The sequence below is a fragment of the Henckelia pumila genome, chromosome 3, assembly GCF_033568475.1.
Source record: "Henckelia pumila isolate YLH828 chromosome 3, ASM3356847v2, whole genome shotgun sequence".
Lineage (NCBI taxonomy): Eukaryota > Viridiplantae > Streptophyta > Magnoliopsida > Lamiales > Gesneriaceae > Henckelia > Henckelia pumila.
Genome location: NC_133122.1, coordinates 148,077,050 through 148,149,138, shown reverse-complemented (window position 1 = coordinate 148,149,138; position 72,089 = coordinate 148,077,050). Strand labels below are relative to the sequence as shown.

The following is a 72,089-nucleotide window of genomic DNA, read 5'->3' as shown; positions in this document are numbered from 1 at the left end:
GTAGATATATATGAGATGAAAAATGTTCTTGGAAAAGAATCCAAACAAAGCCTCCATAATCCAAACATCAACCACTATCCACTTTATGTAAATTTTCACAAGAATAAGAATTTGATCCAACAAACATCACAAAGATCGATATTATTCTGTTTTTTCTTTTCAAATTTCGAAAATGTATGTAATATATATATCGTTTACATGTGACGTTACATATATATAAATGAGAACAAAAATGGTTTGTAAAACTTATAACCTCAGATTACATCACAGACAAAACAATAAATCAAGTCGTAACATAAGACGAGTAAAACGAGTAAACGACACAAGTAATGTCATCAACCATGAATTTAGCCCAGAAACAACATAGTTGCTTCTTTGACTACAGATGTAATATATGAATAATCAAAAACTGGTCCATTTCTAAAATGAAAATGATAGAAGAAAAAGAATCTTATAAAGTTTCTTACTGAAAGTATGCCATTTTGATGCTTATTGAGGCGAACAGGAGACGTCCAATCTTTATGCAACAGCAGGCAAGTCTTTGATCCAGGCATCGAGTGGCTTGCCAATAGAGTAAACAACAAAACCAATCTCCCTGAGCTTCCGCACGTCGACAACGTTCCTTCCATCGAAAACAAAGGCTGGTTTCTGCATATTGTCGTATATTTTTTGGAAATCAAGTGTTTTAAACTCGTCCCACTCAGTTAGAATACAAACTGCATGAGCGTCCTTTGTTGCCTCATAGGCGTTCCAAACGACAGAAACTTTCTTGACTGTGGTTGGGCTCATTGGCTGGAGATGAAGGGGATGATCCCAATCAAATTTGTTCATTGAAAGGTCTCTCTGGATCTGGTCCTCAGTGACCTGAGGGTCATAGATGCTCAACTGAGCCTTGTCACCTAGGAGTCCTTGGCAAACATCAATTGCAGGAGTCTCTCTCGTGTCACCTGTATCCTTCTTAAAGGCAAAACCTAAGATGGCCATTTTCTTGTTAGCAACAGTGTTAAACATAGATGAAACTATGCGGTTGACAAACCGGCTCTTTTGATAGTCATTGATCTTAATAACTTGTTTCCAGTATTCTGCAACCTCAGGAAGGCCATTGCACTCGCAAATGTAAACTAAGTTGAGTATATCCTTCTGGAAGCAGGAGCCACCAAAACCAACACTAGAGTTAAGGAACTTGGGACCAATTCTCGTGTCCTTTCCAACAGCATAAGACACTTGGGCAACATCTGCTCCAGTAGCCTCGCATAGAGCAGACATGGCATTGACCGATGATATTCTTTGAGCCAAGAAAGCATTAGCAGCAAGTTTCGAGAGCTCTGCGGACCATAAATTGGTGGTGAGGATACGATCTTCAGGAACCCAATGGGCATAAACATCCTTCAGAGTTTGGACTGCCTTAAAGCCTTCTGGGGTTTCCCTGCCTCCAATAAGAACCCTGTCTGGTTTAAAAAGATCTTCAATGGCAGTGCCCTCAGCAAGGAATTCTGGATTAGAGAGAATCTGATAATTGATTCCCTTGCTGTTGTGAGTCAAGATCTTTTCAATGGCCTCAGCTGTTTTGACTGGAACTGTGGATTTCTCAACCACAATCTTGTCAGATTTCGACACATCAGCGATCATGCGAGCCGCACTCTCCCAATATGTCAAATCTGCAGCTTTCCCAGCTCCGAGGCCCCTTGTCTTAGTTGGAGTATTGACTGAAACAAAGACGATATCAGCCTCAAAGACATGTTTCTCCACATCTGTGCTGAAAAAAAGATTCTTGCCACGGCACTGCTTGACCACATCGTCGAGTCCTGGCTCGTAGATAGGAAGCTGATCACTATTCCAGGCATTGATGCGAGCAACAGAAATATCAACAACAGCTACTTCAATGCCAGGGCATTTGAGTGCTATCACAGCCATGGTAGGGCCTCCCACATACCCAGCTCCGATGCAGCAGATCTTCACCATCTTTTCTGTGTTGCGTGGCCTGAAAATTGGAAAATCAACACGTGAGCATTTCACAGATACATTCTCATAATGCTTATAAAGAAACATAACATTGTCCACGGTCAGCAACCACAGAGTAGGCAATAACAAGATCAAATGAGAATAATCAAAATCCATATTAGAAACATGAGGCCGTTTTTGGCAATATTCTAATTGCATGAATATGATCTCGTCAGATCTTAACATCATTCCAAATCAGCCATTTCACCAAGGAATATCGCCCCATGATACCGGAGGAAACACATTCGTAGTTGCTCAACTAGCATACATATTTTTCCACTTGGAATAAAACGGATCAAATTATGGACCAAGGTATACAAATATCTAGAGTCTGTTGCAAGAAATTAGATTAGATTAACTATGAATTTGAATCTATTCAACTACAAACCAAAAAAATCAGAACAATATATATTCTACGCTTCAAATCCAGATCTGATACAGAAAATGAACAAGAATTACGATGACACATGAAGAACACGAATTACTGTTCAAATGAAAAAATTTATATCATGCAGAAATCATCGGATGATTTCAAACTAGATCTACAAGTGCACCACCATCCAATTACATGTGATGAAATGCATAGGACACATATTAAAGCAAAAAACACACAAAACAACACAATTCGAATCAAACTGCAAGCTTCAGGCAGGGCAACAGAAGCTAAGCGATGAATCTTGCATTTTTTTTCAAATCATAACGAAATTTTTTTGATATTTTCCATTCGATCACACCAAAATCCTTCATACGTGCGTAGATCTAACCACTCAACTATCAGCAGGACGAAAAATCAGGCACTAAAACAGAGATCGCTGAAATCACATAAGACCACGACAGCTGCATTTTCAGATCACACCCAAAAATCGAAAAACGAAACCGAAATCAGCCGTGGTGCTGAATCGGGAGTAAGCAAATCTGAGAATTTACCTCTGGATCTTCGAAATGAACAAGCGCTTGGATTTGTGGAGTAATAATATCTGTGCAAGAATGAAATTCTACGGAAGTTGAGACAAAGGCACATGGTTAAATAGTCGTTGGGCTCAGGATCTACCCCGGCACTCGGATGAATTGACCATAAAGCCCCTCTCCTTTTACCCATGTTACCCAATGTACATTGTAAATAATTTCTACCGTAACCGTAGTTATTATGATTAGTTTTATCCAAAATCATAATAATAAATAGTAACGTTGTAACTTCAATTCTGTGAATTAGTCTAAATATCATATGTTGATTGCTCTTTTAACATATATAGCTTATTTTACAATTTTTTTTTATTTTGATAGTTAATCACACAATATTTTAAATAAGAGTGTGTTTTTTTATAAAACAGATTAATTTTATTCATATTTATATTAAAAAATAATATTATTGATTTAAAAAGTCATTTGCATGAATGATTCAAATAAAAAATCTATTTCACAATATTAACATATAAGACAATCTCAAACGAGTTTTTAAGTTTAAATAATAGGAAGTGAAATATATAGAAAATCGGTGCCCATTTGAAATTGAAAGTGGGGAAGGAGTGGCAATTTTATACGCGTTAGGGATGTCGGTGCAATGCTCCTCTGTCGCTGAGGTGTACCCTGTGCTTCGTGGATGATTCTCTTAATTTGTAAAAATGACCAAAATAAAAATAGTAATAATGATACTAACAAACATATACTTAACATGGAAGATTAAAAAATAATTATGATATAAAAAGATTTTAAATGGTTTTACTCCTACATATGTTCGAATCGAGTTTTATTTAGTAAAATGTGTTAAATGCCTGCAAAAAAAGTCCATTTTCACACCCCAAAAAAAAAAAAATTAAGTTGAAAATGACATTTAATGCTCACAATTTCCTTGATTTTATGACATGAATGTACCTCGTGGACTTTCGATATTTAAAGAAAGAATCATTTTTTGCTTCAAGAGGTAGCAAGAAATAAAATATGGTTGCTTTTTTTTTTTTTTTGAGCAAATATGATTGCTATGATCATAATAATTAATATTAATTCATACTTTATAAATGTGACAGCAGATGAACAAATTTCTCAAAGACCCTACCAAACTTTGAACGGGAAAAATATGCGATGAAATATCTATGCTATAAAAGCACATGCATTCAATACTTGAAAAGACTTACAACGTGACACAAGTTTTAAAAAATTATAGCTTATTAAATTTTGATCAAATAACCGATTAAAATCTATTTGGTTTGTTCCATTTTTTTTTAAAAAAAATGTCGGTAGACTAATTGTAATCATACACACATATCATTCGTAGTATTGGAATCATGGAAGAGAGTGGGATCATGCTTTTTAATTTGATTATGGTTTTTTTTAAAAAAAAACATTTTCAATTGAAGATATTAAGAATTAATTACACGCATGAAACCATAACTTCAATATTAAGAATCGACCTGACTGTGGGCTCTAATTATTGTTTATGTGAAACTGAAGCCAACAAACCGGGAAATGATCATCGTGCATGCGCATCCACCTAATTCCCTCAACCACATTCTAATTTTAATGCCTTTTTTCGTGGGGGCATAGCTCATGACTACCGGATCGATCCAACTCATATCAATAATAAAAAGTAATATTTTCAATATGAAAAATAATATATTTTCATAAATCGAGGCGAAAAAGGATTTGTTTCATAAAATAGATATGTGAGATGTGTCTCATTAGAAGTTTTTGTGTTTCTGGTGAAATTATTGCAAAGCTAGTCGGAAAAATAAGTTTTTTTGTTCAGTAACTTTATCTTTTGTGGGTTTTGGTCCATTAACTTTTTTGATTTGGGTTTTGGTACACTAACTTTGCATTTTTAATTTTTTTTTTGTTCAACTGCATATGTGTTAGCTTCTGATTGGTCCACGTCATCATTTTGAACCAACAGAAGTTGACACGTATGCAATTGGACCAAAAAACACTGAAAATGCAAAGTTAGTGTACCAAAACCCACACCGTAAAAGTTAATGGACCAAAACCAAAATATGGACAAGTTAATGGACCAAAAAAATTATTTCCCCAAGCTAGCCTCAACATTTGCCACCTGGTATTTCTTATCTTTTTCTCCACGATTTGCAAAAATTCCTAAATTTATTTCCACAATTTAGAAGCCAATTACGTGATGACGATTTAGTTGGTGTTTTTATTGAATTGAATTACATTACATGTTTTCAGATGTTTGTACTTTCTACGATTTATATCTTTTTTAACTTAAACATTGAAGAATGATTGTCTGAGTGTTTGAGATTGAAATATATTATTGTATTCGTCTGAATATGCTCAGAATACTATATCTCATTGATCGTATAATATAGTCTTATTTACAGGTTTAAAAAAATCCTATAAAATTTATGACAAATTAATAAAACCTGCATAAAATTTATAGAATAATGCTAAAAGTACAATCAATATCTCGTACAACGATATTTATAACAATTATATCATGATATTTTGCTATTATATCGTGAGATTTAATATTATATCATGAGATTTTATATTCAATGTATAATATGATTTAATAAATAAAATTCTTTTGTATATGGTATAAGAATTATTGTACAAGTTTCGTTGTATATGTAGCATTGCTCAAATTTATATTACGAATTCAAATACTAAGGGCCATCTTTGCAACCATCACTGTTCAAACTCTCATCTTTGACACGAGAAGTTACCGAAATGGTTGGCAATTGTATCATACACAAGATACAAGAAAATTCAGAGAATTCATAATTTTTACAGAAACAACGGACAGTTAACTAGAGTGCAATTACTTTCTTTTGGAAGTCCTCCGACTTTCGAGTTTTATACGAGCAGCTTCAAACTCCTCTTCGCTTGGCTCAGGAAATGCCTCAGTTCCACCATATTTTTGGGTTAGAGATGAGAACATTGAATCAATCTTGCCTTTCCTCTCATTCTGCCGCTGAGCTATGATCGCATACAAGTCTTCCGAGTTTTTCTTTGATCTGCAAAGGCGTTCATGAGCATACAATTTTCTCAATGTCACTATAATTTTTTTTTTTTAAAAAAAAGATATGTTATTGAAGATAGATTAGGGGAAGGAAAGACAAGTGACTGACTTCTTTCTTAGTCGCAATGGACTTGTGGGAGGTTTTGACTTAGATACTTTCTTAGCCCATTTCTCGTAAGCTTTGGTTGATTTCACTTCTCCTATAATACAGTATTGGAAAGAACAAGGCAGTAGGTAATTGGCGCAGAAAGTGAGAAAAGAAAGAAAAAAAAAACCACTATAATTATTTAGCAAAGTCAATGTAAATTCCATAGTAGAAATGGGAGAGATCTCACCTGCAGATATAGACTCGTCAATAATATCCTTGAAGCGATGGGAGTCTAGTTTAGGATCAGAGCAAAGCATGCAGCAGAAAAGCCTGCAAATGCAAACAGATTATGATGTGAAAAGTTTAAATTGACAGTCACACAACACGCTAATTGTATGTACCTATCCATGTTTCCCATGAGTTTTTTGTATAGCTCAAGCAAATCATTTTTCTCTGTATCAGAGCCTCTGTAGTTAGCTTCAAACTCTTCGATATCTGCCTCAGTGACCTATAAACGATACCCACATACTTCATTTGATGAGTACATCATAGTCAACCATTATTGGAGAAAGCCATCAGATAGCAAAGGCCAATAACCTTCTTATATGTTGCTCGGAAAAAAGCCTTTAAATTCTGGATGTCATCTCCTGCTAGTTCCTGTTAATCAGCAAAGTCAAGTCAATTGAGTTGAGGATCCTATGGTATTGGATGAACTGCCATAAGAGAAGTTAGTCATTTTTTAATTCCAGAATGTATGAAAAACTTGTGATCTTATAAAGTATTAAAAATACAGTAAATTAGTAAAAATAATCCAAACAACCTGTGGTTCAAATCTCTCATCAGTGCAATTGAATTAAAATATCTAAATGCAGAGTGGATTTTGCTCATACATTATTCTTTTTAAACTTTTTGAATGGTGCCAGAGCTACCACAATCATTTAACAACAAGAACAGCAGGTAAGACTGACTTACAGCATCATCAACACAGCCAGTCTGGTCATACACTGCACGTTTCTCCTCGTCACCAAGAACAGACATAACCTTTTGCAGATGCTGAAACTTTTCCTTGGCCTCCTAGAGACAGAAAATGGAATGACAAAAATTATGTACAAGCCTGATGATTTCTCTGCTGGAAAAGAATCAAATGCAATATGTTTGAAACTACAAATTTTACCTCGTTATCAGGATTTTTATCAGGATGCAGCCTCAGAGCCAGCTTGTAATAAGCTTTCTTTATTTCTTGCTGGGATGCAGCTTTGTCTACCCCAAGAATCTAAAAATGCAGAAGTCCAGCCAAATACAACTCCCAGCTCAATATTTAGCTCCACACACACATATACATACAAGGAGATCATATTATAGATTGGAGTGAGACCATGGTGTACCAACAACGGTGCTCATTTCATCCATAAGAGAATTTCAAAAACGCATAGGGCACCATCAACAGTACTCAGTACATCCATAAGAGAATTTCCCTTATTTTAAATCTTTGTTTTCACACTCACGTTTTAGAATGCAGGTCTCATATGAGTCTACGGTAGCTACATCAGGAGGTCTAAAGTTGTGCTATATACCAGTAAACTTCAAAACTGAAGTTTTGAGACGCAAAGAGCAAACATCATTCCGAGGTTAATTATGGGAAATTTTGGGAAGTATCGTAGAATTTGGAGACTAATACTAATAGAAAATAATATTATGAGGTGGTGACACAATGTAATGAGCCTCCTACAGTTAATATTACGAGGTGGTGACAAGATGTAAATACTGTATACAAAGCAGTTAATGAACAGAGTAAAATCTGAGTGAGTTACAATATAACACGAGATAATCAGAAAGAGAGAAAATCTTAATATTTTGGATTAACTGGAGGCGAATTATTGAAAATAAAATGTCTGCGGATGAGTAGATGGGAGAAGGAGAAAATAGTATGAGTTGGCGAAACTGCAAATGCAAAAATCTCTTTATGGATTGAAACAGTATCCAAGGGCTTGTTTTGGAAAATTTTCCAGATCCATCAAGAAACGAGGTTATATCCAAGTACAGTCAGATCATATGATATTCGTGAAGCATACAAGTAAAGGGAAGACGGTTATTTTGATTGTATACGTTGAGGATATAATCCACACTGGAAATGATGACGTCAAAATAGCAAGGTTAAGGGGTGTTTTCATTAGAATTTGAGGTTGGAGACCTGTGTACATTGCAATATTCTTGGGAATGGAAATTGGTAGATCAAATGAGATATCTAAGCCACAACGAGAGCATATGTAACTAGATCTTCAGTAAACAATGATGAGATGTTGTAAACCAAGTGACACTCTTGTTGATTCAAATCAAAAGTTAAGTGATATGTCAAGGTGGTTCCAGTTGAAAATGAAAGATACCAGTGTCTTGTAGGGAAGTTCATATATCTTTCACACGTAAGACATGATATAACTTTTGATGTAAATGTGGTTAATCAATTTATGCTCTCACCTTATGATAAACACATGGAGGAAATCAACATAATACTAAGTTACATAAAAGGGTTGTCGAGAGAAGGTTTATTATTTCAGAAAAATGATTAAAGAAGTATTGAAGCTTTCACATATGCTTCAATCTAGACAAAAGATCTACCATTGGCTATTGTACCTTTCTACGGGATAACCTTTTCACTTGGAGAAGTAAAAAAACAGCTCGATTGCTTGAAACAGTGCTGAGGCAGAATTATGGGTTGTAGTGTTAAATATTATGGCTTAAGCTAGTACTTGAAGAGCTGGAGATGAACTTGAAAGCTCGATGATAAATTTTTTGCGATAATAAATTAGCAATTAGCATTGTGAATAACCCTGTACAACATGATCGCACAAAGCATATTGTAGTTGGCTGGCATTTCATTACAGAAAAGTTGGGGAGTGGGATCATCCGTATGCTGTTCATCACATCTGAACGACAAAATGCCTACGCATTGACAAAGAGTCACATCAGACCCAAATTTGCAGATTTTACTACTAGGTTGGGCATTATAGATATCTATGCACCAACTTGAGCAGTGTAGATAATTTGGAATCTGTAGACATTTAGGAAAGAAGGATATTGTTTTATCTTTGTCATATTTTCTATCATTTGTTTTTTAAAATCAGGGACAGGTAGTTGTGTCTAAATGCAGCCTCTTTGTATCTAATTCATTTATTCAAGAAAGTAATGGTATTACATTAGAGTTTTTCCATTGCCTTTACGTCATGTGCTTCTTTGAGTCTACACACAGATTGCAAGAGGAAGAGTGTAGTTAGAAAAGATCTCGACAAGTGAGAACTTGTCTGATATTTTGACTGAGTCCTTAACTTGTTCAAAGTTCAAGTATTGTATGGAGCTGCTGCATCAGATGGAAGATAAAAGTATAGCCAAGGTGGAGAATTGTTAAGCTGGTGGTCAAAATTTCGCCTTGGGGGATGGCTTGATCAAGGGATTAAGCGCATGGTTATGTATTAGTTAAAGCCGTTGGATGAGTTTGTTAGAGCCCACTTTATGTTTGTATTTACTGGGGTGTCCTTAATTTAGATCAGAATTATCAGATATACTTTTCACATCCATTGTAGTAAGAATCCATTTTACTCTCTGAATAAAAGTTCTCTGTGTTCCTCTAATCTTACTTCGTTTTACATACATACATCCATGTGAATCATTGCTGCACATCATCGAATATCTTTCAGCAGGGTATAATTTCGCTAACAATAGTAATAAGTAAACCAAGAAAGTAAGGTGAAACATTTCGTGAGATAAAAACGTTTTAAAACCTTTTAAATTGGATAAATGCGAGATAAGGCAATTTAGGAATATCCTCAATGAAAGCTCGAAACATGACAAAGCTGGATCACATTACAAATCTCAATCTTTGGACAGCCGTCAATGCCGCAAAGATCAATGTTTTTTTTCCTGTTTATATTTCCGTTAGATGCCTAATAAAGTTACAGCTTTCCATTCTTGTGGAGAATTCCGGAATTTTCGCGGTTGATTACAGCATACGTTACGATACAATTGGATAAAACCTCAGAGATGATGGTCCAGAAGCACCAAATTAGGTTTAAAAAAATAAATGAAACAGTCGTCAACAAAGTTCAACCTTTTTCCCTGAATCCTGCTCACATTAAATCTGAATTATAAATTAAAAACAAAAAACAAAGAATAACAAACCTCATACAAGCTTTTGTCGCTCGAGGAAGACGATCCGTTAAAATCTTGCTCATTCTCCTTCATTTCTACCTCTTCTTCCTCACTGTTGGCCTCCGAAACCCTAGTCTTTCTAGTCCTCCCCATTTCTGAAAAATCTGCTTGTGTTTGATTCAAAATCAGGAGGAGATTACCCTTATAGTCGGTGTGAACAAAGAATGATTCTTTCCCGCCTTTTGACACCTCGTTTTTGCTTGTTCCCGCTACTAGGTTTCCTCGGGTGAAAGATCGGGTCGGGAAATCATGTTTGAATTTGACCCTAATTTAGTTTGAACAATCAAAAATTATTATATAGGAGAAAATTGCAATTTTAGTCATTTTATTTGGTTGGTTTTTTATTTTAACTAGTAAACATGGTACACGCATGCGTGTGCAACGAAAAATTTTCAGTTACGATCATTTTATTATTTTATTTTTTTGATTTTTTTTGTACTTTTGCTTAATGGGAAAAAAATCAGATGAAAAAATAAATGTAGAAGCCAAATGAAAAATATGATGAAAATTGAAAAGTCCTTAGATGATTGAAGTTAATGTATTATAAAAAATAAGTTTTTTTTTTATTTTATGTGAAAGTGGAGTTAGTGGGAAGTTTTTTTAGTGGGGATTGTGGGTAGAAAGGGTAATTATTATGGAATTATGGAATAATATAAGAAGGGAAGGAGGGGCAAAAATGGAAGAAAAGATGGTGTTCACATGAGCGATTTTTTTAGGTGCCTCGAGTATTATAATATAGTATAGAATAGTATAGAATATGTAGTTTTTCAAAGTTTAGTTTTAGTCCAGTAATTTGGATTTTTTTTGTTTTGGTCATTTTTTTATCGAAAGTCAATAAATCAATTGAATATTACTTATTTGGCACTGATAATCTCCTATATGGCTTATTTGGAAATAATTAATTAATCATATGTTACACAAATTAAAATCTATTACGCAAAAATAAAGGGAAAAAAGGAAAAACAACATTCAATATTCACAAATTGGGAAAAAAACTTGTCTTTTTATTTTGATTATAAATCTATACCTATTTATTAATTAAGAAGACCTTAAAGAAACTAATATGTTCTCTTGGTATGACACCCTAATTTTGAAATTTCAAATTATTTGAAAAAAAAAAGTGAGAAATAACTAATATAATCAATTATCTATGGTTAATATTTTAATCCAAAAAATATTCATTTTTTGTCCCATAAATTTATTAGATTTTTTTCGAAATTAATTTTAATATAAAAAAATTAATTTTTTCGTCACACGCATGACACAACGGTGTGTGCAAATACGCTAGTATTTTAATATGTGTAATATAAGTTTAATTCTAACCACACGAGTCTTGTAGGATAACAATGACGCCAAATGAGCAATATTCGATTGATTTAATGACTTTTGATGAAAAAAGACTAATGAAACGACTCTTACTAAAAAAATATTTATTACATATATGCTCGTACATATATGCGTCTATACTTAAAATATATTTTTATAAAACTTAATTCATAATAAAAATCGATTGCATGTTAAAAGTCTAAAAATTTGAACAGATTAAAATCCATGCAAACGACTAAAATATCAAAAGTATGCAAACTAGTGAGAAATAGTAACCATTTGCGGAAAACCGCTCAATACATAAAATATCTCATCGTAAACTAAATCAACATCAAACATGAGCTGACAAAGGTCACGGGTGTGCTAGCTCGCCACGGATGCACATAGGTCTTCACCACCAGTCGTGACCATAATCTCCTGACTAACATCAAACTCACATGCACATCATTTAGATCTAATGAGCTAGAGGCTCAGCATGCTCTACCTTTTAATAACAAATATTACATAATAAGGTCGCACGCAAGCACATATCATATAAAAAAATCATGAAGTGTCTCATGCATGCATGATCGTGAAAATGTTGCATAATACTGAATCATAAAGATAAACATCATCGTAATCTTGATCATAACATAATATGTAACATAAATACATAAACACAATCATGGCATGTCATAATCATAAAATCTTTTTTTATGAGTCATATCAGTGAAGTGTGACCATAAACATAAGTGATTTATCAGTCTATAAATCAACGTACGCGGCGGCGAGATCCATCCAACCTTTGTGGCTTCCCTACATCTCTTATGCCACTTCACCCAACCTTTTGTGATCCATAGGCCCATAAACATAAAAGTGTCACTTCACCCAACCTTTGGGGATCCATAGGCCCTTAAACATAAGCGTCACAAATCACATCAAATTTCCAATAATATTTTCTTTACATTCCCATTATCTTATCGTAAAATACATGCATGATTCATGAACTTGAAAATATCCTTTTCCTTAAAATTTTGCCCGTTAATATATATTTAATTCATTTTTCATAAAAATCATACTTATATCAAAATATACATATACATCCATTAAATATATATTTACGGCAATTTTATTCGCCACTGGCTAGTTCGAGCTGTTGCCCCTTAACTGAAGCCCATAAACTTAGACTGACTCATTAACATTTATCATGATCCAAAAATACTTAGACTAACTCAATCACACTTAAGTTGACCCAATTAAACTTAGTTTGACCCAATAGTACTTAGTCCAACTTAGAACTTAGCCCAACCAAATAAATTAAACAATTTAGGTTCATTAACAAATTTAGTCCAAATTAATAAATTAAACTCCAATAAATATCTTAAGCCCAATAAGTTTGACCCAATATATTTGGCCCAACAACTTGGCCCAATAAATAAGCTTGACCCAATAAATAAACTTGGCTCAATAAACATACTTGACTCAATAAGCTAACTTGGCACAATAAAAAGACTTGACTCAATAAACGAACATGGCTCAATAAACAGATTTGGCCAATAAACGAACATAACACTTGGATATTTGGATCTATCATGTCGAACTGGTCAATAATGGTTAGCATGTCGACGACAGGTGGCTCGCTGGAGAATACGGCGGCGACGGCGGCGCGGCGGCGATCTGCAAAACATGCTCCTAAATTCATGAAATTTGGCAAGGTTGTAGAGCTTGACGATACAATTCCAACGCACTAGGCCACGACCGGAATAGACCACCGTGGCGGCCGAAATCGGCAAAAAACCGACGGCGGCGACGTTCTAGCTCAGATCTACCCGATTTTTCAATGGAAAAAGCTGAAATAAGCTCGGGAAATGATCTACATACATCCCAGAACCTCTTAACAACACAAAAACAACAAGAATCGACCTCAAATCCGTCAATTTCGCGCGAGGAATATGATGAATAGTGACCCTCACGTTTATGCTTCGAACTGGACCAAAAGGACAACAAAACTCACGATTCTTGGTATGATTGTGATCGCCTCGACGAGAGCTACAAGATGACATGGTCAATCAACGGCAATGGCGGCGATCGGATGGCCGGCGACGGTGGAGTGTTTTGGGGGTTAGGATTTTAGTGTGTATTTTAGGTGTTTCGTGCGTGAGAAAAAGAACACCACTTAATATTATAAAAATTGGTCCTAAAATGACCCGGCTTATCCAATTCAATGCACTTGTGTTATATTACTCCAATATGTAATTTAACACATTTTTATAACTTATCTGAAATAGTTTACTTTGACGAGTAAACTTGATCAGTAAATTTCCCAATAAATAAATCGAGTCAATCTTAGGCTCTGACCAAACATTCAAAATTTTGACCAGTCAACGGGGTCAAATATTATTCCAAATTAATTTATCTGACAATATAATTATTTTAATTTCAATATCTCAATATTTATCCCAAATTGTCAATATTATCATATATCCAGAAATAGTCAAACTCATTGACTAATTGACACTTGTATTTTGTAAATACACTCTATAACTCATTTGGCAGCAATAATTATTTAATTGTTAATTAATTCGATAATAAATTTTTGGGACGTTACAACTAAAACCCCCAAAAAAAATCCAAATTACAGGACTAAGACCAAAATTTGAAAATTTATAAGACTAAAACCAAAACAAGTCAACTTACAGGACTAAAATTATAATTTTCCCTCAATAAAATTAATATATTAAAACTAACAAAATCGCGTAATTTTTTTATTATAAATAGGGAGGAAATGACTCGAACTCGAGTCTTTATCAATCGGTGGACATGTGAAACTAGTTAAACTATACGTCTGGTCTCAACAAAATCACATGCTTTATTCATACTACGTGTGTACATTGTGTGTCATGTAATTGTTTGGTTCATGGACAGTGATTTTTGCAGAAGAATAAGGTTCTGTTTGGACATGTACTTATAAAAAAAAAATTATAAAAGTTTTTTTAAATTTTTTTATAAAATGTTTTAAAAGTTGTTTTAAGAATAAATATATGTTTGGACAACTATTCTATAAAAACATTTTAACGTTTCAAAAATAATGTTGTTAATCCTTGTTTTCCATAGTTTCATTCTAAAAACATCTATCAAGTGTTCTTTAAAAATTATATTCGGATAACACTTTTTTAAAAATATTTTTCAAAAACATTTTACAGAAATTTTATCCAAACACACAATATAAGTTATTTTCACTTATAAAACACTAAAAATGTTTCTAAAATACATGTCCAAACGGAACCCAAATTTGTATTTTGCAAAATATTATATTTTTGGAATAATCCTATTGGAGTTTGGAGAGCAATAGAATTTTATGCATACGTTTAGGGTTGGGATACCGAACCAAAATACAGACTTTCCGGGATACCGTACCGAAATTTTTTCGATATATATACATTTTTTTGGTATATTGAATTTTTTTTAGGTATCTATACGATATTAGTATGGATTTTTTCCATACCAAAATTTCGGAATTTCAATATCGGCATCTGTATGAATTTTTTTCATACCAATATTTTTTATGTGGTATACCGAAAACCCACCCCTACATACGTTTTCACAAAATGATTCACAAAATGATTACATGCAAATCATTTTAGTGTGATAAATCTTCGAACAGTAATATTTAGAAGCAAACATCCATAAATAAAAAACGAGATCCTAAGCTGATTAGTTTAAATCACGAAGTTGTCAAGCAATTCAAAATAGAGATTATCATTTTTCTCCGAATTCATTTAAATTTTTAGGTTTGGGCGAAGACATATTTATTAACTTCATACCATATCCGACCTGAACACTTGATTTAATTAACGAGGATCTGTCTTATGAAACGATCTCACAAATTTTTATCCGTGTGATGATCAACTTTACTCATATCTACAATTAAAAAAATTAATAATTTTGGCATATAAAATAATTTTTTTCATGAATGACCCCATAAATAAAAGATATATGTCACAAAATTGACAGATGAGATCGTCTCACAAGAATCTTTGTGTTAATTAATTAATGTGTGTATGTATGCATGGACGAATCCACATAGCACAGCCTTTTTTTTTGTTATATATATATATATATGTATATATAATTTCAAAATAATTATTAGTATAGTAAATTTAAATTTTGTATGCTTGTTTTTTTTAATTTATTTTTCTATAAAATCCAGTTTATTACTTCGGTCAATCAAGTTTCAAATACATATACAAACAAAATATATATTTTGTTTCATATTAATTTCTAAAATTATAATAGTTGTGTGATATGAATGTATTGAAAAGTGATATTTTTCATGCTTTGAGAGCAAAATATATTATTTGAATAATGAAATTATTCATTGTTGCATCAAAATAAATTGTAGTGGTTGGAAAATAAAAATTTTGAGTCTTATTTATTGTAGCATTACTCTAATTTCATGAAATTTTCAGATTAGTTTTAAAATATATAATGAATAAAATTTATTATGTATTTTTATCATAATATATAATTTATTACTTTAAGTTCAAGCCTATCCTAACTCCAATTTCTAGATCCGTCCCTATATGTATGTACACATATTATATATATATATATAGATTGTGCAGGGAAATCATGGGCGCCAACTGACGTGGCGCACAACTGCGCCCATGTGTTATTTTTTTTAATAAACTTTTTTAAAAAATTGAAAATTTTAAAGTATCATATTCCTTATCACATCACCTTCTTTACTAATTTCTCTCAAATAACAACGCAATATAACTCCATCGTCGACACAAGACCATCGCCGACCACTCTCACTGTCCATGGTCAACAGCCCAGCTCGCCATCTCGTCTGAGCACCTCCGGTCGACACAGGACCATCTCCCATCTCGCCATCTCGTCCGGGCACCACCCAACCCCTCTGCTAGCTTCTCCTTCCGGCCAACTCCGGTCATCACCATCGCCCAGCTCGCCATCTTGTTTGGGCACCACCCAACACCTCTGCTATCTTCTACTTCCGGCCAACTCCGGTCGTCTCCCAACATTTTAAGATCTGAAAAGTTCACGACCGCTCAACCATCACCGCCCTTCGCCTGAAACTCCAGATCTGGCCTTTTGATCATGGCTCTCAAACGGAACTCGAACAACAGTCGCCACTCGAACGATCGGACCGCGGGAGTTTTGGGGCCGTCCGCGGTGTATGAGGGGTGAAGTTTTTTCTCTCCGTGATGAGTTTTCTGTAAATGTACTTTCCCGGCCGGAGGCGTTGACTCCTTTCATCTGGTGTTCGATTTTGAGTGCTTGTGATGTTTTTTATTTTTTGGTTGGATTATGCTTCTTTTTTGTTGCGTGGGAATTTGATTAGGCTTCTGCAATCGGTACTCTCTCGCTCACTTCTCCGTCTCTGTCATCTAAAAATAAAATAACACATGAGCGCCAGCTGTGCGCCACGTCAGCTGGCGGTTGGCGCGCCATGATTCCCCTGCACACTAGTGTGCAGGGGAACAAATCTATATATATATATACAAATATTTATGTTGGACTTTAAACATTTGGGCTTTATTGTGAATGAAAAATTGTGCAAGATATCGGGCTTGTTAAGTTGATGGATAAGTGGGTGAAATGTTAAGTGTCCCACATTAGAAAATTAACTTGGAATTAGTGAACTTATATTGCATTATACATAAAAGTATAAGAATGATTGATCAAGAGGTTCTCACGCGCGCTTGCGTATGGGTGCAAATCAAGAGCCTCATTTGCACTGGAAAAGGTCCGACTTGTGTGCAAGCAGATGAGCGCGACCAGAGTGCGTCGAATGTCGGCCGACCGATCAAGACAAAAATCGCCTACCTGGTGTATGCCACCTTTTGCCATTTTAATTTTATTTTCGGATAAGAATTGACCTTCCACCTGCCTGTCTCTTGGCCTTTCAGATGGCTGTTGGAAACTATTCATATGAACCTGGCAGCCTCTAGTCCTTCAAACACACCAAAATTTCGAACTTCCTCTCCACTTTGCTCTCTCTTTCTGCCTCCTACTTCTGTCCCATTCGTGATACAATTCAGGTACATCATCAGTTCGTCGGTATAGTACCACGATGTATCCTGAGAAACAGTCGTCTGCCTTAATCCTCGGAGCACATATCGGAGGAGACATATCTGTTTTAAGGACATTGAACTTTGTACAGTCTTTGATTTGGTTTGTCTGTTTATTTTAACAATGTTTACATAGTAAACGAAGATATTCTGATATGATTTTGTTAAACTATGATAATTTGGTAAATATGCATATTCACTATCGTGGGTTTAAGAAACATGCAGATATTATGTTTTCAAAAAAGCACAAGCCAATAATCATTTTTTATCGATTATGAACACTCCCAAATAACCAATAATTTGGTTTGTCTGTTTATTTTAACAGTTTTTACATAGTAAACGAATGTATTCTCATATGATTTTGTTAAACTATGATAATTTGGTAAATATGCATATTCACCATTGTGGGTTTAAGAAACATGCAGATATAATGTGTGTATGTATGCATGGACGAATCCACATATGGTATGTGCTAGGCTATAGCACAACCTATTTTTTTTGGTTATATATATATATATATATATATATATATATATATATATATATATATATATATATAATATTTCAAAATAATTATTAGTATAGTAAATTTAAATTTTGTATGCTTGTTTTTTTATTTATTTTTCTATAAAATCCAGTTTATTACTTCGGTCTCTCAAGTCTCAAATACATATAGAAACAAAATATTCATATTTATTTCTAAAATTATAATAGTTGTGTGATATGAATGTATTGAAAAGTGATATTTTTCATGCTTTGAGAGCAAAATATATTATTTGAATAATGAAATTATTCATTGTTGCATCAAAATAAATTGTAGTGGTTGGAAAATAAAAATTTTGAGTCTTATTTATTGTAGCATTACTCTAATTTCATGAAATTTTCAAATTAGTTTTAAAATATATAATGAATAAAATTTATTATGTATTTTTATCATAATATATAATTTATTACTTTAAGTTCAAGTCTACCCTAACTCCAATTCCTAGATCCGTCCCTGTATGTATGTACACATATTATATATATATATACACATATTTGTGTTGGACTTTAAACATTTGGGCTTTATTGTGAATGAAAAATTGTGCAAGATATCGGGCTTGTTAAGTTGATGGATAAGTGGGTGAAATGTTAAGTGTCCCAACTCCCACTCCCACATTAGAAAATTAACTTGGAATGAGTGAACTTATATTGTGTTATACATAAAAGTATAAGAATGATTGATCAAGAGGTTCTCGCGCGCGCTTGCGCAGGGGTGCAAATCAAGAGCTTGCACTGGAAAAGGTCTGACTTGTGTGCAAGCATACGAGCGCGACTTGGGTGCGTCGAATGTCGGTCGACCGATCAAATGTCGGCTGACCAATCAAGACAAAAATCGCCTACCTAGTGTATGCCACCTTTTGCCATTTTAATTTTATTTTCGGATAAGAATTGACCTTCCACCTGCCTGTCTCTTGGCCTTTCAGATGGCTGTTGGAAACTGTTCATATGAACCTGGCAGCCTCTAGTCATTCAAACACACCAAAATTTCGAACTTCCTCTCCACTTTGCTCTCCGTTTCTGCCTCCTACTTTTGTCCCATTCGTGATACAATTCAGGTACATCATCAGTTCGTCGGTATAGTATCACGATGTATCCCGAGAAATAGTCGTCTGCCTTGATCCTCAGAGCACATATCGGAGGAGACGAATCTGTTTTAAGGACATTGAATTTTGTACAGTTTTTGATTTGGTTTGTCTGTTTATTTTAACAGTGTTTACATAATAAACGAAGGTATTCTGATATGATTTTGTTAAACTATGATAATTTGGTAAATATGCATATTCACCATTGTGGGTTTAAGAAACATGCAGATATTATGTTTTCAAAAAAGCACAAGCCAATAATCATTTTTTATCAATTATAAACACTCCCAAATAACCAATATTATCTGAGTAAAATTATCATACTGGAAGATTAATAAATTGGATCAGATAATAGATCAGAGATTTGATTAGATGAAACCTTACCCAATTTATATTTACATATTTCATATATCTTCCCGAGTTTTCTAGAAATTAACAAATGAAATCGATAAATTTTTTAGTAGGTCGTCACACGGTCTCACGAATCTATATTCATAAAATTGATGGATTTGATTTATATTTATAATGAAAAATAATATTTTTTTCGGATTGGATCTAAGATTCATCTCACAAAATTGACCCGTAAAATCATCTCATAATAATTTTTGTGTAAGTTTTAACATCACATACACCTCTTCATATTTATATTTTCTATACATTTAATTTAACCCCTAAAAATATAAGATAAGTACAAACGTAATGCCGTAAGATATAAGATAAATACAAACTTCTTGTAATGTTTCCAATTTCAGAAGTAATTAGAATTTTTTTTATTTTTTTATTTTACATCTGTGCGTACTTAATATTGAAATATAGCTGTTTTTCTTTTCTTTTTTCCATTCATTATGACAAATATCATGAGAGGTAGATATAATCATGTATATTAAAATGGATCGAATAAAATTAATATGATATGTTTATTTGCCTAAATATATCAGTTTTTAAAAATAAAGATTTTTAATAGAAAATTCTAAAAAAATTATCGAGTGGTCATCTTATAAAATATATATTGAAAAATCAGTTCTCTAAAAATAACAAGATATTTTTATTAACAAATTATTAATTTGAACTGATGGCTATGCAGATCGGAAGATTTTTTAGCTAGGCGTTGAATGTATTGATAGTACTTTTTAAAACTTTCCTTTGATTTTTTTAAAAAGAATTATTTGAATTTTAAATAGAAAAATATAATTTCTTGGCCGATAAGCCAAAGCAAGTGGCAACATTGTAACAAAATTTATGGGGAGACCATAATTAGACCTAGCCAATGGTCGGGTTAAACCCGAATCCAAACTGAAATCGGCCTGCGAACAATGACCGATTAACTGGGTCAACGGTTTGATTCGGGATCGTGATCGTACCGACCATGGGTCGGTTTCGAATCAATGACAGTTATAAGATAAATAAAAATTCGATGACATACACACATAATATGTAAACTTAACAAAAATAAATATAAATTTGATATATTCGAGGATTTATATATAATTTTTGAAATGAGAGTGAATGTTTTGCAAGTATCATTATTATCATTTAAATTTCAAAAAGAGATATTTAATTAGAGCCGTGAAAATAATTTCGATTCATCGAGTTGGATCATTCCGCTTCGTTAAATGGAGATTGTCACGGGTCGCAGACCAACCTACTTCAACTTGTCTAATATAACTAAAAAACGACCCGAAAGTAATATGGGTCGTGACAAGTTGTGAGTTCGGTAGATACCTATGAGCCCGTTTTGTGGGCTCGATTTCCAATTATAGAGCCTAATTTTAATTAATACAAAATGAATAGAATCTGAATTAAGTGAACATACAGATACCCTTCTCTGTTTCTCTCCCACCGTCCTCCTCCTCCCTCTTTACCAAATTTCAGGTACAATCAACGCTTTTTAGCACCCTAATTCGTGGATTTCTTTCGAAGTATTTTTATTCAGATTCAGTGATCTGCTTTAGGTTGTGTAAAAATTGAATTTTTTTTTCTTTTTCATAATTTCTCGTGGGTCGAGAAGCAGTGTAAGAATTTTGGTTCGATTTTTGTCAGGATCGGTAAAATTCTTATTCTTTTCGTTTTATCGTAGCGAAAATTTCTATCACGTGTTTTTACTGGGGTCGCTGTTTTTCTTTGTTAATTATCTTCATTTTGCATTAATTCGTTATAGGCGGACATAATCGTTGAGTGTAGATATTTGCTACAAGTTACGATTTTTTATTGAACTGTGGAAAAAAGCTTGTTATTAGGTGTGGACCAAGCTTATTTTGAGAAAAATGGGAACTTTGGATAAATATTTTGGGTACTAATTTTGAAGTTCGATGAGAGACTAGATTTTTTTGGTGTATTTTTTTTTAAAAACGAAGTAGAGTCAATTTTGTTCGTTTTAATTTTGGGATCTGTTATCTATTATCTGGGCTATAGAGATGGTGAGAAGACTTGAAAATCACTTTGTTTTTATCAAAAAATAAAAAATTATTGGAGACCATCATCTGAGTTTTTTCAATTAGGATTTTTTCCCCTCTCAAGAAAGTAAAAGTATTATAGGCTTTTAACTTGTGGGTTCTACATGTTGCATCACATGTGGTACAACGTGATGATTGAATTATCTGAATTAAGTGGAAGAGAAGATTGTTGGTTTATTCCTTTCTATTTTTTCATTTCCCTTTAGAAGGCTATCTGCTAGGTGAGAAATGAAAGTAAATTTTGATGTATACTATCATATACAGTAGGGTAAAGCAACTGGGTGAAGTTATTTTTTCACATGGTTGCCACTTACAATCATGATCATTAAGCTCTTTACTTACAACCGATATTATGTGGTATTCGAGAGTGTGCTGTGTTGTTTTGCACAGACTGTAGCCTTGCTAAGGTTTGTAACGCCTTGATGGGTAGTTTGTATGAGACTTGTTAATTTCAAGTCATGCCATTTGGCACATCAATGAAACTTTATTGTTTTTTCACCTATTCTTTCATCACGAAGTAATTGTATGCTTGGATAGCTGAATGATTGAGTAAATTGGTTGTGGTTTGACGAAAGAAATATATGTTTTTGTAGCTCGAGAATCTATTAATTCGATCATGAATTTTTATCCCAAAGACCGTCTTGGTAGATGTATCAATATCTACAACATGTCACGGATTTTAGTATTATTTCCTGAAGTCAGCAGTCAGTACTTTTTGTATGTCCTTGTGCGTGTGACGAGAATTAGGGTATTTCTTTGACGAGGTTACTTGTGAAGATAATTAAATATGCACGATGCTAGATGGCTAATTTGGGGTTTTTTTTAGTTCTCAACAACTGGTCGCAATATTTCTTTCGGTTATGTTTTAGAAAGCTTGAACTCTGGTATGTTTTATAAACTTGTTTAAGTCTTGTTCAATAACTTTATTTTTGGGTTCATGTTTTTAGTTTTTCGAAGACACCTTTGGCTTCCTTCTAGCTGCTTAATTGCTTGATTGTGCCAGTTATCTAATTCAAATCATGTGAAAAGAATAAGTTTAAATGTTTTTTTGTCTTCCTTCTAGCTGCTTAATTGCTCGATTGTGCCATTTATATGATTCAATCATGTAAAGAGAATAAATCTAAATGTTTTGTGGCTTGTATTTAACCATGTAATATGCTGCACGAGAACAAGTAATTTTGTTCCTTCAAAGGCTGTGTTGGCATGCATGTGAAATTATTTTGCTGGGTGCCCACATATGGTGGCTCAGTAGCCCTTTCTCCTGAATAATAGCTTCGTGAGAGAAGATTGTTGTACTTTTTCATTGTTCTGTTTTTAATAGATTACAACCAGTTTTCGCATTCTCTACATGGAGTGAAAAAGCATGAAGGGAAATAGATAATTCAAAGGGCAGATATGTGTACTGTGAAACTGTGTTACACAGAGTTAATTAAGACCTTAATGTGCATACAGCCGTCAATGGATAATGCAACTGATCGTGCTTTTTTTTTTCTTTATATGTAATTTCCTTCTTGGGCATGGTGATTTTCACCTACTCTAGTTGATCTATTGTTTATTCTCGATACATTTCTTGGATACCTTTTCACAAGCCGTGCATGGTGAATGATAGGACTTGGATTAATGGAGTCTTCCAAGGAAACGGGTTGCCAAGTGCCAGAAGGCCCCATTCTTTGCATCAACAACTGTGGTTTCTTTGGAAGCGTAGCAACCATGAATATGTGCTCCAAATGTCACAAGGATACTGTATTACAACAACAACAGGCAACGCTTGCTGCCTCATCTATTGAGGACATAGTTAACTCTAGCTCAAGCACCATAAAAAACGAGTCTTTTTTAGCTGAAGCAGCGAATGTTGAAGCTGAGTTTAAGGTCGTTTCTCCACAACCATCTTCTGAACTGGCGACGGGTCATGGCTCAGACCTGAAGGTGAAAGAAGGACCAAACCGGTGCACCACCTGCCGCAAGAGAGTGGGTTTAACAGGATTCAGTTGCAGGTGCGGGCATATGTTTTGTTCGGTTCATCGGTACTCTGACAAGCACGACTGCCAATTCGATTACCGGATTGCTGCTCAGGATGCTATAGCAAAGGCAAACCCTGTCGTGAAAGCTGAAAAGCTCGATAAGGTTTAAGAAGTTCATGAAGCAAAGCATGCCGCTTTCCCTTCATAAATCTATGCGTGTTCATTTAAGTTAGTCATGGTCATAATAGGTCGCTAGTACTCGTAAACAGCATGGGTAGAGGCAAGAAATTTGGGAGGAGGGGTGGCTGGTGTGTGGTTGGGGCTGTTTCATTGTGATTTATTGCAGTATGGTAACTCTGGAAATCAGTGTCAGTTGGGTACAAGTTTCTTTGATTTCGTGCATTGTGTAAGATATTTGTTGGTTTGAATGACGTTGTGGAATATGCGAAATTGCGCTCCTTGTTATTCTACATTCTTCTTTGCACATTGATGTTGTATATCCTTCGGTTCAATGATAGAATGTTTGTGGTGTGCTTTTACTGCTTTATACTAATTATGTACGTATTTAATGAATTACATAGTATTTCAGGTGAAACTTATGCTCCACCGGATGATGCACACGCGGATTATCATCATTGTGGGTCTACTTCATTAATGTGGTTTAGTCTATGCTATCCCATTCGGGCAGTGCCCGAATGAAAATCCAACTGCCCATATTTTTTGCAAAAAAAAAAATAAAAAATTGGGCCCTTAGATGCCCATGTGCTCACATAGACTTAACCCATTAATGGGGGCCTCATGTTGAATGAACGCCCATGTGCTCGCATAGATTTAACCCATTAATGGGGGCCTCATGTCGAATGAATGGACTGCCCATTGTCCCTGCCCATTTGCTCGCATAGACTTAACCCATTAATGGGGGTCTCATGTCGAATGAATGAACTACCCATATTGTGAAGACCTAGAAATTTCACATGCATGCATGACCACTTCATCTGAATAATTGCACTACTAAAGCCAAATCAATTCGACTTTGAAGGCTTATAGGAATGAAGACCATTCGTAACCCCCACATTCACCATTATGATTAGTCATTATGAGGCTATTAATGGACCATAAAGCCAAGGTTAATGACACCAATTATTCAGCCATGTAACCCCCATCATAAAGAGTCATTATAACCATGATTAAGGACGTTTATGACCACTTAATTGGCAATAAATGTGTGTCCCTTCAAATGCCCAAAGACCACTATATAAGCACCTCAAAGTTGAGGGAAAATGACACACCAAAACACTCCTCACCTTCAAGATTCGAGCAAGAGAAAGAGTTGCGATTCTCGTACATTTTAGTAGCTGTTTAGTAGAGTTATTTTGTGCAAGTAGTCGAACAAAAAGTGTTGTCTGAAGTATTTTTCTAATCGAGCCAAAGTTTCACGGAAGCACTACCAGGCTTGAAGTAGAAATTCTGCCCATAGCATTCACTCACATTCTCATAGGATTCAGATAAGTGGACTTATGTTTCTGAAGCAATTTTTCGTTCTATGCTTCGTTTGTTATCGTTTTCTTTTATCTCGTATTTTCTGAAAGTATACCTTTGTATGTATATTTCTTGATATAATGTTTGTATACTTATAATTCTTCATAAGTGGGCTTCTATTTATGCTTTTCAAATGATGATGATCTTGTTTCTGAAAATCCGATCGTACACCAATTATTTCGTGTCTTTGATAAGTATCAGATTCATGTTTTTAAGAGTTTCGTTTCATTTGATCGTATTGCATTTGTTCCGTGTCCTTTGAACTATATATGTTTCTTTTGAATGATTCGTTATACTTTGAGATTTTTTGAAACGACACTGTTATGATTTGACTTTGAAGTGGAAAGAAAATATGATATGTTATATGGCCCTTACACGGTGGGTATAAAACCGTTATATGGCCCCTACACGGTGGGTATAAAATCGTTATATGGCCCCCTTCGGTGGGTATAAAACCGAAACAATGGCCTCGCCCCTTAGAGGAGTAACATATAGGGGACATAAAAGCAAACCATGAATAATGAAATGAAGTTTCAGTGCTTTCCATATGTTGACCTTATGATTTTCTTGATATGATTCCTCGAACTGTTTCGAATTCTGTTGGTCTAATGTTTCAATTCCTATTGTGACATATTTTGTAACATGTCACTTTCGAACTCATGTTATATCAATGTTTCGATATTCTCATTTATGAACATCCCCCACTTGCTGAGTGTTTCCCAAAACGCTCACCCCTTACTTCCCTCCCAGATAAGAATGAAGATCAACTAGATGAGGCTGAACAAGACATGTTTTGGGGCTAGTGATGAAGTTTAAAGAAAAGAAGACCTCTAGAATTGTCTTTAAGCTAGTTTCCTTTATATTATCGCTTCCGCACTCATGTTTCGTATTGTAAAGACAATTCTGTTTTATGAAATAGACTGGTTTTGAAAAGATTTGTACTACGAGGCTTGTTGTTTCAATGTTAAATTGTTAACAACGCCGATGTCAACTAGGCCTGTTTTTGGGGCGTGACACATATGCCCATGTGCTCGCATAGACTTAACCCATTAATGGGGGCCTCATGTCGAATGAACGGACTCCCCATGTTCTCGCATAGACTTAAACCATTAATAGGGGCCTCATGTCGAATGAACGGTGGTAGATATTACCGGTTAAAATCTACCACCGGTTAAACTAAAAGAACGGGCCTTTTAGGCTAAAAAATATCTGGAAAAAATGTCCCACTTTGAAAGCTCTTCTGTTCGGAGGCGCAGATAATCTTAAGGATGTAAATGAGTCGAGCCGAACAGTATTAGGTTCGGGCTCAATTCGTTTGATATATATAAGGGCTTGGGCTCGGGTTCGGCTTGAGCTCGGTCCGAGCTTTTATGATAAGATTCGGGCTCGGCTCGTTTAGTGTATATAAATGCTCGAATTCTGCTCGGATTTAGCTTGTTTATCATATTAAACGAGTCTAGCCTGAGTTCGGTTCGTTTTTAGGTTCATTGAGCGAGCTCGTTAGCGAGCTCGTTTTCGAGCTTGTTAAGTGAGCTCGTTAAGCAGACTCATTTTCAAGCTCGTTAAGAGAGCTCTTTTTCGGGCTAGTTAAGCAAATTCATTTCCAGGCTCGTTAAGTAGGCTCGTTTTCTAGCTCATTGGGCATACAACGGAGCTCGAGTTTGATTTTCTCCATTATAATTTCTTGATAAAATTGACTATAACTTGATATACAACCTTACTATAATCTAAAACTTTAACCTCCAACCCAGCCTAATTTCGAAAAAAATCCATCAATTTCATTCATCAAAGTTTTCGATCTTTATGAATTTACAACATCATTACTAACTGCTTAAGTCATGATATATCCCAAAATCTCCGAACTATTACATATCAAATTCTAGATAAAAATTTCAACCACAAACCTTTGGATGCTTCGACATTGTACAAGTTCAATGTGCACTATTTTCTGCTGTATAGTACATAATTGTATTTATCGTTCCAAAAAATTCATCACACAATCAGATAATTAATACTAGAAAAATGCAAGTTTCGGTTCTCTTTTTACCTTTCAAATATAATCTGAAGCTCCCAACTAAAAATGTTAAACCCAAGTTTCGAGTACTTATCCTTGAAAAAAAATCATCATTGTTTATGCTTCGTTCACAAGTAATTATTATAACATATATATTTCTTTTAAATTTCAAAAAAATTTACATTTATTTTAAAATATTTTTAAAAATCACTTCACTATTTTTAACGAGATATAAGGATTATCTGTCACACGATCCGTCAATGTATGAAATATTTTATTTAATGATATTCTACAACTTAATTAAAATGTTGTGCATATACATATATCGAGTTAACAAGTTTTAACTCAAAAAATTTAATATAGACAATTTATAACTTCTTTTAACTAAAATTTTTGAATATAATTCATTTATTATATATAGTTCTAATTTTTGCAAGAAATTTTAAATAAAATTTTTATTTCTATTCGTTAGAAATTTATTGATTGAGTTGTCATTCGTTAGTAATATTGCATATATAAATATTTTATTTATTGTGTTTTTAAGAGCACTTAAACAATGATTTTCAAGTTAAAATAAAAAATACAAACTGTGGCTATGTCTTATGTGTTGTAAATTCATCTTTCTTTCGACAAATTATTGTGTTCTAATCATGTTATTTGCATTAGTATTAATATATTGTATTTGTCCACTCAACATATGAGCTAAGCTTGAGCTTGCTCACAAGCCATATAGCATATTCAGAATATATATAAAAATCAAAATCAACTTAGATAAAGAAACCAAAATCGGACTTGAAAGTCATATAAATTAAATGAATATATTTGTGAGCCTCATAAACAACCCAAGCCCGAGTCCAAGCTCGTGAGCCTCCTAAACGAGCCGAATCCGAGCTCGATTTCCCGAGCCTATTAACAAACATGTTCGTGACTTCACAAGCTAAACATCTTAAGCTCAAGCTCGGCTCGTGAAAATTGTCGAGCTCGAAATCAAGCTCGGGCTCGACTCGATAAACTTAACAAACGAGCTCGAACGAGCTTTTTATCGAGCCGAACTCCGAATAGCTCGCAAACCGTTCGATTTGTTTACATTGATAATCCCATGTCTGTTTTTCTATTTTTAAATTTTTTTTACTAGCTAATATATCTTTTAATTAAACCATCTTTTAGTTAAGCCATTTTTACGTAACAAGTAGTTATTTTGACTTTTATTTGGACCCTTGATTGTAATTAATAATGTATTTTCCCCCTTACAATAAATTGTTTTTTTTAAGATTTCAATTGTTACTGGCCATGTATTGGAAACTGTGTAATCCTGAACAAAGTAAAGTATCAACACTTTTTTGTTTAGATTCTCACCCAAAAGCTGCACTCGTCCAGTTGTCCTCGTTAAAATACAATTTCACTTTGAAAGTCAACTTGTATTTATTGTGTTTATGAGTTATGACATCTAATTGCCTCCAAAAACCCTTCTATACATTATGTATGTTTTATGGAAAAAATCACAATTTTTTTTTTGTTTTTCCAGATTCATATCAATCCACAATCAGTCACACACACATTGCTGCTGTGTTCACAATTCGAGGTATTTTTGGGGAAACAGGTTATTCATCGGTGGTCAGAAAGAAATAAATCGAGAATATTAATTATTAATTTGTTCATTTCAACAATAACATGGTGGCCGGACTTCTAATAAGAATGGTTTGTGATTTTGTCTCCACTTAAAAATGATTCTGTTCATAAAATTTAGGAGAATTTAATTTAGTTTGAAACAGTGTATTTGGTTCAATCACAGAAATGAAAATTGGTGGGAAATCATAAGCATGTGAAATGGAGAGTGGATTTTTGTTTGTATTCCAATTTCTTGTCGTTAACTGAGTCACGGGCCACACAATTATATTTTATTTTTTTGGTATTTTGGACTAATTTTCTACCGAAGAGTGTGTCCCCATATCAATATTATGATACATAAATCTTGTACATATTTCATGGAAAAGTAAAATATACAAAGTAGATGATGCAATAATTGTTTGTAACTTGATTGGAGAATTTACATATTTTCCAATTGATTAAGATATCAAGATTATAACTTAAATTATTTGTCTAATTAATAATAATTTTTGTAAATTTCGGTAAGTGGCCGATCTTAATATTTTCATCTATGACATGTTCTTTAGGATTTAATTTTATCATGGTTGTTGGAAGGTCAAATCTTGGAATCATTTAAAATTTCCATGGGATTCTCTTCTTTTAAGATTAAATATGACTGTTATTGTGAAATCAATGTCACGCCTATAATAATTATTATAATTATGATTGTCAAAAGAAACATATGCCAGAGCAGCAGCCAAAGTTTGTGAGTTATAATATACTCATATTAACGTGAATTTTATCACTAATTATAGGTAATTATTCAGTTTTATGTTTTTTTTATAAAAAAAATTGAACAAGTAATTCTACGAAATGTCATTTATTACTTCAAAAACAAAAAATTCTCATAAAATCGACCTAAGATAAAGTTTATTTCTTATTATAAAATGTTATTTTCTCCTCAACATTTCAATCGGATCGATACAACTAATTGATGTTAAAAAAGATATGAGAACATCTTAAATAAAATATGCTCTTATCACGTGTATCTATGCAAGCATTATACATTACAAAAGATATAATTAATCTACTTAAAATTCATTGAGTCTTGGATGAAATTTGTGAATGAATGTGCATGTCATGATTGACTTTTGTTTTCCTTGTCAATTTTGACGCGATTCCCTCAAAGGTCAAGGTTTAACAATGTACTTTGTCGATATATTTCCATTATTTAATCTTCAAGCCAGAAAACACAACACACTCCACTCCACTTCAATGCTCCATAGTTTTCTATTCATGCATAATTTTTTGTTGTTATTCCGGTAACTGATCGGCATCAGAGCTTCAATGGCGTCAAACTGCAAAATCATTCTATATTTTTCTTGTATTTTCTCATATTTTCTTGTGGGCTCAGCAGTTTCTGAAGCACAAGTGTTGATTCAGTTCAAGAACTCCATTAACGATCCTTTGGATGCTCTCTATGATTGGTCAAACACCACATCCATTCACCATTGTAACTGGACTGGAGTTTCTTGCACAAATGCGCCTCCTTTTTCGATCACTTCTCTTACCCTCCAAAGCTTGAATCTTTCTGGGGAAATCTCGGTTTCTGTTTGTGAACTTGAGAATCTTGCTCATCTTAATCTTGCTGATAATTTCTTTAACCTGCCGATTCCCCTTCATCTCTCTGAATGTGTCTCTCTGGAGACTATGAATCTCAGTACCAATCTCATCTGGGGTACCATCAAAGAACAAATCTCTCAGTTCAAGTCGTTAAAAGTGTTTGATTTTAGCAGTAATCATATTGAGGGAAAAATCCCAGAAAGCATTGGCTCATTGCAACAGCTTAAAGTTTTCAACCTGGGCAGCAACTTTCTTTCAGGTATTGACCCTATGGTTCTTGGAAACTTTACTGAGCTTGAGGTTCTTGATCTGTCTCAAAATCCATTTTTGATTGCTGAGATGCCTGTGGATATCGGTAAACTCGGTAAACTCGAAAAACTTTTGCTGCAAAACTCTGGTTTCCACGGAGAAATACCGGATTTCTTCAAGGGTCTGAAGAGTTTGAAAATTTTAGACATTTCTCAGAATAATCTCACTGGAAAAATCCCCCAAGTTGGGTCTTTTTTCCTTCCAAATTTGGTTTCTTTTGATGTTTCACAAAACAAGCTGGTTGGGTCATTTCCCATTGGGATTTGTGAGGCTAAAGGGCTAGTAAGCCTGAGTTTACATTCAAATTTCTTCAATGGGTCAGTGCACAATGAATATATCAATGAGTGTGTGAATCTTGAGAGGTTTCAGGTTCAGAACAATGGGTTTAGTGGTGATTTTCCATCTTGGCTATGGTCCTTGCCTAAGATTAAGCTCATCAGAGCAGAAAATAACAGATTTACTGGAGAAATACCTGATTCAATATCAGCATCTGCACAATTAGAACAGGTTCAGATTGATAACAATAGTTTCATTAGTAAATTTCCTCCGGGACTTGGAAAAGTTAGAAGCTTGTATAGATTCTCAGCTTCATTGAATGGCTTATACGGTGAGCTTCCTCCGAGTTTCTGCGATTCGCCAGTCATGAGTATCATTAATCTCTCTCACAATTACCTTTCAGGTAGGATTCCTGAGGTGAGGAATTGTAAAAAACTTGTGTCGTTGGCTCTTGCAGATAACGGTTTTATAGGCGAAATTCCAGAATCTTTGTCTGAATTGCCCGTGCTAACATACCTTGATCTTTCCAGTAATAATCTCACTGGTTCGATTCCACAGGATCTAGAAAATTTAAAGCTAGCCCTTTTTAATGTTTCATTCAATCAGCTCTCTGGTAGAGTTCCATCGTCGCTGATTTCCGGCCTTCCTGCTTCATTCTTGCAAGGAAATCCTGGATTATGTGGTCCAGGCTTGCCTAGTTCTTGTTCTGATGACAAAGGAATGAGCAAAGGATTTGGCCTTACTAAATTGACCGTTACCATAATTTCTATTGGTCTAGCTTTTGCGCTAGTGATCTTTGGTTTGGGATTTTACCTCGTGCATCGCTCTTATATGCCAAATTTCGAATCATGTTCTTGGAGATCCGTGTTCTTTTATCCTCTACGAGTTACCGAGCTCGATTTGATCATGTTGATGGATGAAAAGGCAGCTAGTGGAAAAACAGGTGGGATTTTTGGAAGAGTTTATGCTGTCACTTTACCTAGTGGTGAACTTGTTGCTGTTAAAAAGATACTGAAATTTTCGATCCCCTCTTGGAAATCCCTAAAATCCGAGATGAAGACTTTGGCAAAGGTAAGACACAAAAACATAGTAAAAATCTTGGGATTTTGCCAGTCTGATGACTCCATTCTCTTGATATATGAATATCTACCAAAAGGAAGCCTTGGAGACCTCATTGGCAAACCAGACTTCAATATTCCATGGAGCATTCGACTGAAAATCGCTATTGGAATCGCACAAGGATTAGCCTATCTACACCAAGATTATGTCCCACATTTACTTCACAAGAACTTGAAGTCGAAGAATATCCTTTTGGACGATGATTTTGAACCCAAACTCACCGGCTTGTCTTTGGATCGAATTGTTGGAGAAAATGTATTTCACTCAACATTATCGGCAGAATCTGCAAATTCTTGCTATTTAGCACCAGGTACAAGAGTGAATTCAACATCATAATAACATGTAAGCCTCTAGTCTTATTACTGGAATCTTTGACTTGACTCGTTCATTTTTAGAATATGGATACACCAAGAAAGCCACAGAAGAGGGGGATACATACAGCTTTGGAGTCATTTTATTAGAGCTCTTGACTGGGAGGCAAGCTGAAGTAAAAGAATCAATGGAACCTTTTCTTGATGTTGTGAAATGGGTGAGGAGAAAGATTAACATTACAAATGGAGCATCAAAGGTCCTCGACTCGAAGATAGCAAACAACTCTTCCCAACAACAGATGATGGGAGCTCTAGAAATCGCCTTACGTTGCACATCTGTTGTGCCTGAAAAGAGGCCATCAATGTGGGAAATTGTTAAAACACTTCAATGTCTTGACTCAAGAACGACTTTAAGTGTCCAAGATATCGATATTTCTGGCTGTATTGAGTCTGAGAGTTCAGTTCCTCTCTGAACTTTCAAGTGAAGAACATTTGTTTCTGATTGTAAACGCCATTTATTGCGGAGTGCTGTCTTGTTTTGGGAATTCATTGTCCAGTTCATTCTTGTAAAATATCATGTTTTATGTTGCATCGTGCATTAATTGTGAATCTTAGGGTTTTCTATGGAAGCTTTGAATGATAGAAACAAGACGATTCACGGAGAACCGTTGACTTCAGCTATCGGACATGGGTTCAGGGAAAAAGGGGAGAAGTTGTAACCCAGCTCAGTTTGATCGTGTCAAAAAATAAATTTGAAGTATAGATCATTTTCATTTGATCCTCCGCTCCTTCATAAGTAATGAGCATAGTGGAAATAGTTGAGGCAATCAGCCTCCGCATACAAGGACATAAACACGAAAATCGTCTCGAGATCCATGAAATGCTTCATACATAAAAAAGTAAATGCCCAAAAAATAAATATGTTTTTATTTAGCCAACAATACTAGTTGGAACTTGCAGGTGTTATCAGACGTATAAAATAAATAATCTGTGGGACTGAAATGAATCTCGCCCAATATGGCTGAATTATTACTTATCATATATTTAACCTATCTTTGATACAAAACGAGGCATGATACAAGTGTTCATGAGTCCGTGGATAGCCACACCTCACGGAGGAGATCGTACCTAACATTTGCTCCATCACACCCCAGTTCTTCTTGATTTCCGGTTTCATTTCGTGGAGACGATAATAATTTGTCAAGCAGGCAAGACTCCAATTCATCCAGCTCTTCATCACTGGTGTACCCCTTTCTCTGCACAGAGGATGAACTTCTTGACAAATGAGAGTTTTCACCAACCTCTGCTACTTTTTCTGCCACATTGAAAGAAGATGGTGGTACATACACAACCGGAGAAGCAGCATAAGGGAAGCTACTGGAGGAGCCTATCGATTGTCCATGTTGTACAATGCACTGTGAATGCAGAAAGATTTAGAGAATGGTGAAGTCATCCCAGATAACAAGGTCAGAAAAAGAATGACTCAAAACTCTGTTCCAGATGTTGTGGCATCTTCTATTTCATGCTCTTAGAACCGACGTCAAGGGCATATCTCATTTCGTTTAATTGTATGCGATTTAAACTCCATATCAAACATAATTATCTGACTACAAAGATGCAGATAAAATAGAAATCCATATTATGTAATTATTAGTATACATCCCCTTCATTCTGAGGTGATTAACAAAGTAGCTCCGAGAACTGAATCTAGGCAAATGATGATCAAAGAGATTCATGGTGGATGTAAACTATTCAACAAGACTTAATTATGGAAATGAAACACTAGTAATTTATTCGGAGAGAGTTCTGTTGGTAGTGAATTTTTATAGATAAGAACATGGGTGTAATGAAAGCAACTTACCTCAGAATTTAGTGCCTCTAACACAGCACCTGGGACAGGATCAGGGCAGAACTCATCCGGAGTGAAGTTGCAGAGCACTCGCTTAACCAATGGGAGGCTGATTTGTGGACACACCTACATAGAAAGATAAGCCAGAAGATTTTGTGGATCCCAGAATATGCAAGATGAATTCATATCATAAGGATGATCTTTAAATATGGTGCACCTCCATTCTCATTGTTGGATCCATGAGCATATCTTTGGGCAGCATGAGAAGATCACTCAGGGCATTAAGAAGAGGGAAGCATTTCTTTTCATCATCATCATCCATCTTACCATCTGTGCAATTGCTGTTTTTTCCTTCTGATGCAGAACTATCAACATCCTTGCCCATAAACTCTGTTAGCCATCTTGTCCAATTGCCAACCTAATAAAGCCGAGGCAGGATCATTTACTATGTATGTAGTAAGCATACATGGACCTCTAAAGCGTCAGGCTTTAGATGGAATTATAAAGTTAAAGTAGGACACTCGTGCATTCATCTTCAAAAAACAAGGTTACAAAATAAGAGGATGAAGTCACTTTCTCTTGAACAACAGTGAAGTATCTCTCTGCTGATTGAACGCGATGCAAGTTTATTTGCACCAGGATTGAACTACTTACGGAATTCTTAAGCTGCGCACCAGACCCAAAACTTAAATCTCCAGCCGGGATGGGCAAAACTTTGGAGTCCACTATTGGATCAGAAACTGGATCAGTTGGGATCTCGTGGACTGACTCACGGAGAATGGCATTGAACATTGCCACATCTAGCCTGCAAATACATTGCTCCAGTACCTAATGACAGACATTAGACATCAACATAGCATCCAAAAAATACAACAAAATAAATAAATAAATAAATAAATAAAAGAGTTCCTGGTTCAGCTAATTATTATTTATTTATTAATTATGTTCCAATGTCCTTCTAACACCTTTTAAACGACAAACTAGAGTCATGGGCAGAAAGATAGAATAGGCAAATAATTGCATCGAAACTACATACCTTCCTTGCCAGAACTGGCAAGCAACCACATCCATGTCCTCCTGCTCGGACAGGGCAAAGTCTTTTGAGAGCATCCTGAAAGGCATTTATCCAGAGGTTAATGGAAAAGCTCCCCTGTTGCTGGTCACCCAGGGCTGGACCCAGCAACCTTTCAGAATTGCTGTTTGTTGTGGTATCATCACCCGGAGATTGCATATTAGGTGTCAAAGTCTGAAACAGAAAAGGGATAAAAAAAATAAGTACCAAAGGAAGTGCATATGTGCGTTGCACCAAAAATTTATTTATCTATGCAGGGCATAAAGCTATCACCTGCCACCATATCGATTCAACTATTCGAGAAAATATCCAGGACTCAACTTTCTCCAAGGCAGCAGTTAAGGTTCTTGATTCTTGCCAATCATCAACAAATAGTAAGATTCCTTGCTTGTTCTGTTGTTTACTCCCAGTGCTACTACTTTTTGAAGATGAAGTCTTTGCTTCACTTTTCTTTTCTTGTCCATTAGACACGAACATTTTGCCCAGAGCATTGGAGCGACAGGAACTTCCAAATGCCATGGATATAATTTCTTTCAGAACAACAGTGTTTGACAACCAGAAAGTTAACCTGATAAGAAGCAATATGATCACTTCAGAATCTGTTAACCTAACGCAGTGAAAATACACGAAAACCAATAATGTAATACATACCTTGAAACATCGTTGCCACAGGACTTTGCAACTAAAATAAGTCCAGATACAGTGTTCCTGGCAACAGTAGCTCGCATATCTTGAGACCAGTACTTGCAGGCAAAAATATAGAGTCTTGAGAGGCGCCTTGCAGGTGTGTGCACCTTATGTGCAGAGCTACTATGTTCTGGTACAATAGAATAGAGACTGATTTCAAGGGCAGCAACTTCTCTCAGCTCACCTTCAAGTTTCTTGACCCGTGTTTCCATTTCTTCTATCTTTCGGTCTAATGTAGCCTTGTCCTGCACATCATTTTCCACGGTGTTGACTGATTCAACATCATTACAAGAACTACTGGCACAATTGGAAGTCTCAGCTTGGATATCTACCTTCTTTTGTAGTTCAATAGGTCTGTCAACAGCTCCAATTGACGTCTCTAACAAAGGCTTCGGATGGACTTTCATATTTTTTGAATTATCAGGCGTACTCTTGGCAGTTGATATAAAAGGTCCACTGTCAGGTTTAACTCCTTTCTTTGGTGTGTCTCTTGATGCTTTGCTACCTTCGGGTCTCGATTTTGGCACGGGAATTTTGTAGCCATCAGAGGAAGCATTTTTTCCAATCTTTTTAGGCAACATGCCAACTTTTTCTACTTTCTCCTCATCAGTTGTAAGGGAGTCTCCATGAGAAGAAACTGAATCATAGATTGTCTCAGGGTCAGATTCATCTGCAACCCCCTCCCTAGAATCATTCTCCCAGTTATTAGAATTATCACTCAGTTTTTCATCACTTTCTTTCTCATACATTTTCACTGTTTCTGTATCATGTAATGATTGCACAGATCCATAGACCTCATCCATATAAGCTACCACATCATTTTCATGAATTTGTGGAGGCTTAGCAACTGTGTTTGCCTCTATATTGATTTCCATTGTATCTGAAAAAGCTTTTGTACCAATCTCTTTCGATTTCAGGTTTTTTCCACCATTCTTTTCTCGTGGCTTATGATCTGCAGCATCAGCTCTGGAAGGATAGTTTCTCTCTTTGTTGTTGGGACCCCTTCGCCTTTGTGTCTCCTTCATGATCAATAGTTTTCCACCTATAACAAAATCAGCCGTAGAAAAAAAAGTGAAAAAAACACAACTGATGATGACATAAGTAAGAGAAGCCATTTTACAAGAATAACAAAATTTCATAAGAATGAAAAGGTCTTGCTCAACACTGGATTAAAAACGTGTTTAGAAGGAAAATAAGCTGATAGGCTTGAATCAGAGATATGAATGAGTATACAAAGCACTGCATTGACACAGGTATCTCAAAGAGTCTAGCCTTTCCTACATTCTTCTTTTTGTTTTAGAAACCTAAACATTGTCTACATTCTGCAACGAATTATATATTGAGTAAAAGTGTAATATACACAATAGTTTGGGATTCCTTATTCACCACCAAATGAAAGGATTCAATTCATTCAAATAGGAGACAAGTCTGCAACACAATGCAAATTCGCTAGTTGTTTCTGCACAAAAAATTTTAGTTAAAGATGGTCAGATTCATGATTTTATTTCTGCTGTATATTTTGATGATACACGTAGAGAACCTTTCCTTTATTTTTACGGGGAGGGTCTGTCAAGCATGGAGAAGAGGACCCTCTCAATAAGTTTGAAAATAATTTTGCTCAATATCGGCACCATATCGCTACAATGTATGATCTATCATCATCTATAACCCCTGGATCTCACATGACGAAATTTTCATCTCCACTGATATATAAGGGAATATGATGTTTTACTTAAAGCACTTTAACGATAATTATTTGATATAATTGTACTATCGTGATCACCTTTCCTCATTTACCCATACAAGAGTCTTTGCTTGAATCTCCTTATGCCACTAAATACTTTTTTTGTGAATGTAGGTTTTGACATGCCTATGTGCTTGATCTGAATAGAAATGAAATGAATGAGCAGAGAGAGGTCGATCAGTGTTCACCATACTGAGCACCACCAGACCGATAGACGAAGATACTAATACATATTTTTAAAGAAAGAATTGGAATTATGATTTCAGCCGCAACAGCAAGCTTTTCATTTCAACCAAAAAATATTCCAGAGATATATAAAATCATTAGCCTCCACAGTTGTTAGAAAAATGAATAACTTCACTTTGCATACTTGCTTACCAAGTATTCAACTCATTCTCATTAGAACAAGGAGAAAGGTGACAAAAACTCATCCGCAATTGGACTAGAAGCTCAAACCAGATTTCTGTGAACATTTCATGGCCCCAAGCCAAACTAACACAGGGTATGAAATCAATATCGGCCATAATCAGCAACACCGATGTAAAGCAAACATAAAAATTTCCAATCAACCAGCTATGATATCATAATCTAAGCAGTAGCCACCAAAATTAAAGAAACTAAAAAAAAAGAAGAAAAAAAGATCTGTTCACCTAATTTAGTTCAAACGTAGCAAGCAAATCAAACATTAACTTCCAAAAGCAATAAATCGAATCCAGATTAACCGAAAAGAACTTTATGATTCGTGCGATGCAAACAGGGGGATGCAATCATGAAAATGTGAGCAGCAGAATTTACCAAAAAGCCGTATCTCCTTGCAGCGGCATGAAACTGGAAGATTTTCACATATAAATGGAAGGGAATGGGAGTGGATGGGTTGAGAGGTTTGCAAGTTACTGCGAGCGGTGGGTTGATGATGGAATGTAACTGCTGCAATTGCAAGTGCGGGAGAAATTAATCAATGCGACAATGCCACTCTTTTAAACTTTAATTTAATAATTAATTCTATATTCATTTTGTGGTCTGGAGATTAAACGGTGTCGGTGTAACATTTATCTATTTATTAATTATTATTAATTATTAAAGGCACAAAATTGTTATTTTGTCCTGTAAATTTTTTCTTCCCCATTTTGATACTCTATTTTATTAAATTTTATTTTTAATTTGTTGTTATTTGTTATTTGAGCTATTTTTTCGATTTAAAACGGACAGAATTAACTGTTTGTCCAAACAACTAAAATTGCGCTTGAATTGAAATATTTCAAATCCATGAATTTCGATTATAATTTTAGTGTTAACAATGAAACATAGAGAAATATCAAATTCATAACTTAATTATTTACACATTAATTAGATGAATTAAAAAGGATTCTAAATCAACACTTTATTGGATGAACTTAAAATTCATCATAACTACCATGAATTACCATATAAACATAAAAGAAGTCGATTTGATGTTTGTGATACTACTTTTCTAAACAACAAAAATGCATTTGAAATCCATAAATTTAAAACATTTATATCCAAAGAAGATTGTTGATTTGATGGAGTTTTTAAAATTTATTAAATTTGATATTTTTTTATTGCTTGAGACAAGTAAGCCAGTAAGGTGATGGGAAAATATATATATATATATATATATCTGTCTACGTTAGACCCTTCTCTTATTTTATTCTCCTTCGCCGAGATTTGAAGTCCGTGTGAAAAGGATGGTATTGATGATGACACCCCCTCTCTCATAACATTATATTATAGACATATTACATATATCTCATTTGATTTTTTTTTTTGAAAATATTAATTTTCAAATACGTGAGATCTTTTCTCAAAGGAGACAGACCTACTCTTTATAAATTAGGATTCGATCTCTCATTTTTGATTGAGTAGTTTTTTTTTTTATGAGACGAATTGATTGATTCATATATATAACGAACATTGAAAAGTAATGTACGAATGGGGTTCGATGGGAGATATATTGACAAAAATTTATATGAGACGCTCTTAAGGGTCATTTTTTTTAGATGGATCTCTTATATGAGTTACCTATTAAAAGTATTACATTTTATGTCAAAAATATTACTTATTATTATAAATATGAATAGGGTTGATCCGGATAAGACATCTCACCTGCTCTAAAAACAATTGATTTCATAGAAATCTTTTGTTTTGTTTTGTTTTTTATATTTTAATATTTTTTTCTCAAAAATAAAATATATAAAGTAGGCAGACATGGAAATTATGGGATCACACAATCGGTACAGTCGTCTAAAAGAACATTTAATCAATATTTAATTCATTAATTTAAAAGTAGAAAAATCTGAAATAACTGCGATCCAGTTCATCATTTGATGGATACTAATAAATAATAAATAAAGAAAAATAAATAATGAAAATGGTGGGGTCGTGGAGCGGCTAACTCAATTGCGATTGATGCTTGCCTACTGCCAACTAAAGTGGGCTCCTTATTATACTTGTAATACAAACATATGTACCTTACTATTATCATTATTTCATTCAAACAAAAATAAAACAAAAAAACGAAATGGATAATATCTATTTTATCGTTTGTTGTTTTGTTCCAAATCGAACGAACACCTTTAGATCTTTGAAATAAGAATTTTTTCTTGTATTATTACCTTTCGGATTTGATCATTACATCAATATGAAATTCATGAGAATCGAAAGCCATGATTTTTTTTTTTAACATCGGCAGTCGCTTTCCAACTGTCTTCGAATGCCAAATTTGTAAAATCATGGATTTATATAGCAATGGACTTGTGGGTATTTGGCGAAAACATCCGAAAATATGATTCCAAGAAAATTGAATAGTGAATACTTTGACTCAGACCCTGTGCTCCACTGTCTTTCGTATAGGCCTACTTCAAAAAGAATCCAATGATGACCCATAATATTTTGATTGTTTCCCTACAAACAAATTGTAAGGAAATGTAGCAATAAATTTAAAGATTTTCTTGTCTCAATGTCATGCAAGATGCAACAACCAAATGATAAATGATAAACAAATAACAAGCAAACCTTCCTAGACTCTGTGTGCCTTAGTTTTTAATATACACAGGCACCATGTGGCCACGGTAACAATAACATGCTAAACGCATCATTCTGGAAAAACATGTAATGTCGATTTGTTCCATTTAAAATTGTAAGTTATTCACACTACACATCAACACACAAAAAATTGGACAATAATCCAATGTATAATAGTTTACAGATGTAAACTACAGGAAAGGCCAAAAGATTGTATCCAGTAAATGAGCAGAATCGGTCTCGCAATAGGCTGATATACGTCGCAAGAATGCAAGACTAAAACTTGGATTTGCCGATGCATGTGATGTCATGTTGATACTCATGTATACGGTATTGTGGGTTCGAGTGCCTGTTCACAGAATTCATGGTTTCCAGAGTCCTGGATTAAAAAAATTGTGTCACTTGTTTGAGAAATACATGGGGAAGTTGAAAGTGCAGCAAGGTGTTAAAGATCCTCCGTAAACTAAACTGGGCCATGTCTCGTGAGTTCCCTTGGATTTCAAGCTGACTTTTGAAATTTGTCAGCTGAGGCCGTGTGTCTCATGAATTCATGATCGTCTGTCTGAATTCCAACCCTCTACCCATCAAGTGCCGCATTAAGAAGCTCAAAGAGTTTTACCAATAGTCTCCACAAGAACACTTTCCGCGTGTAATATGATGAAACCTACTTTTATCTCTGATAAGCACTTCTCTGCCATAAACCTGAGATACAAACTTTGCGAAGTTATGGCAATCAACACAAATGCGTAGATTTTTCATCACGCGTAAAGGCTTTGATTCAGATATATTGATGATTCCAAATGCCAAAGCTAGTTTCTCACTATGGCCCAGCAGAATTCTCTCTTTCTGCTCCTCATCCACGTCATGTAAAACGGAGCTTAGATCAGGGATATAACCAGCTGCCTTTAGCCTATCCGATAAATCATTTACCTTGTCGAGTACATCATCTTTTCTTGAATTCGATTGATCACTTGCATAAAACGTATGGATAGTCCGGCCAAATTCAATCCAGCTCTTACCTGGCTCCTTCACCACGGCCTTTTCCTTCATCAGCTCTCTCAATTTTTTTACAGCATCCCATCTTCCCCCACATGCATATAAATTACAGAGAACTACATAATTCCCGGCATTTTCAGGTTCTATTTCAAGAAGTCGGTCACCAGCAATTTTTCCAACACCGACGTTCTGGTGAACTCTACAAGCACCTAAAAGCGAACTCCAAATAGCCGCATTTGGTTCAAAAGGCATCTTATATATGAACTGCAAAGCCTTGTCAACTAGGCCAGCCCGCCCAAGTAAGTCAACAACACATCCATAGTGCTCAACGCCAAGTTCAACCCCGTCTTTCTTGCTAGATATATCGTCAAAAATTTTCAGGCCACGGTTTTCCATACCGCCATGGCTGCAGCCAGACAATACAGTCAAAATAGTAGTGCTGTCCGGTTTGATTTCATTTTCTTGGTTCATAATACTGTAAAGGTCTACCATGGCTTTTCCAATCCCATGTTTACTGTAACCTGCAAGCATTGTATTCCAAGAGATAATTGTTCTTTCAGACATATTATCAAAGATCCTCCTTCCATAAGTGAGATTTCCACATTTTGAGTACATATCAATTAGAGAATTCTGAAGGACCACATAAAAGGATAGTTCAGATCGAAGAACATAGCTGTGAACTTGCCTTCCATACTCGGATGCAGCAAGCCCAGATAATGCAGTTAAAATACTGGTATAAGTAACATAGTTTGAAATCATTCCTTCTCTCCGAAGTGCACAGAAAAGATCTAATGCCTCTTTGTCAAGCCCCAATTGAGCATAACCCGAAATAAGAGCTGTGCAAGAAATAGAGTCTCTCTCAGGCAAATTGTCAAATAGAGTCTGGGCTTCCTGTATTCTTCCAGCTTTGGCATATAAGTCGAGAAGTGAGCAACCAACATATATTCGGGACTCAAGAAGGCTCTTAATAATAAGAGAGTGAATTTGCCTTCCGCATTCAAATTCAAATGAGCCAGTACATGAGGCAAGGACTGTCGAAAAAGTGAACTCATTGGGATCGGTACCTGAAGCCTTTTCATGTTACATAGGAACAGAAAAAATATAAACATCCTTTCAAGTAAACAAAAGAGGACCAGAAAAACATATTAATGTTCTATGCCAAAATGAAGCAAGGTTTTTGACATATTCCAAATATGTATTTAAATGGATGAAACTTTTTATTGAGATGGAGATTCAACAAGGATTGAAGATAGTGAATGCTTGATGATTAAATCCTGAGACTCATCAGCAAAAGTTCTTGAAGGTGTGAAGTATAAAGTAATTAGATATAAGCCTATTGTACGGAAATTATCAGTCTGCGCAGAGATAAAAATGCTCATCAAAGAGGTGCAAAAAGACTGCTGGGGTTTTTTGAGGAAGAGCAGATAATCGTCAAACAAGAATATTAAATATCATCATTTTAAAGTGGGATATCAGTCACTTCACACACAAAAGCTCCTGAAAATGTATGAGAAATCACCTGCTCTTAGCATCTGAATAAAAAGGAAGAGAGTTTCAGAGTAGAACCCACTTCTTGAATACCCAGAAATCATCGCAGTCCAAGAAACCACGTTTCTCTCAGGCATTTCGTCAAACACCTTTCTCGCATCACTCAGAATCTCACACTTGACGTACAACACTATCAGTCTGGTTCTGAGATACACCGGTGGAAGATAACGAGTTTTGATCATGTGGGCTTGCACTCTTTGGCCTCCTTTCAAGACCCTATGGGCTATACATTCGTTCAGTAAAACATCGTACTCCTTAAACCTCATGTTAAGGCCCTGTTTGGACATTTCCTGTAATCCATGATTCAGGTCACCGGAGAATTCTGAAGTGTTTGAATCGGGCGGGAGCGGAGAGGAGCTTGGTTGATAGTGCGTGAAGGGTCTCTTTGGGATGCGCAACGTCGTAAGATGTTTGTAGAAGCATACAGATTTTTGGTTGATGATAACTTTTAGCATACTTCGAGGTTAACATATAGTTTAGAAGAAAGAGGTCGCAGAATTTACATCATTCCACATTCACTGGTTCACTGCCTGGGATGAAATTTTTTTTTTTTCCAGACAGCTTCTTCACTCTTAAATATTATTTAAATTTTTTTTTCCAAAGAATAAATTTTTTTTAAACATGTATAACGATTTAGATTATCTTCGTAACAATATACCATCTATATTAATTTTGATAATAAAATGATCTTATAATTAATATTTAACATATCAATATTTAAAATTGTTTAAAATAAGCTTATTCAAACATTTTAACAGTTTATTTTTAAAATAAATCATAACAGCTTATAAGTTATAACAACTTAGAAGTCATTTTAAGTAAGTTTAACCAAACAGAGTCTTAGACATCCCAATTCCTATATATAATTTATTTCCAAATCTTGATATAATAACTTTATTCAAACTAAAATGTTTTGAGTAAGTCTCATGTTATATGATTATTATCCGTAGGATGAATTGACTCAACCCATATCATCTACAATAATATTAATATTTTTGACATGAAACACATCATAGGATTTTTCTGAAATATATTATCCTCGTAAATGATCAAAATGAGTCTGACTAAACTCATAATTGATGACTGATTAATTTAGATACATGGATTTATGAAGACAAAACCAGGTGAAAAATGCCAACAAATTGCAAAATTTGTTTTAGTTCCAACATCTACAAACAAGTGCGACTCCTCAACACACCAGAAGATTCAAGAGGGAAAAAAATCATGCACAGCCTCGATATATTTCCAGGGCGGAAGTGTGAAGAATCCAATCAATCACCAACAGGCTTCCTGAGATTTAGTGTAAACTAAATCCCCGCAGATCATCGTCATCACCAAACACAGCAGTTATAGCAGAAAATGCGAGCCTGCAATTTAGAATTCGACGTCATGAATCAAGAATCATCAAACTTTTTAAAGCGTAAAAGCAACTTCAAAAAAGTCATAACTTTCCAAAGATCAATCAAGTAATGATGAAGAGCTATTGGTGATACTGAAGTACCCTAAAGAAAAAACTCAATGACAAAAAATCTTGGACAAACCTGGTGATGACTAAGGCGAAGAAAAGAACATAGAATCCAACCTTGACGATCCGAACTTTCTTCTCAGTGTTAAGTACCCTAAAAACTTCGGTCACATCAATAAGATGCTGCCGTGACAGGAACCTGCTATGATAAAACAGAAGAGTTCAGAAAAGATTCGCAAAACATGCTCCACAAAAGCATTGTGCAAGTTCATTAATCCGGTCAAATTTGGTACTTCTGCTCATTGAAGACTCTATTTAAAACAACCGATTTATATGAACTACGGTAATTTATCGCGAACTAGAAAGTTGTTGCGAGAAAGGTAGTAAAGTCATATGTAACATGATAGAGCTTACAGCTTCAGATTGTAGCAAGCAACAGGAAGTGTGAGTAGGAACATGATCCAATGCCCTGTCAAGAGAAACATAATGCAGAATGCTCCATGTAACACATACTCGGGAACAATCACAGAATTGACGCGAGATGATAATTCATATGGATTCAAGTAGTCTGACTCCAAATCCGAAAAACCTATGAACTACAGAAAACCAATAGAAAGTTTGAGATATATACAAGTCTAGCCATGCGTAGTCACATGTATACAGACAACAAAAGGGCCTTTACAAATATCATAAGAAAAGTAAAGACTAGTCAAATATAAATATCTCAATGCTACTCAAGCTTGAAAACTTACACTAGGGCTTACTCAGGAAGTTAGCAATGTATCAAAGTAAAGATTTCACAATAAGTCTCCAGAATCACTTAGGATTTGTAGCATAGATGCAGAAAAAAAACCAATGTAATTCATGCATAATTCTCAATCTTTCATTCAGAAAAAAAAATTGTTTTGAATCAACCAACAATTTTTACTTTTTAGTAACAATAATATCTATCACTAACTGCAACAAAAGTGAATCAAAATTTGTTAACATATAAGTTCGAAATGCTTTGACTTTATTACACACCATTTTGGTTTATATTAATCATCTGCTTTGTACTCTCAAAATTGTCAGTTCTAAGAGGTCTGTTCTGAGGCTTTTTCAGCACAGTTTTGACTCATCTCAATGTAATCACTTAGTTTTTCAATTTCTCTAACTAAACTAGTACATTTTTGGGTCTGATAAAATCCAAAAATACTTTCAAATTTTATAAAGGGCAAAATGTTCTTTCAACCCGTGCTATAAAGTTTTTGATCCGAGCATTGGAGGCAGCATAGTTTAACAAGCAATCCAGCAAATAATAACCGATGTTTAGAGCACTTCCCTTGTATAGCCTACAATTCTATAGTCTGCCAAATACATCTTTGTTCACCCCATCCAAGGGTGAACATCCCTATTATTGAAACAAAAGCAATAAAAAAGATTACAGTAGTATACTAGTGTTTGGGATAGTTTCTAAGAAGTTTCTAAGAAATTTTGTGAGGAAAAAGCTGAGAATTGATTCCTAGAATCCCACACACTACCTACATCTTTCTTAAAGCTGAACTGTAATTGCCTCTACACCTACAGCAAAATAGGACCTTATACCTTGCAGATGGATAATCAAAAAATTCTTACTAATCCAATGTTCTAAAACAGAAAATGTCAATGTATGGACACATAACTTTCTCTTTAAAACAGCGAATCAGAATATCTTTTCAAAACCACAAGGAAACGTCAAAACAAACCATCATCATAGATCATCAGAAAGAAATTCAAACCAGCACTCAAGCAACAGCCAACAGATCTTTATCGGCGTAACTAATCAAGAAAAAGCTCAAACACAAGTGGGATTTCTCTAAACTTGAAAACAGGAGCATGCTTTACTAAATTCTCTTAGAAATCAAGATTTTAATTTTCTATCACCGAAACCAACTTCTTACCAACTAGTAAACACAGAACCTAAAGGGCTTCAGCTATACTGCCAAGCAAAAGTAAAAGCAACGCAATACCTGGTAAAAATTCAATGCCAAGAGGACGAGATTCATGATTGCAAAAATTACCCACAGAACAGGTCCCCAAGCCATTGTTGTTTTTCCCTTTTTTCCCTTACCCGAAAAAAACTAGTGAAATTTATAGAAACACAAAGGCAAGAGTCTTTGAATCATTCTTCTAATCGACCGAGGAACATTGATTATATATATATATATATTTTTTTTGAAGCCAGGAACATTGATTATTTGAAGGGGGAATTCCCACGCCTCACAGGACTCCCTGTAAAGTAACACTAGGAGTCTCGGATTTCAAGAAATTTCCCATGGCCCACTTCAAGAACTGGACCCAACTGCCAACGGTACACAATTTTGTTTTCCAGCCCAAAAGTACACTGATATATAACTGTGGAGTAAATTGGGCTTGTCAAATTAGGCCCGTAAAAGAAAGATAGATGGACTTCGCCTTTAACAAATAGTGGAGTTTCCGGACAAGACTTCCTTTATTTTTCTTGAAATATATATGATTCTTTAGGGTTTGGATCTAATTCAAATGCTATTATAATATATTAATTTTCGGAAAAAGAATATATATAACAAAATTTAGAGTGAATTCAATCGGTGTACAATTTGACTTATAAGTTCAATTTTGCGAGACATGTTTTATATTCATCCGATTTATGAAAAATATTATTTTTTATGTCAAAAGTATTAATTTTTGTCATATATGGGTCGAATCAACCCTTCTCACGAATATCTGCCAGTCTCACAAAAGACATATCTATTATACTAATTTTATAAATTTTGGAAAGTTGATGAGAAACATGATAAATATAGGTGAATTACAAATGCACTAAAGTATATATTTATTGATAGTTTTTATCAAATAAAAATGGATTAATTCTGTAATTTGAGCTGGTTATTTTTTGTCTAAAAAAATTATTAGACCGTGTTAGCTACTCTAGAACATCAGCCTTAATAACAAATTATAATATGTAGATGGTATAGATAAAGAAAAGGGGAAAAAAGCGGAAGAAAAGTGAACAAAAAGGATGTTGTATTCATATCAATTCAATGCATAAATTGGTCCCCATTTGTGCCCTTTTCAATTTCAATTTAATTTGTATTTACTATTAAAAAAACAGGCACGACATACTTTGAGCAGGACTCACACCGACAAATTTTAATAATGTACATTTGGAATATAAAATATAAAAAAAATGGTAATTTCAAATGAAAATTAAAAATATATATATAGTCAAATTTGAATTGAAATTTGCCTCCCTACAACCCACACCAATATAGTAATTACAAGCTAGCTTTGCCCATGCTATAATCAGCATAACATGTTAGCCAGCATCTCCCACAATTTTGTATATCCAATTGCTCTCCCCTCAATTGCCAAAATGTATATATCTATACTATATTATTAAGGTTTATGAGCTTATAATATTATTATTATTATTATTATTATTATTATTATTATTATTATTATTATTATTATTATTATTATTATTAATAATTTTTTTTTTTATTATTATCGTCGTAGTCATCGTCATCTTTATTTATGTGCCATCACGTGTCCATGTTTCCCTCCTTACAAACATATGAATGCCCCATTCGTCTCGCCACTTTCACAATCATAATCATTTATTTATTATTTAATATTAATATAATTTTCCATATAAATTATTATAAATTTATTGCTTTAGTAGTACCACGTACAAATATAAATTTGTTGTTGGTACCAACAATTATTTTAGCTTTTATTCAATATATAGAGGCCAGGGGAGTACCATCCATACATACATGATTATAGAGCGTGTAAGAAATTGGACATGATTAAGTTTGGGACACAAAGACGTTTGATTGTGTAAAAATTAATCAATTATCTGCATCCGATTCGAATAGAGATAAGAATGAATTTTAATACGCTCTACCAATTATCCGATTCGATCGCGTCGTATAGGGATAAGAATTGTTGTTGATATGTTCTATCAATTATTTCAAAAAAAAGTTGAATAAAAGTAAAATTTTGATTGGTATCAAGTCAATATCGCATAATCGTCTTTGTCGAGAATAGTGTTCGAGTGTCTAAAAATCCAATGTATATACCTCTTAAGATGATTTCGTGTGCATCATCATGGGAATCATATTCCTAAAGTCCATCGAACCCTAATCTCTCTAACAAGCTTCAAGTGCAAGGTAGGGTTATCCCCATTATCAGGGCATCTTTCAATAATATATATACTGTTTTTCCCCCTTATTCCACTCATTAGGAAAATGAAATACTCAATTGGGTGACATTGCCTATAGTACTATAGATGATTTTAATATATATATAAATTTAATTAGAAATGGAAAAAATATGTGAAACAATCGAACACACGACTTTTGATTATATAAACAGATCATATCCAATCATTTTTTTGTAATCCACACGGGGATGCAGTTTTTTTGCTATCACCCAATGTCGAATTTAAACCTCTTTATTATTGAAGTTTATGTCACTGTAATTCCACTAATGATATGACTCATGTTTCATCAACGTTGTATAAAGCTCAAATATATGTCTCATAAGAGACATCTTAAAATTTGGCCTTTTGCCAAATCAACATATGCTAGCTACTTTTCGACACTGCCTGAAGGGTATATCCAAGAACCTATATATTTTTTCATCCGAGATGTCCACTTAAAACATTTGAGGTAAAAAAAAAAAGAACCATTAGATCTAGCATATCTAAATATATATATGCCATGCCAATAATTTCACAAGTTGAAATCAATATATTTGAATTTCTGGGAACTGAAATGTATTAATTAACTCTCCCAAAAACTATCAAAGATGTAGTAAGCAATTAATGGTCAAAAAAGATAAAGGCAGGTTGTAATGTAATATTTCAATGAGTATGTTTTATGAGAGATAGTCACATATGTATATTTTTTGTGAAACGAATCAATTTGACTTATATTTATAATAAAAAATAATATTTTTGATAGAAAAATAATATTTTTCATGAATCAGGTGAAACAGAAAATCCGTCTCAGAAAATTGACCAATAAAACGGTCTCATAAAAGGTTTTGTATATTTGAATTATGTAACGAATAATAGAATAAGAATAATTAAGCTTTCTTATCCTATATATGTTGAATATTATATATTTAGCATAATGTATTTAGATCTCAAATATTTTCTTGATTACGTACACAAACATTGTGGGGGACAATTCAATGAATGGAGATTAAATTGAATCATAGAATATAAAATCTCGTTCCTCGATTATTGCTGATGACGTACGTCTCCTGATATTATTCCAATTTTTATCCTCATCAAACATGAATCTTAAAAATTCTTAACTTGACCAATGACCAATGATCATCCACCTTGTATATTGATAGAGTTTAACCTACCTAATGAGTATTATCTTTGTCATAAATCTAATGCCTCATGATTTGTCACGTAAATAATATATCATTAATTACGCTCATGTATAGAGATAAAAACCATTGAATGCATGATTTGTATATTATCATTAATGTAGGATCTCTCGTGATTAGTTTGGTCCTCTAGCTTCTATAGTCGTTTATTAAAAAAGGAAAAATTCATACAATTTTGTGTGATGATTTGATCAAGTCACGGAATGAAATCGACAACATTTCTTATTTACTTTATTCATATCCATTGATCAATCACAATATTATTTATCATATATATCCGCCAAAGTACACAGTATTTGAACGATTGGATAGGATAATAACACAAAATTTTTATGATGATTGATACCGTCTTATAGATAATTACATTTTGTGAGACAGATCTTCGACCCGACTTGACTCTGAAAAAATATTATTATATTTATGTCAGAAATATTATTTTGCACTACAAATAAGAATCAAGTTAGTCTGTATTATGGATATAGATCCGAAATACTGTGTCACAAAGCACATACTAAATATAGACAAACTAATAACTAAAAAAAGGATTTGTGCATTATAGTGATATATTTATTTTTTAGTGAAATTTGTGACTTTTTGTGTAACAACTAATATAACTAAACTGTACAAGTGCGACGTCGTTAATTATCCATTTTATTGGGAATTTTTAGAAATATTTATGTATGAAATGATAAATGCAGCTGATTATAATGATTTTTATACATTTTTTATTCATTTTTATTTTTTGGTTGATATGTTGGGTTGGACATTTTCAACCTGTCCGAATGACTGGACGACCTATCAGATGACGAGTTTTTCGTGGGCTGGTCTGTCTGATAGCTCTACTGGATTCCATTTATAAGGGATGAGTTTAAGGGATGAGTTATGCGTTAATAAATTAATATAGCCGGTACAAACAAATAGTAATGCGTAACCGACAATCCGACATCAAAACAGAGAATGTTGATATTACTTAATAAAGTGATCCTCCTCTCTGAGCTAAGGAAGTTGAATCCGAGCTAATGGAGCCTGCAACCAATAACAAGAGTGTTAAGAGGGTCCGAAAGGTATTCCAGCGTATCCCCTCCAATGCTCAAGTCAGATTCTAGGATAGCGAAATATAGTGAGTGCTGTGCGTGCACTCGAGGGAAATTGGAATCCCAAACAATGAAATCAAACCTGATATTTATAGGAGAGATCTTCGGATTTGGTGCCGTCCTTCCATATATAGAACCCGAGAATATTGGGATTGCAATCCCGTAAATCCAGGCTGAGATCCCGTCTGAATCTTTCTTAAAGATGGAAGATTGAATCTATCAAGATATCAGATATCGCTGAACTGACCTAGCATCCTAGCCGAGCTCCGAGCTGTCGAGTTCACATCCGAGCCGACCTGAAGATGTTGGCGAGTGAGCTTCGCCAACCTACCGAGCTCACAATTGAGCCGACTTGAAGATGTTGGCGAGTGAGCTTCGCCAACCTGCCGAGCTCACATCCGAGCCATCCTGAAGATTCATCTCAGGACATAACAACATTTTAGGGTCATCTCAGAAAGGAAACTTCACGAACTTCTGGTCTTTGACTTCAGTTCGACTTCTTGTGATACCCTGGGAGGAGATCGGCTCAGCCCATCGACGACCCTAACTTGAATCTTCAGGACGGCTCGGATGCGAGCTCGGCAGGTCGGCAAAGCTCATTCGCAACATATTCAGGTCGGCTCGGCTGGTCGGCGAAGCTCACTCGCCAACATCTTCAGGTTGGCTCGGATGTGAACTCGGCAGCTCGGAGCTCGACTAGTATGCTAGGTCAGTTCAGCGATATCTGATATCTTCGTAGATTTGATCTTCCATCCTTAAGAAAGATTCAGACGGGATCTTAGCCTTGATTTACGGGATTGCAATCCCAATATTCTCGGGTTCTATATATGGAAGGACGACACCAAATCCGGATGTCTCTCCTATAAATATCAGGTTTGGTTTCATTGTTTGGGATTCAAATTTCTCTTGATTGCACACACACCACTAACTATATTTGGTTATCCTAGCATCTGACTTGAACGTCGGAGGAGATACACCGAAACACCTTCCGATCCCTCTTAACACTCTTGTTATTTGTTGCTGGCTCCATTAGCTCGGATTCAACTTCCTTAGCTCGGAGAGGAAGATCACTTTATTGAGTAATATCAAATGTCATTCGTCTTTGTCATCTTTCTTAATACAGTACTGAATCAATAACTTGTTGTGGAGCCGGTACAAACAAATAGTAATGTGTAACCGACATTAATAGTAGAGAACATTATTGGAGCATAGAATGTCTTTAGATCAATTTGTCACAATTTTAGAATTGAGAGATATATATATATATATATATATGTATATATATACTAGCAACAATGCACGTGCGTTGCACGTGAAAAACACGTGTTGAAGTAATATAATTCAAAACAAAATTAGACAACTCTACAAAATTGTTATGACATCAATATTGAAACTTTTGACCATTCATGCTAAATAATTACTCTCAAATCGATCTTGAAATAAACATATTTGTTTAATTATTTTTAAAAAATGGACTAAATTTTGTAATGTTTTTTTTATCGTATCATTTTCTTTTGTTTGTCTTATTATGGATTTCATTACATTTTTTTTTGGTCTTTTGTTATATGTATTATTCTCTCAATATATTTTTTTGGGCAATCAATGATACAATCTATAACATTCAAGATCCGACGACTATCCCCACTATATCAACACGGATCTTTCCAGCATGTTTATGTACGTCCCCACTCACACACATTCTCTGAAACTTCTCAGGGGGTTGCCCATCCTATAATTGTCTCAAATCAAACATGCTTAACTTTGGAGTTCTCATACAATGAGATCGATCTCGAAAAGAAGATATTCACTTTGATGATATGAGTAGTTCCTATCAAAATTTTCAAGCTCAAACCGTTCAGTCACATACCTAGGTAGTCTCAGACCTCTCTCATTTTGGTATAAAATTGGTTCATTCAAGTTTTTCTTCTCCCAGAAGCCTGTCAAGAGCCGCTTAATTCTTTTAACTTCTTGACACCGACGATTACTCTCCACTCTCTTGCCAGTCTCGGACATCACAATTCAGTCTATGAACTTTGACTTTTTGTAATGATGCAACATAACTACTTAAGGTGAGTGAACTCTTAATTTACACTAAAAGAGATACTTGTATATTTGAGTTTTATACAGCTTAACCCATTTAATATTTTCAATAGTTCACGTTGTGTTGCATCTTTTACTCCACTAACTTTGTAGTGAATCATTGTAGCTCAATCAAATGTTAGTTTTTATTTTTATTTTTAATTAAATAAAGCCTCTCACTTCCCCAATTTTGAGAATTCAATATTAGTAAGCTATAGGTAATAGACAATTATTTAGTTTTTACTTGTGTTACTTTTTGTTTAATTGTGTAGTTTTTTTTATATATCTTGTGTAGTTCATGTTTTATGATTTTTTTTGAACTTTTATATTAATGATTATATGTATTGCATGCATACAATATACATCTACAATTAATTATATTCCAAATATCAATATTTATGAGTCAAAATAAATTTATTGAATCATAATTTAAGAACTATTTACAAACTAAAATATAAATCATAATTAAGATTCAATATTAACATGATGAAATAAAATTATGATAAAAATCTGAAGAATAAATGGTGCTAGTTCAAAGACAAAATATGATAATTATAAATGACGTTAGCTTAATTAATTAGAATTTTTTTAATATCTTTGTTTAATTAATTATAAAGTTTTCAATACAGTATGTTGATAATTGTTTTTTATGTATGAGTTAGTGATTGAGTCAGGTATGATCATGTTTTGAATTTTTTTCCACCTTAAGTTCTAATAATAGTTTCTTGTGAGTTAAATTTCCAAATGAAACAAATTATCAAAACAAAAACTAATTATACAATTCAAGAATTCGGGTTATTCGATCAGTGACATCAATAGTTTGCTAATTTAATATATTTTGAACTCATATTCGATGAGTTTGACAAGAAAAATAACGTAGAATAACAAAATTTAAGTAAAAAATATTATTTGATTGTATTTTTAGCGCAATATTATATTTCATATATGTTTGAATTATTTTATTTATTTATTTTTAATATCCATATATTATTTTGTAATATTAGTAGATAAACATTGTGTAAAAAACATAGAAATTTAAGTATGTAGTACATTATACAATTTTTTTATTTAAATATTCATATAATATATTGTAAAATTTATAGAAAAATAGTGTATGAAAAATAAGAATATTTAATTAAACTCATAATTAGAACTCAAACAGTGATTAAAAAAGGATATATAAATTTATTATATTTTGTAATAGTAATTAATATATAATTGATAATAACTAATATATCAACAAAAAAAATAATGTGTAAAAAATTAATTACATTGTGTACATTTTTATATTTTATATATATACATATATTATTATTATTATTATTATTATTATTATTATTATTATTATTATTATTATTATTATTATTATTATTATCTTGTAAAATTAATAGAAAATTAATATTCATTAAATAAGTTAAATATATTTGTAGGACTATGTAACTTTTTTATTTTTTATTTTAAGTACTCATATACTATCTTGTAAGATAGAAAAATAGTTTATATTAAATAAATTAAATATATTTTGAAAGAAAAACTCAAATAAGAAAATGAGCAAATAATAAATAGTATATACACAAAATAGAAAGTGGAAAAAATAAAATAGTTTGTAAAAAAATATTTAAGTTAATTCATAATTGTTATTTATATATTTATAATCGTAATAGAATAGACCATCGACAGATTAATAAAAAAAATAAATTACACGATTTAAATTTTATATTTTAAGTATTCATAAAATATCTTGTAAGATCTAGAAAAATAGTGTGAATTAAATAAGTTAAATATATTTTGTAGGAAAAACTCAAATTAGAAAATGAGCAAATAATAAATAGTATATGTATAAAATATAAAAGTGAACTTAAAAAAATTAGTGTGTAAAAAAATATTTAAGTTAATCATAATTCTTACTCTCCTATACTCATAATAGTAATAGAATAGATAAAAGATAGATTAATATGAAAAATAAAGTACGATATGGATTTTTTTATTTAAGTATACATATAATATCTTGTAAGATACAAAAATTTATTATTATTATTATTATTATTAGTATTCCATGCGTTCGTTCATCTGTGAAGTAAATAATCGAATACGATAAATTAGAAATCAAAGTAAAATATTTTTTAAAAAAAATTATTTGAAAGAGTACATAGTATAATTTTTAAACAAATGATTTAATTGAAAAGTCACATGAATAAATAATTGAGAAAAAAAAAATTCATTAGGTAATAAAAAAAACGGTAGTCACATAAATTCACAATGAAAATCACATATTCATAGTGAAAAAATATTTTAAAATATTAATTGCATTTTAATTTTTTATTTGAAAGAGTTTATAGCATAATGCTTAAATAAATAATTTAATTGAAGAGTCAAGTGTTAAACTCACACACACACACACACACACAGATATATATATATATATATATATATATTTAAAAATACTAACAATATTTTAATTTTTTATTTGAAATAGTTCATAGTATAATTTTTAAGTAAATAAGTTAATTGAAGAGTCACACGAATAAATAAATGAAGAAAAAACACATTAATCCTATATAATAATGAAAGAGTAACCATGTAAATTCACAATGAAACTCACATATTTATTATAGTAACTCAATAAGAAAATGAGCAAATAATAAATAGTATATACACAAAATATGAAAGTGGAAAAAATAAAATAGTGTGTAAAAAATATTTAAGTTAATTCATAATTGTTATTTATATATTTATAATCGTAATAGAATAGACCATCGACATATTAATAGAAAAAATAAATTATACAATGTAAATTTTTTATTTTAAGTATTCATAAAATATCTTGTAAGATCTAGAAAAAATAGTGTGAATTAAATAAGTTAAATACATTTTGTAGGAAAAACTCAAAAAAGAAAATGAGCAAATAATAAATAGTAGATGTATAAAATATAAAAGTGAACTTCAGAAAATTAGTGTGTAAAAAAATATTTAAGTTAATCATAATTCTTACTCTCCTATACTCATAATAGTAATAGAATAGATAAAAGATAGATTAATATGAAAAATAAAGTACGATATTGATTTTTTTTATTTAAGTATACATATAATATCTTGTAAGATACCAAAATTTATTATTATTATTAGTATTCCATGTGTAGGTTCATCTGTGAAGTAAATAATCGAATACGATAAATTAGAAATCAAATAAAATATTTGTAAAAAAATTTTATTTGAAAGATTACATAGTATAATTTTTAGACAAATAATTTAATTGAAGAGTCACATGAATAAATAATTGAGAAAAAACATTCATTAGATAATAAGAAAAACGGTAGTCACTTAAATTCACAATGAAAATCACATATTCATAGTGAAAAAAATATTTTAAAAATATTAATTGCATTTTAATTTTTTATTTGAAAGATTTTATAGAATAATGCTTAAATAAATGATTTAATTGAAGAGTCAAATGTTAAACTCGCATATTTATATATATATATATAAATACTAACAATATTTTAATTTTTTATTTGAAAGAGTTCATAGTATAATTTTTAAGTAAATAAGTTAATTGAAGAGTCACACGAATAAATAAATGAAGAAAAAACACATTAATCTTATATAATAATGAAAGGGTAACCATTAAATTCACAATGAAACACACATATTTATAATAGTAATAGATTTTTTATTTGAAAGAGTTTATAGCATAATGCTTAAATAAATAATTTAATTGAAGAGTTAAGTGTTAAACTCACATATTTATATATATTTTTAAAAATACTAACAGTATTTTAATTTTTTATTTGAAAGTGTTCATAGTATAATTTTTAAGTAAATAAGTTAATTAAAGAGTCACACGAATAAATAAATGAAGAAAAAATACATTAATCTTATATAATAATGAAAGGGTAATCATGTAAATTCACAATTAAACTCACATATTTATAATAGTAATAAATTTTTAAAAATATTAACAGTATTTTATTTTTTTATTTGAAAGAGTTTATAGTATAATTTTTAAGTAAATAAGTTAATTAAAAAGTCACACGAATAAATAAATAAAGAAAAAACACATTAATCTTATATAATAATGAAAGAGTAACCATGTAAATTTACAATGAAACTCACATATTTATAATAGTAATAGATAATAGATATATATACCAGTTTGAAGTATTTATAAACTGATCTTGTCTTACACCATTTGTTGAGTTTAGTTCGATTATATTTGAGCCGAAAACTGAACTATGCTCCGCTTAATTTCTCAAACCAGCTCAAGTTAGATATTTTTTCACTAACACGTATGTTGGCATCAGCTTTAATTTTGATGGGCGCTGTGGGGGACTGACTCATTATTCCTGAATCTGATGCGCATTTGTGTCGCCTCCATCAATGCTCCTTTTTCTCCTCTCAACTACGTATACTTTTTTATTATTTTTTTTATTTTGTATTAGTACAAATATTTTATCTATATTTTTAGAGTTCATTTTTCGCTTGTCGTGTTTTTTTTAAAATAAAAAATATCTTTATAAATCTCAAAGTGGTAGATCATTATATATTTACAACAGAGCTAAGCCAAAAAGGAGACGATCTCAATTTGATGTATGTACTGATTATTTTGGTAAATATCTAATCATATGTACGTAAAAAATTAAAAGTTGATATATGAAATCTAAACTTTGAAAACTTTTAATACACCAAAATCCAAAATTAAACCAGCAAATGAAAAAAAATTCCCCCAAACATAATGTATCTGTTCAGAATCAATAATTGTGCGACACTACTAATTGCAAAAACATATTATATATAGCACTATTTTGTCCTCAGTCTGATCCAATGGCTGTACGTAAGATTGATTCCAAACAAATCCATTTCAATCTTGAATGGAATTTTGACTTTTGGAAATTTGACATTTCTGCATAATTCACTTGCCTCTTGATTGCACATGATTAATAAATTCTAGCAGTTAGTTGATTAAAAGAAACTTAAATATTTTATGAGCTTTCAGGTCGTATACTAACTTATCATAAATTCTCATATGTTGTCAATACTTGGAAATCAACATAAAAACTTCCGCGAAACGGTCTTACGGATCAATTTCGTGATACGAAACTATTATTCGACCCGACCCATGAGAAATTATTATTATTTTAATGACAAAATATTATTTTCATTCAAAATATGAATCGGATCGATCCGTCTCACAGACATAAATTTGTGAGATCGTCTCACAAAAAACATACTCTTGGATCAAAATAAGCAAAAATTAAAAGTTAATTGACCAATATCAAAGTTTAACAAGTTAATAAACTAAGATAGTGTTTGAGAGAGCTTATAAGAACTTCTCAGTTTTGTGAAAGAACCTTGGTGGAAGTTATATTAAAATCCAATGTAAACTTGTAAGTATCCCCATTTTTAGACATTATATTTGTGATTTGTAATTCATGGGAGCTATCCTTAAAATAGCAAATTTTACTTAAATAGTTTGCTGGGCAGTGAAGTTATGTCTGCAGGCTGCAGCTACCTTTTTATTTAAAATTTCCCCCTCCCCCTCCCCCTCCCCCTCCCCAGCAGCATGTCCCTCTCACTCCTCCACACCACTAAAAAAGTCTCTGCCCCCAATCCAACTTTTTGCAAAGGTTAGCCAAAAATGGAAATTTAAAGCAAATTTATAGATAAATTAAACTACCCTGAATCTCCATTATCTTTTGCTTCATACCATTTCTGAATCTTCACTGCCCAATATATATATATATATATATATATATATTTTTAAAAGAAAAAAAAAACAGCAAAATCCAAGTTCAAGTACTTCTTGAAAACCCAGATCTCCCTCTGTTGCTTCTGTTACAAGATTTCATTTTTCCCCTTCCACTGCTTAAAAAACAAGCAGCTGTTTAATTCTGATAAAGACTCCAAGAATTTTTGTATGGGGATAAAGTTGTACTGTGGGAATGTATGGCGATTCCCATGCATTATCCTCTGATTCGAGCCCTATATCTTCACCTAATCCCAAGCCTGAAGAACACCTAGCTGCGTCTCCCAAGAACCCCCCGAGCTTTGGCTTCTGTTCATGGAATCGGATACCAATTCAAACTACATGAGCGAGTATAGGCAGCAGTTTAGCAGCTCTAACAGCGGCCAAATCAGTCCCGGGCTGCTCAAGTATAGGTCGGCTCCCAGTTTCTTGCTGGAAAGTTTTACGAATAATGGAATTCATGAAAAGGGTACTGGAAGATTGAGTTCTAGATTCTGTTTCGATGATGAAAACATCAGAATGAATGGTTTTTGTGCTAACAATCGTAGCAGTACTGGAATCGGTGTTCAGTTGCCACCGCAATATCCAAGCCAAAATGTTGGCCAGCTGGGGTCTTTGGGTGTGGATTGCGGTGGATTTAGTGCAGTCGCTGTGAGTTCAATGGGGATGGAGCATCAAGTGCAGGCAAAAATGGGTTCAAGTCTTTTGAGGCAAAACAGTACTCCTGCTGGATTTTTCTCAAATCTCACCCCTCAACATGGTACACTCTCTCTCTCTCTCTTTTTTATATCAGTATCCCATGAATCTAAATTTCTTGGATTGGTGCTTGGTTGAATCGAGCTTAACCAAAAAGGGATTGTCATGAATTTGATAGATTTTCCTCTCTGTTAGTTATTTGGTGCTTTTGAATGAATCAAGATTCAAGAATACTCCAATAGTTGTTTTTAGTTGCTTGTGATTCAGTGTGAGAATTGGTAAAGTGCATCTGTATATTGCTCACAGTGTAATTTTCAGGGTATGGAAGTATAAGATCAGGGACTGGAGGATATAAGATATCTGATTGTGGTGATAATAATGGAGACTTGAGTCCATGTTCAAGCAGGCTTAAAAATCGCAACATTTTCTTCTCTGGAACTTTGTCTCGGATCCCAGAAGTCGAAAATGGAGTGCCGGATGATGCAAAGGCTGGGAATGGCAGTGATCATGATAGTCTATTCGGATTCCCGTTTGGTTCTTGGCACGATTCTTCGAATTTCGCGGAAAATTTCTCTACTAGCATCAAAAGGGAACTTGATGATGACCCTCACAAGTTATTTGGTAACACTCTGGTAATAAATCTTGGATGTGTATTTATGTGAACACTAACATACTTTATATACTTGTTATTATGTTCCCAATTCAGTATGTGTATTTTTATGTGTGTGTTTCAACAGAATAGGGAGCCTGAGAATAGATCCAACAATTTGTCACGCCATTTAAGTTTACCAAAAACTTCATCTGAAATGGAGAAGCTGTTGCAGCTTCAAGATATGGTTCCTTGTAAGATCCGCGCCAAGCGCGGCTGCGCCACTCATCCACGGAGCATCGCCGAGAGGGTATGAATAGATATATGTGTATATACATACTTGAAAAATGTTGGAAAACATAGTAGTGTACAATTTGAGATGAAATGAAAGATAATTTGGTGCAGTTAAGAAGGACTAGGATCAGTGAAAGAATGAGGAAACTGCAAGAGCTGGTTCCAAACATGGATAAGGTACATGTTTTTTTTAATGAATATTTAATTTCAATCCATTTTGGAAATCAATTCACTTCACTGAATAATTCCAATCCTTTCTCTTCACATGCAGCAAACCAACACAGCAGATATGTTGGATTTGGCTGTGGAATACATCAAGAACCTGCAGAAACAATACAAGGTAACATATGTGTCATGTGCTAACACAATGACCATACAAGTTATCAAGTCAATAGTATTCATATAAATACTGATCATCATCATCATCATCTCCAACATTTTCTTTAAATTTCGTGTATTCGTCGTGCAGGCGCTCTGCGAAAATCGAGCGGATTGTAAATGCTCAGCCTCTCAAAAGATGGTTCTGAATCAAAGGTCCTATAGGAAGGAAGAGTAGAACAATACCCTTTTTATCCGGATTTTTTGGGGTTATATATAATATTATCATTACTATTGTAGTTGATTACAAGATTGTAGTTAACTTCTAAATTAGACTAGCTAAGTATTCAAATAAATATATAATATTCCAATTGTAAAGGGTATGTGCACAAGTACATTTCTTGTTCTAAGGATAATTTTCCTTTTGAAGAATTAAATAAATAAATGTAGAATTATCCTGATTAGTTCGTATTTTTCATTCAGTCAAGATATTTTTGCCTTTTTCAGGGCCTACCAGAAATCATTATTATTTCTTGTTGCTATTGTAATAGCCCTACCTATTTGGAGTTTATTAGCAAACATGTTGTGGATAAGTATCTACTATCTGGTGGATATATACTATATAGTACTTTTATAGAAACAGGAAAAAAAAAGTGGCAAAATTTAATTTGTCATATTAAAAAATTTATTATACCCATTTCTTGCAATATTTTAATATACACGTACCCGTTTTATATTAGACAAATCGGTGTTATTTGTATTGGATATTTTTAGTTTTCTCGCGCATAAGACTATTCTATGTGATGTTCAAGCCGTTACCATGGTTTCAGCTGATCTAAAGAAAATATGAGAGTCTCGTGCTATTCGGAAAAAGATGGAACCCGATGACGACACTCGATCTATCCTAATCCAAACGAAAAGGTTTTATTTTGATAAGTAAAAGTGTAAAACGAAAAAAAACAAAAAAATTAACAAAGTCAGGAGACCAAAGATTCAAATTCGGCCACACAAAGAATTAAAATCACAAAGTGACAAACATATATATTTGATTTATTTATGTTAGTTGTATATTTTAGTTTACATTCGATGACATTTTTTTGTTGTTTCAAAGGTAATATAGAATAAAAACATATAAAGAAAATTTAAGTAACTGGATTCAAGAGTATTTTTGTAAATTATCGTGCAAAATATAAGATGGAGACATATAACTTTAAAGTAATATACACCTAAAATTTTCCAAATCTATTTGATGTTAAGACGGCTGTAAATGACAAAGTAGGGCGCATCAATATCATATAAATAAATAAATAAATATCGTTGTTTGGTACACGGGGGGTTTTTTAAATAAATATAATAAATTTAAAAAAAACTTAAACAAATATAACAAATTTTAAAACTTTAAAAAATATAATAACGTGGAATTTGAGACCCCACTTCATTGAAGAGTTGGGGTTTGAGACTCCGATTTCTCATTTGTTATTTACAAGGAGTCGAGGTTTAAAACCCTTACTCCTCATAGCCTATATAATAATAATAATAATAATAATAATAATAATAATAATAATAATAATAATAATAATAATAATAATAATAATAATAATAATAATAATAATATTCATTCTTTCCATTGTTATTTTTTAGTTTTATATTTACAGATTTAATTGTTTTTGCATGTTAAAGAAAGCGATTATATATTATGATTAAAAAAAATTTAGTTGTTTAGAATTTTTATAATACAGTTGAGAAAAATTATTATTTTCATAATTAATAATTATAAAAATATTTTAAGGTTTTATATGCATATATGTTTTTCTATTATAAAATTTAGAATGAAATAAAATGATAAAATAAACTTTTATAAATTTAATTTTTAATAAAATAATAATTTTTATAAAAGATAAATTTTTTTAGTCTCGACTTGAATTGATATGTTAAATGTAGTTTTAATAAATTAATAAAATTATAATTTTTTTAGAAAAAACTTTTATAAAAATCTATGAAAATAAACATATATAACCAAAACCACGTTCATTCAATCAAAAAATAATTTTTAAAATAATAATTTATTAATTTATCGGTTAATTGATATCTTTCTAAAATTGAATATCATTGATCAAAATATTATAAATTTATAGAAATTCTACATTATTGTAAAATTTCAAACATCTAAAATATTACTAACTTTCGTTTTTTAAAAAGTATTATTAATCAGACTCGTCACTTTTCAAACATGTAATTAATAAATTGATAAAAAAAACAAATGTCTATCTATCAATTCGAAGAGTAACAAAATATATTTTTTAAAATAATAATGTATTAATTCATCGATTAATCAAAACTTCTCTAAATTAGTAAATAATAATAATAATAATAATAATAATAATTATTATTATTATTATTTTATTATTATTATTATTATTTGTTCCTATATATAAAGAATTTCCTCGTAGACGCCATATTTTCATTTAATGAAATTGATCTTATGTGTTATAAATATTACACATTATTTTTATTATTTTTTTTCTAAAATTTTAATATTTCAAATTTTTATATTTTTCTCAACTAAACACTATAGATAAGATAAATTGATAAATAAATTTTAAATTTATTTTTTATATTATTTTATAAATGAATAAAAATATTGCTGACATGTTCGATCATTGACCTGTTGGATCGTTTTTTAAGTTAGACCGATTCGATCACTGACCTGGTTATAAAAATATTGCTTAAATGAAAAAGGACTAAAAACCAAAACATAACTTAATTTACAAGGCCAAAATACAAAATTGAATACTTACATGACCAAATCACAAAACAAAAAAACTTACAAGACTTTTTTGACTATTATTCCTTTTATAAATGTTAGATTATATTACAACATTTTTTCAAACCCCGACTCCTCGAAAGTAACAAATGAGAAGTCGGGGTCTCAAACCCCAACTCCTCAATGAAGCGGGGTCTCAAACCTCACGTTATTATATTTTTATAAAATTTTAAAATTTGTTATATTTGTTAAAAAAAATTTAAATTTATTATATTTATTTAAATAACCCGGTACACGGGTATTCTCACATCACAAGAGTTCACGTGCTTCAATCTTCAAACAAACCTCAAACATGCACCAACAAAAAAAAAAGAAAGAAAAACTATCATTTTTATTTCTGTTCGTCCCTCATGCTGTTGAGAAACGTGATCCCTTGGCTGAGCTAAAAGATTTGATCCGACCTAACAAGAACCTGCAACCAACAACAAGAGTGTTAAGAGGGGTCGAAAGATATTTTCGGCGTATCTCCTCCGGTGCTCAAGTCAAATGCGAGGACATCATAATATAGTGAGTGATGTGTGTGCACTCGATGATGTTGAACCCTTAAAAATGAAATCAAACCCGGTATTTATAAGAATGACCTCTAGATTTGGTGCTGTCCTTCCTTAATGAGAACTCGTGAATATAGGGATTGCAATCCCATGAATCTCGGCTTAAATCTTGTCCAAATCCTCCCTAAAGATGTAAGGTCGAATCTTTGAAGTAATTTGATATCATTTGGCCGACCGAGTGTTCCAACCGAGCTTACATGATGGCCGACCTACCACCTTGCCGACCTGGGATTGATGGCGAGGGAGCTATGCCGACTTGCCACGTTTACCGACTTGAGATATGGCCAACCTGGGATCGATGGTGAGGGAGCTATGCCAACTTTCCACCTTGGCCGACCTGCCATCTGACCGACCTGAGATCTGGCCAACCTGGGATCGATGGTGAGGGAGCTGTGCCGACCTGCCACCTTGGCTGACCTGAGATCGGTAGTGAGGGATCTGTGTCGACCTACCACTTTGGCCGACCTGCCACCTTGGCTGACCTGAGATCGGTAGTAAAGACTCTTTAATAATGTTTTAACACTTTATACATGCTTAGAAATTTTTAATTACTTCAAATAGAAGTTGGATTACTACACAAACTCACTTCCAGATAGCCATCGTTGCTAGTCAATGCCTCATCTTCATATGCATGCCTATCTTAATTTTTAAGTCATGCAAAATTTTGTTAACCTCTCATTTTTTACCTTTAACTAAATTATTAATGTAACATAAATGAAATATACTCATATTATGGTTAATAGTTCAAAAAATCTATTGATTGAAAAATATATCTTACATAAGATCTAGATTCACAATAAGTGTTAGAACCTAAGAGGGTGGGTGATTTAGATTATATGACGTTTTAGCAGTTTTTAAATGAATTTGCAAATTTTTTAAAAACGCAAACGGAAAACTTGTTAAACAAACAATAATAATAATATAGTAAAGATTGAATGTAAAAACAAAGGGGGGGTATTCGTTATATAGATTTACTAACTTTTTTTAAATGACAGAATTTTGTAGAATATAGATTTTTAAAAACTTTTAAATGATAAAGGTTAATGTTTAATTATATGTATATTAGATGATAATATATAATATATTTATGTGTTTGTAATACCTTTTTTAATATCTTTTTTTTTCGGTTTATCAGCATATTATAATAAATTATACTAATAATAAAACAAAGAAAACATTAAATTGAAGGCATTAATGAGATAATGACATATGAGTAAAATTACAATTCAACTCACATATTTATATATGTAATAATAATAATAATAATAATAATAATAATAATAATAATAATAATAGATATATGTAATACAATATCATTATTATTATAATAATAACAACCGAGTTCTGAGAAAACATCAACTGCTCAGACATCAATCGATCAAAGCCACGTACATCAAGTATTGATGTCAACAGGAATACAGGAATATATCTGTTATCTCAAAGTTGCCTACGAGTCACAAGTGCTGAGTAACGGATCTTTGACAAAACAACTTAAATGCGAAAGGAAAAAAAATTTAAGGAACCGTCTGATAAAATCTTAAAATCCATAAATATCATTTATTGTGAAGATACACTGAATGGACATTAAAGCAACTCCAAGTACAGATATTCAAAGTCTAGAAGACTTTAATCCACCTAAAGAGGAAAATAATCTGCTAAGTATCTGCTTGAAAAGACATCTCTTACCATTGACAAAACAACTAAGATAGAGTGTTGATATCAAAGAAAAAGAGACGTTGAAGATTGAGATATAAATATCAGAAAAATATGAAGCAAGAAAGAGAGAAGGACACACAAATAACGTATTATCAAAGCATTCGATCTCGAGCACACAAACTTTCTCAGCACTCTACTGCTCACTCAACCCTTCGCTAAGCATAAGCAAATCTGATCTTCAAGAGATCTTTTCAAGGGTTACTCAAATCCAAGCTGTTGTTTGAAAAACATTGATCACACTCCAAATATTTGAGAATCTAAGCTGTCAAAATCTTAGTCATTCACATCATCAAACGAAGAAAGCTTGATAAGAATTTAGAATCTTAACAGTGTAAATCTAGAAGTTCCATTTTAGGCAGGGATAAATCCTAACTTGGATTGAGTGTATTACAAGACGATGTAATAACCAAAGTTTTCTAGTATATCCTTCCCGTGAGGAAGAAGGGGTGACGTAGGAGATTAAGCTCCGAACATCCATAAAAAATTATGTGCACATTTATATTATTGCATGCATCATATTTTCATTATTATCACCTAGCTTAGTAAGAGTCATTTCCGCACTATCATCTAGTATCTCTTATTCATCTAGAAACTGAAAAAAATTGGTTAAGAAGACTAACATTTTCTTAACCTCGTCTCTTTAAAGTATTAATTTTTTAAGAGTGTATATTCACCCTTACCCTCTCTACACACGCACCCGATCCCCAACAGTTACAATTTTTTTGACAATATTAGGTATATGCTTTAAAAATTCATTTATATATATTATTGTAATTCTTTTCAAATCGACTCAAATATATTACTTACATAGCAATAGTTTGTTGAGAAAATTTGTGTATTCTAATTTGGGCGATATATTTGAGAATATCTGATAATTATTACAAAATATAAGGGATTTATCGTGTCATAAACCTAATATTATCAAGAAAATAGTAGCATAGACGCAAAAGAAAAATGCATGTTCAACAAGTCGTCGTGACAAGGGGTAAAACCTGAAAATATTATAAAAGGTTAAGGGCTAAGATGCCTATTTAATTTTCATAAGCGAGAAGTGTAGTTTCAGTATTTCACAATGATTCTGATGGGAAAAAAACTCAAGATAATTCATCATAGAATAATTTCAAATAAATAACTGTAATTCTTTTTAAAATAAATTGTGACCCCTCGAAATCATAAGATAAACACATTCATATTTCAAATTATAGTATAAATTAACGTTTAAATTTAAACAATAAAATCATAAGTACTGACTAAATATGCATAAATTCACATAACACACACACACACACAATATATATATGTATTAATTTTCAAAAGATTATATACAGCAGAACAATATTGCTAACAGTGAAAAAAATAATTAAACTAATACTACTATATCTTTAATTAATATTAACGCGTTTAAAATTATCAAAATAATCCAAATGAAAAAATCACTATTATTAAATTATGAAATATAGAAAATATATTAAAAATATCACAATTAAGTATTTTATTAATTAGAGCATATAGCATTCCTAAAAAACTCATAATTAAAACAATTCTTTAATTTATAGATAGATAGCACACATTAATATAATAATATATTTATAGTGGATGTCAAATATTAAAATTAAATTTTTTTTATCAATATGATTTAATATAATAATATAATTTAAGATATTAAGCTAAATGATAAAGGTTAATGTTTAATTATATGTATGTTAGATGATAATATAAAATAGATTTATGTTTTTGTAATACCTTTTTTACTATCTCTTTTTTTGGTTTATCAGCATATTATAATAAATTATACTAACAATAAAACAAAGAAAACATTAAATTGAGACATTAATGAGATAAGGACATATGTGTAAAATTACAATTCAACTCACATATTTATAATATAATAATAATAATAATAATAATAATAATAGATAGATAGATAGATAGATAGATAGATAGATAGATAGATAGATAGAAATATTTAATACAATATCGTTATAATTATAATAATAACAAAACAAAGAGCGCATTAATTATCATTATAATTATAATAATAATAAAACAAAGAACACATTAAATTGAAAGCATTAATGAACGAAAGACATATGAGTAAATTTACAATTCAACTCACATATTTATACATGTAATAGATATTTAATAGATTATCAGTATATTATAATAAATTATACTAATAATAAAACAAAGAAAACATTAAATTGAGACATTAATGAGATAAGGACATATAAGTAAAATTACAATTCAACTCACATATTTATATATGTAATAATAATAATAATAATAATAATAATAATAATAATAGATATAATAGATATATGTAATACAATGTTGTAGATCAAACTCCAAAGTTTCGGTGATAACAAGTCAAAACAAAACCAAGTAATAAAATAATTAAAGATCTAAGTATGGATATAAACTGCCAGATCAAATGCCCGATATCCGGATAAACCAATCGAAGTATAAACTATCAGATCAAGTGTCCGATATTCGGATGAACCAAGAAGACTTTCAACGGATTATACAGATCGATCCAAGACAGATCAAGTAGCTATCAACCAGATCAAAGTCTCACTTCTAAGTAACCGTTGCTGAGGTTGTTGAAGAAAAAGACAAAATCATTTAATGATATTTTGAACGTTGATCTGCCTCCATCAAAGTCAAGATTTGTGTGCTATTTAATAAGATATCTTGGTGGCTCATTATCAGAAATTGTTGGCGGCTCACTGACTACTTTTGAAGATTATAAATACTCGAGCATTTCAAAGATTCAAACATGAGACCAAGAGTGAAAAACACAAGCTATCAAAATCGAAGTTCATTCAAATTGAAAAGCCTCCACTCAGCATAACTCAGATACCCATAACATCATATCAAAATCTCGACATTCTGAGTTAGAGAATATTTTAAAGATCGATCAAGTCTAAAGAAAGCACATACAAAATCGATCCAGATCAAAGCCATTCACAGCTATCCAGATCAAATCACCGAAGCACATTTTGTAGCTTCATTGTGTAACTCAAAGAAGAGAGTTTGTTCTGCTTCGAGAGAAAATATTGCTAGGAGTTCCTCTCAAAGGATTGATTGGATTGGATTTGTACAAAGCCTTGTATAAATCAAAGTCTTCTAGTGGAATCCTTCTGGAAACAGAAGAAGGGGTGACGTATGAGAATTCATCTTCGAACATCCAGAAACAACTCTATCTCTTTACTTACTGCACTTAAATTATTCTATCTGTCTTAGCCTTACAAGTATTCAATCTGCGAGGAAGATTTCTTCTGCCTGATAATTTCAGATCTTTCGAGCAGATTAAAGTTTTAAGCAACAAAACTTATGTCTGATTTTCACAAATCAGATCGAAGAAACTTTAACTTTCAAAATAGTGTATTCACCCCCCCTCTACACGTATTTTCGATCCTAACAAGTGGTATCAGAGAGGTTCTTGCTTATCCCCTGAATTGTCTCTTAAACTATGGCATCCTTAGCTATGACATCGTTCAGTAAAATTCATATGTTCTCAAAAGAATATGATGACTGGAAAATTCGTATGCATGCACATCTATCAGCACTGGATGATGACATGTGGTTCGTAGTAATAGATGGACCAATGAAGATTATGAAATTTAACACTGTTGTTGCTATTACTGAAGGTGCTCCACATATGATAGAAAAGCATCAAGCTGAATGGACTTCTGAAGACAAGCGGAAAGCCAATCTGGACAATGTAGCCAGATACAAACTATACAAAACTCTGGACAAGAACATGTTTAGCAAGATCAAAAGCTGCACTACTGCCAAAGAAATACGGGAGAAGCTCACCCAACTATGTGAAGGAAACGATCAAACAAAGGAAAACAAACTCATGGTGGCCATTCAAAATTTTGACAACATAAAGATGAAACCAGGAGAAACAATGAATGAATTTGATGAAAGATTCAGCAACATTATGATCGAGCTAAATTCACTTGGAAAAAGTTACAGCAACCATGAAGTAGCACTCAAAGTTATGAGGGCTCTACCACGTGAATGGGATGTGAAGACAGTAGCTATGAGAGAATCCAAAGATCTCAATAAGATCGAACTACATGATTTATTTGCAGATCTCAAGGCATATGAATTCGAGCTGGGAGTTTGAACTGAGGAAGACACATCAATATCAAAAGTTACTAAAGCTCTCACTGCAACATATGAAATCCCAGCAACCAAAACCGCAGAACAAATCAGTGGTGATGCAATGTCATTATTTGTTAAGAAGTTTAGAAGATTCATGAGGAAGAATCACAATAATTTCCAAAGAGAAAACAGATCAAACTTCAAACCAAAAGAACCAGCTGAAGAAAATCGAACTTGTTACAATTGTGGAAAGAAGGACACTTCATAGCCGACTATACCAAACCTAAGAAGGATGAGAAAAGAACATCATACAAGAAGAATTCAAGAGAAGAAAGGAAGAGATTCAGCAGGAAGAAAGAACAAAAGGCCCTATTAGCAGATGAAAGCAACAACAAATGGGCTGAATCGGACTCCACTTCATCCGAATCAGAAACATCGTTAAGTAAAAGTGAAGATGAAGCTGTCAAATGTCTTATGGCTAATGACGCTGATATTCCAGATGATGGAGAGGTACTTGACTTTACTTCTGATGAATTTAGTAAGGAAGATCTTATTAATGCATTAAATGAGATGGTTAATGAATATCATATGCTATCTCATAAGTTTGATGAAGTAAGAACAAATGGAAATAGCTCAACAGATAAGTCAGATCAAAGTAACTCAGATGAGTACACTGGATCAGATAGTCTAAAAGCTCAGATAAGTTTGTTAATGACAATGATATGAGAAGTAGGCTTCAAGAAACTTTATCTGAAAATCAGAGATTAACAGATCTAGTAAACTCTTGGAATAAAGCATCGATATCCTTAGATAAACTTACTGGAATGCAAAAGCAAGCTGGAGATAAATCTCGCTTAGGCTACATCATGAATGAAGGAAGTTCATCTATCTCAACTAATCAATCTTGCCTGGAAAATAACAACTTTAAATACATGAAGTTTGTGAGATCCAGCACGATATATGAATCAGAGATTCCTATGACATATTCAATACCTCAACTGAGTAAACTCTTACATAGAGGGCTGGGATATGTTGAGCCAGACAAATCTAAGTCTCGATGGACTAAACCCAGATCAAATTGGTCTGGATATTGTCTTGAAAGGCAAAGAACTTCATCAACTCAACATAAACCACATTCTAATAACTCTTATAGAAAGTATTGGAAGTCAAACAGGAACAATCGATATGATCACTAAACTTGGCATACACAGCACAATGCACAAAGGTCATCAGATAAATATGTTATTTCCAAAGGACAACATCATGAAAAGTCTGTAAGGATAATACAAGTATGGATTCCAAAGGGATTAATCTAGCGTGGACCCAAGTAGGAATGGGGACCAAAGTTATTTTACTTTATTTTTGCAGGTAAACAAAAACGAACTCATTAAGCAAGCAGTCTGGTACTTGGATAGTGGATGCTCAAGGCATGTGACAGGAGATAGAAGAATGTTATCTGACTACATTCCAGGATCAGGACCTAAGATTACTTTCGGAGATAACTCTAAAAGTACAACCATGGGTAAAGGTAAGCTTATCCATGGAAATATTCGCATTAAAAATGTATTACTTGTAGAGAATTTGAAATATAATCTGATTAGTATTAGTCAATTGTGTGACTATGACTACTGTGTAGAATTCCAAAAGCACACTTGCATTGTAAAAGATAAATCTGGATAACCATTATGACAGGTGAAAGAAGTGGAAATACTTATAAAGTAAATTGGTCGGATCAACCACTTACTTCGGTCTGTCTGGTAGCAACAAAGATGAACCAAAATTGGTTA

The 72,089-nt window shown here is 32.9% G+C and overlaps 8 protein-coding genes across 11 annotated transcripts; 3 read left to right on the top strand and 5 right to left on the bottom strand.

The window, feature by feature from the left end:
• Positions 1-217: 217 nt before the first annotated feature.
• On the bottom strand, positions 218-3,072 carry LOC140886692 (UDP-glucose 6-dehydrogenase 1). Its single transcript, XM_073293411.1, has 2 exons — positions 2,929-3,072; positions 218-1,981 (listed from the first exon to the last, which is right to left on the bottom strand). Exon 2 carries the CDS (start codon positions 1,960-1,962, stop codon positions 520-522), a length of 1,443 nt encoding a protein of 480 aa, XP_073149512.1. The 5' UTR covers positions 1,963-1,981; positions 2,929-3,072; the 3' UTR covers positions 218-519.
• Positions 3,073-5,590: 2,518 nt separating this feature from the next.
• LOC140890638 (chaperone protein dnaJ 6-like) lies at positions 5,591-10,503 on the bottom strand. The gene is made up of 8 exons (XM_073298563.1): positions 10,230-10,503; positions 7,231-7,329; positions 7,029-7,130; positions 6,654-6,713; positions 6,458-6,564; positions 6,304-6,386; positions 6,078-6,168; positions 5,591-5,963 (listed from the first exon to the last, which is right to left on the bottom strand). The coding sequence occupies exons 1-8, from the start codon at positions 10,350-10,352 to the stop codon at positions 5,768-5,770; spliced, it is 861 nt and encodes a 286-aa protein (XP_073154664.1). The 5' UTR covers positions 10,353-10,503; the 3' UTR covers positions 5,591-5,767.
• A 10,519-nt stretch (positions 10,504-21,022) lies between these two features.
• On the top strand, positions 21,023-24,168 carry LOC140887519 (zinc finger A20 and AN1 domain-containing stress-associated protein 8-like). Of its 3 annotated transcripts, none has more exons than XM_073294789.1 (2): positions 21,023-21,156; positions 23,347-24,168. In XM_073294789.1, the coding sequence occupies exon 2, from the start codon at positions 23,358-23,360 to the stop codon at positions 23,865-23,867; it is 510 nt and encodes a 169-aa protein (XP_073150890.1). In that variant the 5' UTR covers positions 21,023-21,156; positions 23,347-23,357; the 3' UTR covers positions 23,868-24,168. The 3 variants fall into 3 exon arrangements, with proteins under 3 accessions (XP_073150890.1, XP_073150892.1, XP_073150891.1); XM_073294791.1 differs by having other exon boundaries at positions 21,116-21,236; XM_073294790.1 differs by lacking the exon at positions 21,023-21,156 and adding an exon at positions 21,199-21,329.
• Positions 24,169-30,091: 5,923 nt separating this feature from the next.
• Positions 30,092-33,141, top strand: LOC140890877 (probably inactive leucine-rich repeat receptor-like protein kinase At5g06940). Its single transcript, XM_073299015.1, has 2 exons — positions 30,092-32,475; positions 32,561-33,141. Exons 1-2 carry the CDS (start codon positions 30,186-30,188, stop codon positions 32,947-32,949), a joined length of 2,679 nt encoding a protein of 892 aa, XP_073155116.1. The 5' UTR covers positions 30,092-30,185; the 3' UTR covers positions 32,950-33,141.
• Positions 33,142-33,375: 234 nt separating this feature from the next.
• LOC140887630 (uncharacterized) lies at positions 33,376-38,801 on the bottom strand. 2 transcript variants are annotated; one of them, XM_073295016.1, is made up of 9 exons: positions 38,624-38,801; positions 36,417-37,126; positions 36,049-36,329; positions 35,671-35,965; positions 35,362-35,571; positions 34,980-35,153; positions 34,543-34,743; positions 34,338-34,451; positions 33,376-33,891 (listed from the first exon to the last, which is right to left on the bottom strand). In XM_073295016.1, exons 2-9 carry the CDS (start codon positions 37,107-37,109, stop codon positions 33,562-33,564), a joined length of 2,298 nt encoding a protein of 765 aa, XP_073151117.1. In that variant the 5' UTR covers positions 37,110-37,126; positions 38,624-38,801; the 3' UTR covers positions 33,376-33,561. The 2 variants fall into 2 exon arrangements, with proteins under 2 accessions (XP_073151117.1, XP_073151116.1); XM_073295015.1 differs by having other exon boundaries at positions 36,049-37,126.
• A 2,116-nt stretch (positions 38,802-40,917) lies between these two features.
• Positions 40,918-43,929, bottom strand: LOC140891172 (putative pentatricopeptide repeat-containing protein At3g13770, mitochondrial). The gene is made up of 2 exons (XM_073299518.1): positions 43,386-43,929; positions 40,918-42,930 (listed from the first exon to the last, which is right to left on the bottom strand). The coding sequence occupies exons 1-2, from the start codon at positions 43,867-43,869 to the stop codon at positions 41,486-41,488; spliced, it is 1,929 nt and encodes a 642-aa protein (XP_073155619.1). The 5' UTR covers positions 43,870-43,929; the 3' UTR covers positions 40,918-41,485.
• A 627-nt stretch (positions 43,930-44,556) lies between these two features.
• On the bottom strand, positions 44,557-47,090 carry LOC140892526 (protein cornichon homolog 1). The gene is made up of 4 exons (XM_073301446.1): positions 46,868-47,090; positions 45,294-45,475; positions 44,956-45,078; positions 44,557-44,781 (listed from the first exon to the last, which is right to left on the bottom strand). Exons 1-4 carry the CDS (start codon positions 46,940-46,942, stop codon positions 44,712-44,714), a joined length of 450 nt encoding a protein of 149 aa, XP_073157547.1. The 5' UTR covers positions 46,943-47,090; the 3' UTR covers positions 44,557-44,711.
• Positions 47,091-59,026: 11,936 nt separating this feature from the next.
• Positions 59,027-61,559, top strand: LOC140892374 (transcription factor bHLH130-like). The gene is given in 7 exon segments (XM_073301232.1): positions 59,027-59,505; positions 59,508-59,961; positions 60,216-60,529; positions 60,635-60,796; positions 60,892-60,957; positions 61,052-61,120; positions 61,250-61,559. Coding segments are annotated over 7 exon segments (1,260 nt in total). The 5' UTR covers positions 59,027-59,397; the 3' UTR covers positions 61,337-61,559.
• Positions 61,560-72,089: the final 10,530 nt, after the last annotated feature.

What these genes read in the sequence shown, in the direction of transcription:
- LOC140890877 (XM_073299015.1), top strand. Translation starts at nt 30,186, where the DNA reads ATGGCGTCAAACTGCAAAATCATTCTATATTTTTCTTGTATTTTCTCA. An exon ending in TTCTTGCTATTTAGCACCAG is followed by an intron (nt 32,476 to 32,560) that starts GTACAAGAGTGA and finishes GTTCATTTTTAG; the next exon opens with AATATGGATACACCAAGAAA.
- LOC140887519 (XM_073294789.1), top strand. Translation starts at nt 23,358, where the DNA reads ATGGAGTCTTCCAAGGAAACGGGTTGCCAAGTGCCAGAAGGCCCCATT.
- LOC140886692 (XM_073293411.1), bottom strand. Translation starts at nt 1,962, where the DNA reads ATGGTGAAGATCTGCTGCATCGGAGCTGGGTATGTGGGAGGCCCTACC.
- LOC140891172 (XM_073299518.1), bottom strand. Translation starts at nt 43,869, where the DNA reads ATGCTAAAAGTTATCATCAACCAAAAATCTGTATGCTTCTACAAACAT. An exon ending in TATTCAGATGCTAAGAGCAG is followed by an intron (nt 42,931 to 43,385) that starts GTGATTTCTCAT and finishes AAAAGGCTTCAG; the next exon opens with GTACCGATCCCAATGAGTTC.
- LOC140892526 (XM_073301446.1), bottom strand. Translation starts at nt 46,942, where the DNA reads ATGGCTTGGGGACCTGTTCTGTGGGTAATTTTTGCAATCATGAATCTC. An exon ending in TGGCATTGAATTTTTACCAG is followed by an intron (nt 45,476 to 46,867) that starts GTATTGCGTTGC and finishes GGTTTTCTGTAG; the next exon opens with TTCATAGGTTTTTCGGATTT. An exon ending in TTCGCCTTAGTCATCACCAG is followed by an intron (nt 44,782 to 44,955) that starts GTTTGTCCAAGA and finishes TCTAAATTGCAG; the next exon opens with GCTCGCATTTTCTGCTATAA.
- LOC140887630 (XM_073295015.1), bottom strand. Translation starts at nt 37,109, where the DNA reads ATGAAGGAGACACAAAGGCGAAGGGGTCCCAACAACAAAGAGAGAAAC. An exon ending in TGTGGCAACGATGTTTCAAG is followed by an intron (nt 35,966 to 36,048) that starts GTATGTATTACA and finishes GCTTCTTATCAG; the next exon opens with GTTAACTTTCTGGTTGTCAA. An exon ending in ATCCAACAATGAGAATGGAG is followed by an intron (nt 34,452 to 34,542) that starts GTGCACCATATT and finishes CTTTCTATGTAG; the next exon opens with GTGTGTCCACAAATCAGCCT.
- LOC140890638 (XM_073298563.1), bottom strand. Translation starts at nt 10,352, where the DNA reads ATGGGGAGGACTAGAAAGACTAGGGTTTCGGAGGCCAACAGTGAGGAA. An exon ending in ATAAAAATCCTGATAACGAG is followed by an intron (nt 7,131 to 7,230) that starts GTAAAATTTGTA and finishes TTCTGTCTCTAG; the next exon opens with GAGGCCAAGGAAAAGTTTCA. An exon ending in CTGGCTGTGTTGATGATGCT is followed by an intron (nt 6,714 to 7,028) that starts GTAAGTCAGTCT and finishes GCTGATTAACAG; the next exon opens with GAACTAGCAGGAGATGACAT.